Below are 72089 nucleotides of genomic sequence, written 5' to 3'. Positions count from 1 at the left end.
GCTAAATAGCCAACAAACCTGCTTGTCTTTGGAGGGTGGGAGGAAACTGGAGCATCCAGAGAAAACCCACGCACTCACAGGGAAAATGTACAAACTCTGTGTGGACAGCACCCATGGTCAGGATCGAGCCTGGGTTCCTGGTGCTGTGAGGCAGCAACTCTACCGCTATGCCATTGTGCTGTCCCAATGTTTTAAAAACATTTTACACTTTTTTCTTTGCATACCTACTCCAGTTTCTACATCATAATTATTTTATCTTTAATTTTCAAATTTCTGAATAAGATATCTGTTAAAATAAATCGATAGCCCAGCATGGAAACAGGCCTGTTGGCTCACCGAGTCCATGCCGACCATCGATCGCCCTTTTACACTAGTTCTAGGTTATCCCATTCTTTCATTCACTCCCTACACAAGGTGGGGGGGGGGGGGGGGGGGGGACGACGATTAAACTACAAACCCGCACATCTTTGGGATGTTGGAGGATAATGGAGCATCCGGAGAAAACCCACGGGGTCACAGCGAGAACGTGCAAACTCCATGTGCAAACAGACAGCAACCGAGGGCAGGATGGAACCCGGGTCTCTGATGCCATGAGGTAACAGATCTACCAGCATTGTTGTGGCCAATTACCTCAGTTACAGACACTGCTGCAAGGGTTTTTCCGTTTGGAGACAACAGATGTTGTTTGGGTAGTTATTTTTGCACGGAGCATTACTATACGAAGTAAGTCAATGCCTTTATAGTAACCACACTGCAAGTACACATTCAAGCTGCAGGTAGTGCAGCTATCTTACACCTCCAGCCTCCCGGGTTTGATTCTGAACTCTGGTGCCGTTTGTGTGAAGTTTGCACGTTCTCACACTTGTAATCACACTTGCTCTGCTCCAGTTTCCACCCACGTCCCAAAATATATGCCTGATTCAGCGGGTCAGGCAGCATCTCTGGAGAACATGGATAGGTGACATTTCGGGTCGGGATACTTCTTCAAACTGATTGTAGTGGATGGGGGGGAAGAAAGCTGGAAGAAGGGAGGACTAATTGTAGAGGAAGGGAGGGAAGGGGGGTACAAAGTGATGGGTGGATACGGGGGTGAGGGGCGAGGGGTTTAATTTCAGATGGATGGACTAAGGGCATCTCAAAACACTGGAAGTAAATTATGAAATCAAACCCACCCACAGGTTTTTGAAGCTAAGCTTCGTTCATGGCAGAAAGACTGGATCCACACATACATAAATGAATGATATGGGACAAAATTTCCAGACTTTTCTAAGGCGTTAATTTTACGGGAAAATAGGTGAGTGGCAAAATTGCAAATTTAAGAATAGTGTTGGGGAGAAAATATTCTGCAATTCTTTTTATGTTTTGGTGACGAGGCGATGTTCGGGTATGTGATTACAAGTCTCGTACCTAGAATTTGTCTCTGTTAAAGACTGTTTGAATATGATTAAAATATGAATTTATAAACTAAGTATGACTTACCCAAATGAGCAGAGCTTCAAATATAATCTACAAGAGACAGCAGACACTGGAGTATTGAGTTTAAAAACACACTCCTGGACTAACTTGATATGAAGAAGAGTCCTGACCCGAAAGGTCGTCTGTCCATTCCCTCCACAGATGCTGCCTGACCTGTTGAATTCCTCCAGCACTTTGTGTTTAGTTTTGTTAAGAGATACAGCGAAGAAACAGGCCCTCCGGCCAACCAAGTCCGTGCCAACCAGTGATCCCCAAACACTAGCACTATCCTACACACTAGGGACAATTTTCAATTTTTACCAAAGCCAATTAACCTACAAACCTGTACATCTTTGGAATGTGGGAGAGCACCTGAAGAAAACCCACATGGTCACAGGGAGAACGACCAAACTCTGTACAGACAGCACCCGAGGGCACAATCGATCTTGAGTCTCTGGTGCTGTAAGGCAGTAACTCTACTGCTGCGCCACTGTGCTGCCCTTGCCGTGTTTTACTGGAAAAAAACTAATTGGGTCAGGTCAGTATTTCAATCTGAAGAAGGTCCTAACCTTGAAAGCTGTAACATCCGGTTTCAGGAACAGTTTCTTCCCAGCACCACTACTGAACACACAGTTGAACACTGCGAACTCCAACTAATCTCCAAACTACGAACAGTGGCACAGCGGTAGAGCTGCTGCCTAACAGCGCCAAAGACTCAGGTTTGATCCTGACTATGGGTGCTGTCTGTACGGAGTTTGCACCTTCTCCCTGTGACTGTGTGGGTTTTTGCCAGGTGCTCCGGTTTCCTAGTGTGTAGGATAGTGTTAGCTGGTTGACGTGGACTCGGTGGGCCGAAGGGCCTATTTCCACGCTGCATCTCTAAAGTCTAAAGAGTTCTGAGACCAGAGCGTCACTTAGCAAGGACCTCCCGGGGAGTTCTCAGCTTCAATTTGTGGCTCGTCTGACAAATGATTTCACATTTCTTTCCCACACAAAAGCTTGCCTTTTGTCAGCAGATTCTTGATCCAAGACTGATTGCAGTGCCTGGGGCTAAAACATTTGGGCTTCTACTCCAGTTGTAGCTCTGTGAAAGTGTTACACCTACAGAGTTGGAATGTGCTATGAGGTACTTTGTCAATAATCAGCTTTGGTACACTTTGCGGCTGTGAATTTTTTTGCAATTTGTCCGTTCTAGGGCCAGACTCTTGGTAGAGTGTGATTCCGAAGTGTCAACAGTTGCATGTCCAGTCCCACCAATGTTTATCACGAACAAAACACAAAGTGCTGGAGGAACTCGGTTGGCTGGCAGCATCTGTGAAGGGAATGGACAGGTGACGATTTGGGTCGACTCTCTTTTTCATTCTTACTTGCTAAGTTCCTAATGTTTTGCTCAAAACTCCAACATCTTGTGTCCAAGAGTCATAGTGAGGAAACAGGCCCTTCAGCCCAACTTTCCCACACCAGCCAACATGTCCCAGCTATGCTAGTCCCACCTGCCTGCGTTTGGCCAATATCGCTCTAAAATTCCTATCCATGTACATGTCCAATTGTTTCTTAAACGTTGCAATAATCCCTACCTCAACTACCTGCAGGTTTGTAGGTTAATTGGTCCTCTGTAAATTGCCCCTACTGTGTAGGGTGTGGATGAGAAAGTGGGATAACATAGAACTAGTGTGTGGGTGATCGCTGGTCGACGCGGACTCGGTGGGCCAATGGGCCTGTTTCCACGTTGCATCTCTCAACAAAACTAAATCAAAAAGCAGTCTGGTATGAAAGGAAAACAAAGTTCAATCAACTCTTTTTCAAAAGCAGCACTGACAACCTTCCCAGTGTAAACAGTGGGTTGCTGAAGGATTTTAATGTAAATAGAACATGCTGGGACAACTTCCCCTCCTGGAATCAGCATTTGTTCCTGGGAACACAATCTTTTTGCATGATTGTCAAATAAATATATTCATTACTGCATGTTGTTTCATTGAAATACTAATGGACTGTTTTTTTCCTACTGAGCAGCTTCCTTTTCCACGGTTAGTCTTGGCACCTGCAGAGATTGAGTCATTTGGACTGAGTCTACACGACCAAGTATGTCTTCGTCCATAAAAGTGCTCTATGTTAATTGAAGCAATGGAACTATTGAATACATGCTCACACATGCTTGAAAACGCTTGCACACAAAACCTTGGACCTTCCAAAATGTGCATTGTAAGAAAAAAAAGTATTGAACCAGACGGAAATGCTGACACAGCCTTTCTTGCCCACATGTATTAATTTGCTTAGCTGTCAATGAAATAGGAAGGAATTGTAGATGCTGGTTTATACTGAAGATGAATCAAAGTGCTGAAGTAACTTAGAGGGTCAGGCAGCATCACTGGAGAAAAATAGGTGACGTTTCAGGTTGTGACCCTTCTTCAGACTGGGTCTGACTGGGTCTGACTTCAGTCTGAAGAAGGGTTCCGACCCGAAATATCATCTATTCTTTTACTGAGGAGATGCTGCCTGACCCGCTTTGTGTCCACCTTAGCTGTCAATTAGGTTTTTCAGAAGTGTAGCTGTCATAGTTAGCACAGTCTGAAGATGGATCCCGATCCGAAATGTCTTCTATCTGTGTTCTCCAGGAATGCTGCCTGACTCACTGAGTTACTCCAGCACTTTGTGTCCTTTCATGTAAATGGGCATCTGCAGTTCCTTGTTTCTACATTTTAGTAATGTTGGACATACACTGTCCATTTTACACCATGCAAACTCCAACAGAAACACCGATGTGCTAATGACAGACTGCAGATACTGGAATCATGGGGCAAAAAGTGCTGGAGGAATCCAGCGGGTCAGGAAGTATCTGTAAAGGGAAGGGACAGACAGGTGACATTACAGGTCGGGACGCTTAAATGGTTGCATTAGGAGTGAGGACTCTTGTATTTAGAAAGATGACGGGGACTTCATTGCAAAAAACTAAAGGCCTGGATCGAGTGGATGTGGAGAGGATGTTTCCACTGGTGGAAGAGTCTAGGACCAGAGGGCACAGCCTCAGAATAAAAGCATGTACCTTTAGAAAGGAAAGGGTGGTGAATCTGTGGAATTTATTACCACGGACGGCTGTGGAGGCCAAGTCATTGGGTATTTTTAAAGCGGAGATTGCCAGATTCTTGATTAGTAAGGGTGTCAAGGTTTATGGGGAGATGGCAGCAGAATGGGGTTGAGTGGGAAAGATAGATCAGCCATGATTGAATGGTGGAGTAGACCTGTTGGGCTGAATGGCCTAATTCTGCTCCTAGGTTTTATGAACTTTTCATTTTGTAAATTGTGCCAATGTATGTCGATTCGTGCATGTGTGAGTTATGCAAAAAGAATTTCACTGTGCAATGCATACGTGACAATAAAGAACCATTGCTCTTTTTTTATCCTTTATTGTCTGAGGGAGAGATAACAAGAGGGTACTGTTCTCAACAAGTATAACAACAGCGATTTTGTTATGTAAATCTGCAATGTTCATTGAAAGTGGCTGAGCAGGTTTGGATGCCTTACAAAGAGTGCAGGAAGGCTTAATTTAACTAAATGCAGGTTGACTGACTTTAATTATGTGGATAGGCAGAAAAAATGGAGATTGTTCAAATTGGGATACAGAAGCTTTTGTGGACATCTGAAAGAGTAATTTGGGGAATAGAGAAACTATTTCAATTGCTGGACCAGGGAGTATGGAATAAAGGTCGCTACCAAAACAACCAAAGGTAACTTCAATGCATAGCCTCTTAAAGACACAAAATGCTGGAGTAACTCAGCGGGTCAGGCAGCATCGCTAGGGAAGATGGACAGGTGACGTTTCGGCAGAGTAAGGGTATCGATGGAAGGAAATGGGGGGGGGGGGAAGAGGAAATGGGGTCAGGATAGTGGGGGAAATGGGTGTACATCAGATGAGGCTTAGGGACCCCTCCCCTTCAACCTACATTCCTTCCTCTAGCTTCACAATTTGCTTCTTCAGTCCTTTGTCTCACACCTTTGGCCTTTTTATCTCTGGCCTTTGCCCAACTATCTGCCTATCAAATCCTAACCCCCCCCCCCCCCTTACCTGTATCCACCCATCACTTGCCAGGCTTTGTCCCACCACCTTTCTTTTCCAGTTTTCTCCCTCCCCCCCCCCCCTCCTCTCACTACAATCAGTCTGAAGAAGGTCCCGACCTGAAACGTCGCCTGTCTGTGTCTTCCAGAGACCCTTCTTCAGACTCAAGAGGTGTGGCCTGATCCGCTGAGTTACTCCAGCATTTCGTGACTTTTTTTGGAAACCAGTCATTTGGGACTGCACAGTGGCACAGCAGTAGAGTTGCTGCCTTACGGCGCCAGAGACCTGGGTTTGATCCTGACTACGGATGCTGTCTGTACAGAGTTTGTACGTTCTCCATGTGATCGTGTTGGTTTTTTCAGGTGCTCCGGTTTCCTCCCACACTCCAAAAACCCAGGATCGAAGGTGGTTAATTGGCTTCGGTAAAATTGTAAATTGTCCCAACTGTAGGATAGTGCTAGTGTACGAGGTGATCACAGGTCGGCGTGGACTCGGTGGGCCGAAGCGCCTGTGTCCACGCTGTATGGCTAAACTCTAAAAGTCTATAGCAACTGCTGTTCCTTGTTCCACACCAGTTATATTTGTGAAGCAGATTCAATTTGTAGCCTGTAAATGGGAGCGAGATAAGTTTCTAAACTGAAAAATAGAAGGCCTGGATGGGGAAGGACTGGAAAGATTTAGCTGAATCTTTCTTACATAAAGTGGCCAGAAGAAGCTCGACAATCTGAATAACTTCCTTCGTGCTATAACCTCATTCTGTGTATGTGAAGCTGCCCCAGGGCACACATACTGCTCAGAGCAGTTCTGGGTGGTTTCCACTGTTGTAACTTTCTGTGACCTGCCTTTCTGAAAATAAAAATCCACCACAGCCCAAACGTTCTCATTCTGGTTTGTTCTTCTGGCAGAAGAACGTTGAAAGACGTGATAGAAATGTCGTTACTTGATAGAAGTATATCACAGTTGCGCAGTGGTAGAGTTGCTGCCTTACAGCACCAGACACCCGGGTTCAATCCTGACTAAGGGTGCTGTCTTTTCAGAGTTTGTACATTTTCCCCGTGACTGCTAAAGGTTTTCTCCAGGAGCTCCGGTTCCCTCCCACTTCCTCCCACTTCCTAAAGACATACAGGTTTGTAGGTTAATTGACTTTGGGAAAGATTGTAAATTGTCCCCAGTATGTAGGATGGTGCTAGTATACGCGGTACGCGGTGATAGCTGGTCGGCACAAACTCAGTTGCCCAAAGGGCCCGTTTTCTCGCTGTATCTCTAAATTAAACAAAAATAAACTAAATGATATAAAATTATGGAAAGCATGGATAGGATAATAATAATAATAATAATATATTTATTTTATATAGCGCCTTAACACATGCACAAAGCGCTTTACAAATACAATTAACATAGAAACAAACAGACAAACAGACAAACAGACAAACTATCCTGACGGAAAAGCGGCGAATAATCAACGCCAGCGTCCTCTCACGTCAGGGTCCGGCAGTAGACATTAAAGAACACAAGACACACAGATACAATTTTTTACACAAAACAGCCATCACAGTGATTGCTCTAGGCATACCCTCACTGTGATGGAAGGCAAAGTCTTATCTCCTCCTCGTTCTTCTCCCGTGGCGCCACGAGGCGATCGAGGCTCCCAACCCCTTGAAGCCCCCACCGGGCGATGGAAAGTCCCAGGGTCGAGCCGAGCAGGCCGATGAAAGTTCTGAGCCCCCACCGGGCGATGGAAAATGCCGCGGCCGAGCCACGCACCGGGCGATGTAAAGTGCTGCGGCCGAGCCACGCAGGGTGATGAAGGGCCTGCGGGCGGGTTGATCGTGCCTCGTGCTTCGGGGCGGTCGAAGCTGCTGCGGCTGGAGCTCCCAAAAGCCGGTCGCCAGCCAGGGACCTGCGAACTCCAGATGTTGCGGTCTGCAGGGCCCACGGCCGAAGCCTCCGAGATGGTAAGTCCAGGCCCTGCGACCGGAGTCTTCGAGGTCGATCCCAGCTGGAGGCCGCCGACTCCACGATGTTAGGCCGTAGCGCGAACGGAGATACGACACGGTAAAGGTCGCATCTCCGTTGAGGAGGAGATTTTAAAAAAAAAGGTTTCCCCCAACCCCCCTACATACACAGAATTAAAAATAAAACAAAACGTACATTTAACATCAACATTGACTAAAAAACACAACAAAAAAAACGGAGACTGCCGGTGAGCCGCAGCTGCAGAACACAGCCACGCCCCTTAATAGACAGGATAGACAGTCAGAATCTTTTTTTCCCCACCATGGAAATGTCCAACACTGGAGTGCATAGTTTTAAGGTGAGAGGAGCAAAGTTTAATAGAGACTAGACCAAGTGGACCAGTTGGGCCCAAACCACTCTTGCATTGGTGCAGCACACTCTCTCCCCCCCCCCCCCCCCCCCCACACTCCCCATTGATGGTGATTGATGGTTGGCGTGGATTCATTGGGCTGAAGGGCCTGTTTCCATGCTAACTTAATTTGAGAATACATAACAAAAATGAAATGTGCAGTCTAAAACATAGAACGTATAAAAGTACAGAACAGGAACAGGCCCTTTGTCCCACAATGTCTGTGGCTGAACCTGATTCCTAGACAAAATTAAAGTTCTAATGTTATCCTAATTTCTTTAAACAAAACTAATTTAAACTAGGAGGAGAAACCAGGGAGGTGGCAATGGCATATCACACCTGCAAGAGCTCAATGCCTTTTAAGCACACATTGAAAGGGAGATCAACCAGACATGGTGGTGCAATGGGAGAGTTGTTGCCTTACAGCGCTAGAGACCCAGGTTCGATCTTGACCACGGATGCTGTCTGTAGAAACATAGAAAATAGGTGCAGGAGGAGGCCATTCGGCCCTTCGAGCCAGCACTGCCATTCATTGTGATCATGGCTGATCATCTGCAATTAGTAACCCGTGCCTCCCTTCTCCCCATACCCCTTGATTCCGCTAGCCACAAGAGCTCTATCCAACTCTCTTTTAAATTCATCCAGTGAATCAGCCTCCACTGCCTTCCGTGGCAGAGAATTCCACAAATTCACAACTCCCTGGGTGAAAAAGTATTTTCTCATCTCAGTTTTAAATGGCCTCTCCTTTATTCTTAGACTGTGGTTCCTGGTTCTGGACTACCCCAACATTGGGAACATTTTTCCTGTATCTAGCTTGTCCAGTCCTTTTATAATTTTATATGTTTCGATAAGATCCCTCATCCTTCTAAATTCTAGTGAATACAAGCCCAGTCTTTCCAATCTTTCCTCATATGGTTAATCTCCACCATCCCGGGGATTAATCTCGTGAACCTATGCTACACTCCCTCAATAGTAAGGATATCCTTCCTCAAATTAGGAGACCAAAACTGCACACAATATTCCAGTGGTGGTTTCAGAAGGACCTCTTTACTCTTATACTCAAATCCTCTTGTGTGACGGCTAACATGCCATTAGCTTTCTTCACTGCCTGCTGTACCTGCATGTTTACTTTCAGTGACTGGTGTACAAGGACACCCAAGTCTCGTTGCACTTCCCTTTTTCCTAATCTGACATCATTGAGATAATAATCTGCCTCCTTGTTCTTGCTGCCAAAGTGGATAACTGCACATTTATCTACATTATACTGCATCTGCCATGCATCTGCCCACTCACTCAACCTGTCCAAGTCACCTTGCAATCTCCTAACATCCTCTCTGCAGTTCACACTGCCACCCAGCTTAGCGTCATCTGCAAACTTGCTAGTGTTACTTTTAATTCCATCATCTAAATCATTAATATATATTGTAAATAGTTGCGGCCCCAGCACCGAGCCTTGCGGCACTCCATTCGCCACTGCCTGCCATTCTGACAGGGACCCATTTATTCCTACTCTTTGTTTCCTGTCTGCCAACCAATTCTCTATCCATGTCAATACCCTACCCCCATTACCATGTGTTCTAATTTTGCCCACTAATCTCTTGTGTGGGACCTTATCAAAGGCTTTGTACAGAGTTTTACGTTCTCCGTGTGACTGTGTGCTCCGGTTTTCTCCCACACTCCAAAGACATGCAGGTTTGTAGGTTAATTGGCTGAAGTAAAATTGTAAATTGTCCCTAGTGTGTAAGATAATGCTAGTGTACAGGGATCGCTGGTCGATGTGGACTCGGTGTGTCGAAGGGCCTGTTTCCATGCTGTATCTGTAAACTAAACTAAACGAAGCTAAATCTATCTGAGCCCACACAAACCCCAACGACCTGCCTTGTGACCACAGCTGCTGAGGCTGACGTCAGCCCAACACTGGTGAGGGTGAACCCTGGCAAATCACATGGTTGAACGGTGCTCGCAATAACAACCTCTCGCTCAACGTCAACAAAACCAAGGATCTCATTGTCAACCTCTGAAAGGGGAAGTCAGGAGATCATGTGTCAGTGTTTACTAGTGGTGAGAGTTAGCAGCTTTATATTCCTTCAAGCTGCCATCTCAGATTACCTGCTCTGAGCCCAGCATGTACACGTCATTAGTGCCAGTGCCTCTACTTTCTTAGAAGTTTAAGAGATACAGTATGTTACCAATTACTCCAACATACTTCTCCAGATGAGATTGAGAACCTCGTGACCTACCTGCTGTCGAGTCAACAACTTTTCTCTCAATGTCAGCAAGATAAAGGAGTTAGTGATCGACTTCAGGAAACGAAGCAGTACACAAACCCATTGACAGTGCCGAAGTAATGATGGTTGAAAGCTTAAGTTCCTAGGAGTAAATATGACCAGCAACTTGTTTTGGACCAGCCATATAGAAGCAATGGCCAAGAAAGCACACCAACGCGTCTGCTTCCTTAGAAGGCTTAAGAAGTTCGGCATGTTCCCAACAATTCCCACCAACTTTTACAGATGCGCCGTAGTAAGCATTTTATCGGGATGCTTTTATCACAGCATGGTTTGGGAACAGATCCATCCAAGACCGCAAGAAATTGCAGAGAATTGTGGATGCAGCCCAGAGCATCACACAAACCAACCTCCCTTTCATTGACACATCACGTTGCCTGGGCAAGGTCACCAGCATAATCAATGAAGAGTCTCACCCTGTTCACTCCCTCTTCTTCCCTCTCCCATCAGCCAAAAGGTACAGAAGTGTGAAAACGCACACCTCCAGATTCAGGGATAGTTTCTTCCCAGCTGTTATCCAGTAACTGAATTATCCTATCACCAACTTGAGAGTGGTCCTGACCTCCCATCTACCTCACTGGAGACCCTTGGACTATCTTTAATCAGCCTTTGCTAGACATTATCTGGTACGAAGCGTTATTCCCTTTATCCTGTATCTGTACACACTGGATTGCTCGATTGTAATCATGAATAGTCTATCCATGATTGGTTAGCACATGACAAAAGCTTTTCACTGTACCTCGGCACACGTGACAATAAGCTAAATTAAACTAAACTCCAACAAATACTCTGACAAACTTCCACAGATGCACTGTAGACATTATCCTGACTGGTTGCATCATGGACTGGTACGGCAATTTCAACGCACAGGAACTCAAGAGGCTGCAGGGAGTGATGGACTCAACCCGCTCCATCACGGGCCCAGCCCTCCCCACCATCAAAAGCATCTGCACCAGGTGCAGCCTCAAGAAGGCAGCACCTATCATTAAGGGACACCACCATCCCAGCAGTGCCCTCTTCTCACTGTCACCATCAGGCAGGAGTTACAGAAGCCTGAAGACACACACCACCAGATTCAGAAACAGCTACTTTACTATCCAACCATCAGGTTTTAGTTTTAGTTACTCAGCGTAACAGGTAACGTCTCTGGATAGAAAGAATGGGTGACATCTCGGATCGAGACCCTTCTTCAGACTGAATCTGAATCTGAATCTGAGTCTGAAGAAACGTCACCCATTCATTCAATGCAGAGATGCTGCCTGACCCGCTGAGTTACTCCAGCACTCTGTGCCTCTTTTTTCACTGATAGTTTCATGCCTATTTTAATTTTTAGTTTGGAGATACAGCTTGGAAACAAGCCCTTCAGCACACCGTGTCCACGCCAACCAGCAATCCCTGCACACCAGTTCTATCCAACACACTAGAGACAATTTACAGAAGCCAATTAACCTACAACCCTACATGTTTTTGGAGTATGGGAGGAAACCAGCGCTCGTGGAGAAAACCTATGCGGTCACAGGAAGAACATACAAACTCCATACAGACAGCACCCATAGTCAGGATCGAACCCAGGTCTCTGGCGCTGTAAGGCAGCAAATCTACCAGTTACGCCACTGTGGCACACTGCCCTTCTCGAACCAACCTGCACAACCCTAAACCACCTCATGGACCGAGCCTGAAGAAGGATCACAATTTGAAACATTGCCAATCCATTTTCTCCAACGATGCTGCCTGACCCGCTGAGTTACTCCAGCACCCTGTGTCTCTTTTTCCACTAAGAGTTTCATGCCTATTTTGAGGTTTTGATCTTCAAACAGCCTTTTCTTCGGACAACCGACACTGGAAGCTGGCAAAGAATTTCAACAGTGATGTCTACAGTTTAGTAAATACCTTGAACCTGGCAGATGTTGAAGAGGTCCCATCTCCTATGCATCGGGTGAATGAACTGGCATTGACTTGGAGCTCAGACTCTGAACGTGGGCAGACTCCAACATTCTCTGTTTGTTGTAGTTCATAAGTTCATAAGGCATAGGAGCAGAATTAGGCCATTCGGCCCATCAAGTCTACTCCCCCATTCAACCATGGATGATCTGTTTTTCCCTCTCAACCCCATTCTACTACCTTCAGGAGAATTGATGGAAATGTGCACATCAGACAGCAACCTAATAAAAAATGATTAAAGTATTAGATAATAAATGGTTTTGTTTAATTATATGGTCTTATGCAAACTTAGATCTGAGAGCATCCCCCATTGTATGCGCCACCGAGATGGAGTGGATGTGGAGAGGATGTTTCCATTGTATGTGCCACCGAGATGGAGTGGATGTGGAGAGGATGTGGAGAGGATGGACAGGTTTTTAATTCGTAAGGGTGTCAAAGGTTCTGGGGAACAGGGCAGGAGAATGGGGTTGAGAGGGAAAGATAGATCAACTATGATTGAATAGCGGAGCAGGTCGAATGGTCTAATTCTGCTCCTATATCTTATGAACTTATTTAGTCTGAAGAAGGGTCTCAACACAAAACGTCACCTATTCCTTTTCTCCAGAGATGTTTGCTGACCCTCTGAGTTACTCCAGCATTTTGTGTCTAAATCCGCATGTGCTGTGTGCACTTCTAACTGTGCTGATAGCACAATTGCTGTTAAATCATCAACAAAACCAGTAGAGGGCGAACAAAGCCAATCATTCCCATAAGAATTTTGAATAGTCCCACTGGTCTTGAGAAAAAAACATTTTACCTCCTGATTCACACTACAATGTACAAGGTCGAGGAAAATTACCAAAAAAGATTAGCTTCAAAACTTTTGTTAACAAATGGATTGAGGTATTTTGGCTTCTCAATTCAAAAATACTTTGGAAGGGTCTCAACCCGAAACTTCACCTATTCCTTTTCTCCAGAGATGCTACCTGACCCGCTGAGTTACTCCAGCAGTTTGTGTCTATCAAAAATACTTCTATTTGTATAGTGCATCTATAGATATATTACAATATTTATGCACGTGCACTATGTATAACACTTTTGTGATGCAGGACAGCGCAGTTGGTAGAGCCGCTGCCTCACTGCATCAGAGACCGGGTTCGATCCTGACCTCGGGTGCTGTGCGGAGTTTGCACATTCTTCCTGTGACCAGGTGGGTTTCTTCCAGATGCTCCGGTTTCCTCCTGCATCCCAAAGATGTGCAAGTTTGTAGGTTAATTGGCTTCTGTAAATTGTCCCGAGTGTGGTGTGTAGGGAGTGGATGTGAAAGTGGAATAATGTAGAACTCGTGTGAATGGGTGATCAATGATGGGTATGGACTCGGTGGGCCGAAAGATCCTTTTCCACACTGTATCTTTCAATCAATCAACCAATAATTATTTTCTATTCTGAAAAAGAATGTACTTAATTACAGAATCAACTAAGTTAAATAAACCTCGCAGGGCGGTATATTTGCAGGCAAATGAAGGAGCCAAATGGGACTAATTTAGATGCTGGAGTAATTCAGCATATCAGGCAGCATCTGTGGATGACATGAATAGGTGATGTTTCGGGTTGGGACTGTGTTTCTAACTCTAGAGATTCACCTGACCTGCTGAGTTGCTCCAGCACTTTACATCTTTTTTCGTAAACTAGCAGCTGCAGTTCCTTGTTTCTACTTAACTGCAGAATGAATTAAGAGGCCTCAGTCTACACTGTAAATTGGCACCAGCTTTCTCTGCATGGCCCAGTAGTTTACTGTAAACTCCCATGAAGATATGGCCCTGACACATAGCCACAGTTTGAACATAATTTGAACATTTGAGCTTTTTAATCAGTATTTTGGGATTCCAATGAGTGCAACAGTTGTCTTTTGCTCTGCAGCCTGGTTCAAAGGCACTGAAATACATTGCCACTTTTCTAAAGTAACCCAAACTACCTCAGGAAGATCCTAATGCCTCAGTGAAAAAGGTTTTTTAATCAGTGGTTAATTTCTATATCTCAAAAATAAACATTATTTGGGATTAAAAAAGATATATACAAAACAATATTCTTCATGCATTCTTAGTAAAGAGTGTGCATTCTACATTTACATAATTCCAGCTGATAGACCCTCTGCCTCACAGTGCCAGCGACCAGGGTTCTATCCTGATCTCGGGTGCTGACTGTGTGGAGTTTGCACATTCTCCCTGTGACCGTGTGGGTTTTCTCCAGTTGCCTTCCACATCCCAAAGACGTGCGTGTTTGAAGGTTAATTGGCCTCAGTTAATTTCCCCTCTGTATGTAGGGAGAGGATGCAAAAGTGGGATAACATAGTACTAATGTGAACGGGTGACCGATAATTGGCGTTAACTCAATGGGCGGAAGGACCAGTTTCCATGCTGTATCACTAAACTAAACTAAACTAAGTTTAGTTAGGGTCCAAAGAAGGGCTCTGACCCAAAATGTCACCTATCCATGTTGATGGTAACATGTCGATGGTTGGTGTGGACTTGGTGGGCCAAAGGTTCTCTTTGCAATCTGTCTCAGTAAACTAAACGAAGTTTCATTAGTAACTGAAGAAGAGATCCAACCTAAAACATCATCTATCCATATTCTCCAGGGATACTGCCTGACCGGCTGAGTTACTACAGCACTTTGTTTCCATCTTAAACTATATTTATATGTATTTATTTCTTAATACATTAGGAATTTATAGTATACTATACGAACCGTGGACCCATTGGGTCCAAACCTCTCCTGAATGATAAACTTCTAAACTCAATTTTATTTACCCCAAAAGTGCTCAGCAAGATCCCAGGGTCGAGGGCCGCTGCCGGGGCCGGCAAGCCATCCCCAACTGGGCACGCGCGGATACCGTGCCGGGCAACCCTCCCGCAACTGACGACCCGTGGACCTGTTGCCGGCTGGGGAGTCTCCCCCGGGGCCAGGGAGTCTTCCCCGGGGCCAGGAGTGGATAAGGGTGGAGAACAGAGGGGAGAGGGAGCCACTCACCCCAGCCCCGGGGGGCCATTGCGGCGGCCAGTGGCAGTAGTGTGGCCGCAAGGCGTTGCCGCAGGATCGTCCAGCCGGTGGCCATCTTCTTTGACCCTCTGCCGCCGTGCTGCACCATGGGTGGAAGGTCAGATGCGGGGCACGCCGGGACGGGCGCCGGTCCTCCCGCCGCTGCTGCGCAGGTGCGCCACCGCCATGCCCGGAAACCCTCCCTCGTTGTAACGCCATATTAGAGCAAAATGGCAATCTCAAAATGGCGATCTCATATATGACCCGTTGAGTTCCCATTGTGACACCAAACACGGAAGTATTACGGCGCAGGTGCGGCTGCCGGACGCGGCAAGTGGGAGCGATTTATTAAAGTTTAAAAAGTGAATAACTTTTAAAATATAATACCAATTTGAACGAATCTTGCTACTGCACACCGCAGGCCAATGGTGAGTAAGCTGCCCCAAAAATTGTTGCACTATCATGGAGTTTTAATTGTATTACGGGAACATACATACAAATATATATACATACATCCAAGATGAGAGTTTTAGTAATATACTAGACAAAGTGGTACAAATATATATACATACATCCAAGATGAGAGTTTTAGTAATATACTAGACCAAGTGGACCCGTTGGGCCCATTCCTCGTAGAGGGGGGACAGGGAAGGGGAGAGGGTGTCACTGAGCAAGCCATGAACCCAAAGCCTTTCCTGTATTGGTGTAGCACCCTCAACACCCCCACTCAATCCCCCTTATACCCCCCTCCTCCCCCCACTGACCCACTCCATCCCCCCTACCCACACCCACTTGCCCCTCTCCTGCCCCCACCCCCACTTGCCCCTCCCCCACTTGCCCCTACCCCCACTCCCCCAACCCTGCCTCCACCTCCATTTCCCCATCCCCACCCCTATTCCCCCCTCCCCTCAATCCCAGTCGCACCCACCTCCCTCCCTTCCCCTCACACCCACTCTCCCTGCCCACATCCCACTCTCCCCCCACCCCCAATCTCCCCTCCTCCCTACCCCCACTCTCCCCTCCCCCACTCTTCCCTCCTCCCCACCCCCACCCGGCCCTCCTCCCCACCCCCTCTCTCCCCCCCACCCCCACCCCCACCCCCACCCCCTCCACCCCCACTCTTTCCTCCCCCACCCTCCCTTTACCCCCACCCCCACTCTCTCCTCCCCCCACCCCCTCCCCCCGTCTCCCCCCTTCCCCACCCCCACTCTCCCCTCCCCCCACTGTCCCCCTCCCCCCACTGTCCCCCTCCCCCCACCCACTCTCTCTTACCCCCACCCTCCCCTGCCCCCACCCCCACTGTCCCCCTTCCCCCCACCCCCACTGTCCCTCTTCCCCACCCTTCCTCCCCCACCCCCACTCTCCCCCTCCCCCCTCCCTGCCACCCCCACTCTCCCCCCACCCCCCACTTTCTCCTCCCCCACCCCCTCCCCCTCCTCTCCCACTCTCTCCTCCCCCCCACCCCCGCTCCCCTCCTACCCCCACCCACCCCTCCACCCACTCGGACCCCACGCCCACTCCCCTCCGTGGATGCGTTGGCGGCAAAAGCCATTTACCACTGGCCGTGCGTGCAGGGAGGACGAGGGAGCGCCGGGGTGCACCTGTGGCCTGGTGGAGCTTGGACTACTCGAGGCGGACAGCGCGGCGGATGGGACCTGGCAGAGGTGGGAGGCGCACAGTGCGGCTGGGCCCAGGCGAGCTGGGACTACTCGAGGCGGGCAGCACGTCGACGGCCCGGCCGAGCTGGGACTACTCGTGACGGGCGGCGGCGGCTTGACCCGGCAGAGCTGGGACTACTCGGGGCGGGTGGCGGGCAGGAGCGGATGTAGCGCATAAGATGGCGAAGCATGAGGAGGAAGAGGAGGAGAGCGGCCGGCATTTTTCTGGAGTCGCGATGAGCCGTCGGTGGAAGCGGCCCTCGGCGACGATGCCGTCGGTGGAAGCGGCCGCTGAAGAAGGAGGGGAAGAAGGTGCCTGCTGGGGCTTGTGTTGCGTTGATGGTATGGGGCGCTGGGCCCGAGCGGGAGCGGGGACTCGAGGACGCCGGCGTGGGTTGAAGGGACGGAAGGGAAGGATCAGTGGGCCATCAGTCCGACCATCTCCCTCCTGGCCCCGCTGCCGGCGGCCATCTTGTTTGGGCGAGTGAGGATAGAATTGAAGTGCGTGCCCCATTGTGACGTCATACGTTGAGTACTTTGAAAATTTGGTTAGAAAGGAAATTTTTAAACTTTAAAATCTCTCTAACTTAAAAAATGTAAAACAATTTAAATAAAACTTGTTATAAACAGTCGCCAGGACAGTGGTGATTAAGGTGGTGCTACAATTGTGGCGCTATGGTTTACCGTTTTGGCTGTAACCAAATGTCCACAATTATTAGATGGTCTATTAAAAATTTCGAATGTATTAAGAGCTAAAATTCTCAGTGTCCTTACCTTCAATATATGCTTTCAATTCCTTACCTTCAATTATATCAGATTGATCCCTGGGATGGCAGGACTTTCATATGAAGAAAGACTGGATAGACTAGGTTTATACTCGCTGGAATTTAGAAGACAGAGGGGGGATCTTATTGAAACATATAAAATTCTTAAGGGGTTGGAGAGGCTAGATGCAGGAAGATTGTTCCCGATGTTGGGGAAGTCCAGAACCAGAGGTCACAGCTTATGGATAAGGGGGAAGTCTTTTAGGACCGAGATGAGAAAACATTTCTTCACACAGAGAGTGGTGAGTCTGTGGAATTCTCTGCCACAGAAGGTAGTTGAGGCCAGTTCATTGGCTATATTTAAGAGGGAGTTAGATGTGGCCCTTGTGGCTAAAGGGATCAGGGGGTATGGAGAGAAGGCAGGTACAGGTTATTGAGCTGGATGATCAGCCATGATCATATTGAATGGCGGTGCAAGCTCGAAGGGCCGAATGGCCTACTCCTGCACCTATTTTCTATGTTTCTATATCTCAATGTAATAGGATTGTCAACCCCAGTGGAGTGACAGCCTCCCTCTGACACAGACGCCCATCCATCACCCCTCTGACACAGACGCCCATCCATCACCCCTCTGACACAGACGCCCATCCATCACCCCGCCCCGCCCCGCCGCCACAAAGACGAGACATGATTGGACAAGTGGCCCGTCCATGTCATGGTTGTTAGGCAAACCCGGCCGTGCTATTGGCCACGGCGGTTGTGTGGGGCGGGGCATGACGGGTAGGGTAGGGGCGGGGCGGGGCGGGGCGATGCTGAGCGAGGTTACTTAAGAGACGGCGAGACGGTGCTCTCGCCACTTCTTTCATCCGGTTCCGGCGGCGGCAGCAACAGCGCCGAGGAAACTTTTACCGGCCACGTGTGAGAGCAGGAGGGCGGAGGCGACAACCGCTTCACCTCAGTCGCTTTTTAGTAAAAAAAAGTTTTTATTTATAAATCCGGCGGCACTCGAAAAGAAAAAGAAAGGAAAACAAAATGGGGCGCGGGGTAAGTGAAGGCGATGGAGGGAGGGGGATGAGACGCAGGCCCTACCGGGCCCCAGGCTGCCCCTCAACAGTTGCCCTTCACCCTCAGCAGTTGCCCTTCACCCGCTGCTGCTCCGGGCTGCTCGCGAGGGCCCCGTTCCCATAAAACAAATCCTCGCCCAACAAACACCTCGGAACGGCCGCCAATGCTTCCTCTCACCCCGCGGAGCTGGAGGTACCCGACTCCCTTTGGGTGATGTTTTGTTTTGGGGGTGGAGAGGTTTCGCCTTCGCCAGCCTTTCTCTCCCAACAGGTGAAGTTGTTGATATCAGCTCTGAGTTGTTAAAGTTACTGATCTCGGCTCTGACCGGTCATTAAGGCAACTTTGGGTGATATTTCTTGAAGGGTTTCATTAGTCTTTATTTCCCAGCAAGCGATAAAGTTGTTGATCTCGGTTCTGAGATGATAAAGTTGCTGATCTCGGCCCTAAACAATCAATCAATAGATTGATAGGATATTTGTTGAGGGATTTTGCTCGTCCTTATCTCAAAGCTCCGAGTTAGTGTTGAAGATGCTAATTTCAGCCCTGTCTAATCAATGGATTGATAGGGCCCTTTAGGGGGTTATTTTTTTAGGGGTTCCACTAGCCTTTCCCAACAAGTGATATAATTGTTGATCTCAGCTCTTAGTTAATGATAAAGTTGTTGATCTCAGCCGTAAACAGCCAATAGATTGATAGAGCCCCGAAGGGTGTTAAGTCGTGAAGTGTAACACTAGTCTTTCTCCTGCAACAAGATTGATGGAGCCACTTTGGGTGATATTTCTTCATGGGTTTCACCAGAGTTTTTCTCCCAACAGGTGGTAAATTTATTGATCTCAGATCTGAGTTGATAAAGTTCTTGATCTCCGCCCTGAACAGTTACAATTGATAGGATCCCTTTGGGTGATAATTTTTGAGGGGTTGTGCTTGCCTTTCCCAATGGGTGATAAAGTTGTTGCTCTCAATTCTGACTTGATAAAAGTTATTGATCTTAGCTCTTCATTATTAATGTTGATCTCAGTCCTATACAAGGCAACCCAAAATGTAACGGTCACTTGGTGCACAGCAAACATTTCTAAATGATTGTAACTAACACCCAAGAGCAATTTCTTTTTTGGTAGCAGCTAATTGTTAACTGGTGATAAATTACCAGTTCTTCAAATGTATTTTTTGCTGTTCTTCAAAATAATATCACGATCTGTCCACCTTGGAAGCCAGAATAGACTATGGTTTTAGATTTTATTTGAAATGGCAACTCAGCATTGAAGTCTCAGCTGAGATTGTGCTCAAAAGGATATTGTGGGAGTTGAACTTGCTGCCATTGTCTTGTACAAGAACGCTACAGGTGATAAAGCCTTTAAAAAAAAAAAGAAAAACTGGAGAATTAGGATTCATCTCTAGAGGCTTAGAATTAAAAGGCAGAGGAGGCATGTTAAATCTGAATTAACAATATCGCCTTGCTAGGCAGATCCTAGTTCCATCGCCAGGATGAAGGGTCTTTGTGGTCAAGTTAAGATTCTGATATTTTTAAATAACTTTGAACTTCAAGGTTACACGATGATACCCGAAAGGAACATGGCGACTCTTGTGCGCTGCTTCAGCGCAACCTACCGTTCTTACTCGTGTACTTGAGAGTGATGGTGCCTATGTATAGTCGATTTTTTTCCTGGGCTATATGCAAAAAAGTCACATGGGAGAGCATATTGTGCTGGGGATATTTGGACTCAAGCAGGTTGTCGAGAAGTATGTGAATCGCAAATGCTGGAAAGTGCAAGGTCATATACTTTGGAAAGAGAAATCGAAAGGCAGACTATTATCCAACTATATTTTGCAAATGAAACTAGTTAGATGTCCATTGGACAACTACAAAGAGATTCTCTGAACTCCATATTTTGAAAAGGTTTTGCAGGATTTGATGATGCAAAAAAAGTAGAATCAATTTGATGTGTAAGAAAATAACTGCAGATGCTGGTACAAATCGAAGGTATTTATTCACAAAATGCTGCAGTAACTCAGCAATGCTGCAGTAACTCTCAGGAGATGCTCCTTCTCTCCTGGGATGCTGCCTGACCTGCTGAGTTACTCCAGCATTTTGAGAATCAATTTGATGAGCATTTTGAGCAATTCTAATTTTGAGACGAGAACAGAGAACGTAAATTTGAATCTCTTTGTAGTAGTAGGGATATAAATTGCTACTTGCTGGAAATAAATGGAGTGTGAGAATGTGACTGTTTGTGTTGCTCTACAACAGTTGACTCGGTAGGCCCAATAACTGACTTTAAATCCAAGAGGAAAATTGAGGAAAGACTTATTTATCTGGAGGAAAATAGAATTCGCTGCATCTGGAGGTGGTAAAAGAAACGGTTAAAAAAATTAGTTAATAGCCAGTGAAGTACATGGAATGAAACTCACCGTCACCCACTAAGAATATATTTGTTAATATGGAAGAAGACAATTGCATAGCATAATTGCCAGTGTGAAAGAGAATAGACTCTCCAAATATGTTTAACTTTTGGATTACTTCAGAAAATTCTATGTTTAATTCCAACAAATCCAATGTTTTTGCTACATTCACTATAAGTGTCACCACTTGTAATTACCCAAGTATCTGGAACCCCAGGTAGATAAAGACGCATGGGAGAGCATGTGCCGGGAATATTTGGACTCGAGCATGTTGTAGAGAAGAATGTGAATCGCAAAAGAACTTTAATATTGGAAAGTATCACAAAATGCTGGAGTAACTCAGCGGGTCAGATAGCATCTCAGAGAAGGAATGGGTGATGTTCTGGGTCGAGACCCTTGTTCAGACCGAATGTTGGAAAGTGTAAGGTCATATACTTCGGAAAGAGAAATCAAATGGCAGACTATTATCTAAATATATGTTGCAAATGAAAAGAGCACGTGATTATAAAAAGAAAGCAAGCAGGTGCAGTGAGGAATAAGGAAGAAATATTGAGCATTGGCCTTTATGCAAGGAGATTGGAGCCTAGATCTTGGGAAGTATTGTTACAGTTGTATATAGGGTGTTGATGAGGCCACAAAGGAACTGCTTTTCATAGTTTTGCTCCTTTTATTTAAGGATGAATTAATCACAGTCCTAAAAAGATTACTGGATTAATCCATGTGATCTAAAATTGTACCATTGCAGCTACGGACGTGAGATCTGTTTTCTTTGGGGGTTTGGAAGATTGAAGAATTATCTGATCTATCAAGTGGATTTTTAAAGTGGTGCATTTTATTATGGTCAGAGGTTCATACAATGTGCTCAATTGTATTGTTTGCAAATCCATGGATGTCGCAGTTGTGATGTTGGCAACTGTATAACATAACATAACAACACTTTATTGTCATTCGGCACAACACCGAACGAAATTTCAGCAGTCACAAGACACAGCAAAAAAGAAAAAAACACAGGACACCCGACCCCAACACAAACATCCATCACAGTGACTCCAAACACCCCCTCACTGTGATGGAGGCAACAAAACTTCCCCTCTCTTCCCCCCGCACCCACGGACAGGCAGCTCGACCCCTACCGAGGCAACCGACACGCACAGCCCCCGCAAGAGGATGGAAGGCCCCGCGGCCGAGCCGCCCCGGGCACCGAAACGTCCCGCGGCCGCACCGGGCGATGTTAAGTCCAGCGGCCGAGCCGCGCCGGGCGATGGAAGGCCCCGCGGGCGAGCTGCGCCCCGGGGAAGAGACCTAATAAAAGAAAGGTTTTCCCCCGCCCCACCCCACACCCCCACCACACATACACAGCCAAAAACAGAAACAAAAAAGAAAAAAAAAGAAAAAAAGACAACAGACTGCCAGAAAGGTGCAGCCAACTCCTCCCAAAATAGACTGAATGGAGTTTCAGATTGCTCAAGGCTTTGTGTCCAGGTTTCCACCGTGCCATTTTTCAGGTATCCATCTCAGTTTTAGACCGAATATAGACACAAATGTTGAGTAACTCAGTGGGCCAGGCTGCATCTCGGGAGAAAAGGGAAAAATTATGTTTTGGGTCAGAACCCAAATGTCACCCATCCTTTTCTCCAGAGATACTGTCTGACCCGCTGAGTTACTCCAACATGTGTCCATCTTTGGTATTAACTAGCATTTGCAGTTCTTTTTGTTTAACGTCTGTTTTAGGATTAGGTTTATTATTGTCACATGTACTGAGGTACAGTGAAAAGCTTTGGTTGCATGCTATCCAAACATATATGGATGCAATCAGTTCAAACGTGGATACAAAAGATAGATCAAAGAGGAATTTCCAGCAATTGTAAACTTAAAACTTGTTCTCGATTCAGAGGCTGCCAAAGTATGAAATGTAGTGAGATGTAACTGAAAACTGAGGGGACAAAATATAGATGTTTAAAATTAATGCTATTGCACTGCAAAATTGCAGGTTGAGCCAGTGTGATGTATTCCTTAATAGATCAAAATTTATCTTTTCTCCATCTAAGCACACTCTGCAATATAAATTTGCAGTAGGCAGCTGGTTTGGGCTTATTCTGTGACCAAGTTTATCATGTGCTTGATAAAAAATGAAGTTTAATCCAATTGCTTTTGCTGCTGATTCTTTGATTATTTTTTGGAGAAAATAAAATAGTTGACCACTATTTCCAACTTTTTAGAGTGGGGTATAACAGACCTACTATATACTTACACAAAACACGCTGCAGCCTTTCAGTTTGTAATAGTCTTGTTTTAATTTTTCATGTTTTTTGGATTCCACGCTAATTATCCTGTTCCATATAAAGCATATACAGCATATAATCCTTCAACACTTTCGCCACCTCCAACAGGATCACACTACTGGCCACATCTTCCCATCTCCACCCTTTTCTGCTTTCCGCAGAGACCGTTTCCTCTGCAACTCCCTAGCCAACTTTGTGCACGGTGACGCAGCGGTAGAGTTGCCGCCTTACAGCGAATGCAGCGCCGGAGACTCGGGTTCGATCCTGACTACGGGCGCCGTCTGTGCGGGGTTTGTACGTTCTCCCCATGACCTGCGTGGGTTTTCTCCCCGTTCTTCGGTTTCCTCCCACACTCCAAAGACGTACAGGTATGTAGGTTAATTGGCTGGGTAAATGTAAAAATTGTCCCTGATGTGTGTAGGATAGTGTTAGTGTGCGGGGATCGCTGGGCGGCGCGGACCCGGTGGGCCGAAGGGCCTGTTTCCGTGCTGTATCTCTAAAAATCTTTAAAAAAATTAAAACGTCCCTTCCCACCCAAACCACCCCTCCCCAGGTACTTTCCCCTGCAACTGTAGGAAATGCAACACCTGTCCCATTACTTCCCCCCTTGACACCATCTAAGGACCTCGACGGCCTTTTCAGGTGAGGCAGAGGTTCACTTGCACCTTCAACCTCATCGCTGTTCCAGGTGTCAACTTCTGCACATCGACGAGACCAAGTGCATGCTCGGCGATCATTTTGCTGAATACCTCCACTCAGTCTGCCTTAACCTACCTGATCTTCCGGTTGCTCAGCACTTTAACTCCCCCTCCCATTCCCAATCTGGCCTTTCTGCCCTGGGCCTCTTCCATTGTCAGAGTGAGGCCCAGTGCAAAATGGAGGAATAGCATCTCATATTTCACTTGGGTAGCTTACACCCCAGCAGTATGGACATTGATGTCTCTAACTTCAAATAGCCCTTGCTTTCCCCCTCTCTCCATCCCCTCCCCCTTCCTCCCACCAGTCTTACTGTCTCCGACTACATTTACCTCTGTTCCACCCACTCCTCTGACATCAGTCTGAAGAAGGGTCTCAACCCAAAATGTCACCCATTCCTTCTCTCCAGAGATGATGCCTGTCCGGCTGAGTTACTCCAGCATTTTGTGTCTACCTGTTCCATTTAAACATGTTAGTCTATTATTTTAACTGCCTTAGTTTAATTTTTTTACCTTCCAAGGGTGGGGTAATCTAAGCAAAGTTCATGCCACTCATCAATTTAATCCTTTTAAACCTTGGTGTCGTTCTAATTAGTTTTCCCTGTGCCTGTCCAAGGTTAATTGTGCCATAACTGAATTACAGTACTTCAAATTGGGTCTGAGCCAATACAATTTATTTGCACGTGATCCATAATTTTCTTTAGATAATGGCCAGTGTTCTGATCAGTTTTGTGCTTTATGTCATATCCACCCTTTGTTTTCTTTCATTCTGAGATAAGTAAGCCTTTTATCTATTGACAAAGTGAATGACCTAGAACTTTCATATGTTGAGGGCTTATCTTCCCTAGATTTCATTTAGTTTTTCTCTCTGTCGCTTCCTGTTATTAAACATACAACATGCTTGCTTCCCAGCACAGTGTTAATGAGGCTCAGTATAGATCTTCCAGAAAGTGCTATTTTACACATTATAACAGTTGAAAAAAAGTAAATTAATTGAACAGTGACTATTTTCTTTCATATTGTTCCATAAATTTGTTGTTTTTTTCTTTGTGCTGCAATATTCATTGAATTTATTAAAACCACCAATGTATCAGCATCTTTCAGTAATGACTGAAGATTTCATAGCAGTAACTAATGGCACCAAGGTACAGTGCCCTCCATAATGTTTGGGACAAAGACCCATCATTTATTTATTTGCTTCTTACTCCACAATTTGAGATCTGTAATAGAAAAAAAAATCACATGTGGTTAAAGTACACATTGTCAGATTTTAATAAAGGCCATTTTTACACTTTTTTTCACCATGTAGAAATTACAGCAGTGTTTATACATTGTCCCCCCATTTCAGGGCACCACAATGTTTGGGAATGAAAGTAGTCATGTTTAGTATTTTGTTGCATATCCTTTGCATGCAATGACTGCTTGAAGTCTGCGATTCATGGACATCACCAGTTGCTGGGTGTCTTCTCTGGTGATGCTCTGCCAGGCCTGTATTGCAGCCAACTCTTGCTTCTGCTTGTTTTGGGGGCTAGTCCCCTTCAGTTTTCTCTTCAGCATATACAAGGCATGCTCAATTGGGTTCAGATCGGGTAATTGACATGGCCACTCTAGAATTGACCATTTTTTAGCTTTGAAAAACTCCTTTGTTGCTTTAGTTGTATGTTTGGGATCATTGTCTTGCTGTAGAATGAACTGCCGGCCAATGGGTTTTGAGGCATTTGTTTGAACTTGAGCAGATAGGATGTGTCTATACACTGAAGGCTTTTGAGTACTTCCTGACATATCGTAAAGTTGGATATTTCAATGTAGAATTTGGTGAACACTATCTGAATGAATTTTAAGAAAGCACTTGACTAAAATACTCGGATAGTTGTCAAAATATGAGAACTCGTGGAATAGAAGGACCATTGTTGGGTTGGGTAAAAATAATTGGCAAAAGGGCAGATTCCAGCAAGTCAAGGCAAATAGTTCTTTTTCAGAATGGAGGATGGTGGTTATTGGTATTTTCCATGGATCAGTGGTCGGACTACTCCATGAATAATTTACACTATTCCAACAAATGACATCAGCAGTTATTAAACTGTTTATCAAACTGGAGTGTGGCTAACAGTGAGGATGGTGCCATTTGATTTTAGCGGGCAGAGCTCTAAAATGTGTGCATATACAAAGATAAATTGCAATCTGTCTTCGTAGGTCTGAGAAAATACCAAGAACTATAGAAGCAGTATTTAGCAAAGTGTATTACATTTCCATGAATCGTGATATTGAGAACTTAAACAAAGAAGTCGTATTGCACTATTGCCTTAAAGTTTTGGTTCAATCACAGTACTCATTTCTAGCTGTTGCCTTTAGCAAGGCTGTTAGAGGATGCAGAGGAAGTTTACCAGAATGGATAAGGAATTTTATCTGCAAGATTAGATAGAAGAAGCAGGGTTTATGTAGGTTTTTCATGTAGCAAAGGATGATAAGTGGAGATTTGAGAGGTGTGAGATTGTGAAAGCCTCAGCTGACATGGGTAGAAACAAGGACTTGCAGATGCAGGTTTACAAAAAAAAGTGCACAAAGCTCAAACTATGGTTTGTACATAACGCAATGGAGGAAACGCGTGCAGCCTTTGTCTTTGGAGCATGTGTTGGTCATTTGGATGACCTTTATTTTTCAGAATTTTATTGTATTTATATCCTGTATATTCTTTGCAGTGTGATAGCCTGGGGTGTTGAAATGCTAAAATATTCACATGAGACTGGTGATTTCTTGTATGTAGTTTATTTATTCAAGGGAGTATTTAGACCTTGAAACATATTGTTTCTGTGCACCCTAAGGAAGCAGTTAATATGCAAGAAGGAACTGCAGATGCTGGTTTAAACCAAGGATTGAAATAAAAAGCTGGAGTAACTCAGCGGGACAGGCAGCATCTCTGGAGAGAAGGAATGGGTGACGTTTCGGTTTGAGACCCTTCAGACTGTTTAGGGATAAGGGAAAAGAGAGATATGGACAGTGATTTGGAGAGGTAAAGAACAATGAATGAAAGATATGCCAAAAAAGTAACGATGATAAAGGAAACAAGCCGTTGTAAGCTGTTTGCAGGGTGAAAATGAAAAGTGAGTGCAACTTGGGTGGGGGGGGGGGGGGGGAATAGAGAGAGAGAGAGGGGGAATGCCGGGACTATCTGAAGTAAGAGAAATCAATATTCGTACCACTGGGCTGTAAGCTGCCCAAGCAAAATATGAGATGCTGCTCTTCCAATTTGCGCTTAGCCTCACTCTGACAATGGAGGAGACCGAGGACAGCAAGGTCTTTGTTGGAATGGGAAGGAGAATTAAAGTGACCAGCAACCGGGAGATCAGGTTGGTTCATGTGGGCTGAGCGAAGGTGTTCCGCAAAACGATTGCCCAGTCCGCTTTTGGTCTCGCCGATATATAAGAGTCCACATCTTGAACTACGGATGCAGTAGATGAGGTTGGACGAGGTGCAAGTGAACCTCTGCCTAATCTGAAAGGACCGGCGGGGTCCCTGGACAGCGTCGAGGGAGGAGGTGTAGGGACAGGTGTTGCATCTTCTGTGGTTGCAGGGGAAGGTACCTGGGGAGAGGTGGTTTGGGTGGGAAGGAATGAGTTAACCAGGGAGTTGCGGAGGGAACGATCTCTGCGGAAGGCGGAAAGGGGTGAAGATGGGAAAATGTGGCTAGTGGTGAGATCCAGTTGGAGGTGGCGGAATTTTTGGAGGATTATGTGTTGTTTGCGACGGTTGATGGGTTGGAAGGTAAGGACTAGGGGGACTGTCTGTTGCGACTACCCCTCCCGAGTCACACTAGCTTCTCATTTTCACCCTACAAACAGCCTGTTGCCTTTATCATCGTCACTTTTTTGCATATCTTTCATTCATTGTTCTTTTTTTCTCCACATCCCCATATATATCTCTCATTTCCCTTATCCCTAACCAGCCTGAAGACCCGAAAAGTTCCTTCAGGAAAGAGATGAGGAGGAATGTCTTTGGTCAGAGGGTGGTGAATCTGGAATTCTTTGCCACAGACGGCTGCGGATGCTAAATCAATGGATATTTTTAAGGCAGAGATAGATAGATTCTTGATTAATATGGGTGTCAGGGGTTATGGGGAGAAGGCAGGAGAATGGGGTTAGGAGGGAGATGTAGTTCAGTCATGATTGAATCGCTGAGTAGACTTGATGGACCGAATGGCCTCATTCACACATGATCTTACTACTAATATTGCCAAGGTTGCTCCATTCCATAAGAAATTAGAACCTTAATTCTTCACCAACTGGTCATTTGTGTGGGGTTAATTTTGACACGCCCTTTGCCTATGGATTAAGGGAGAGAGTAGATCATCGTAATGATGTTCTTAGCAAATTAGAGCTGCCTATGAAGTTAATTATGACCTGAAGTTGATCTGATATCTTGCATGCCCCACCCATGGCAGGAAATGAATGATGGCAATAGTGCTTCTAAGGCTGGGTGACGTTACTAGTGGAGCAGGCTGCATCTGTGGAGAGAAAGAAGTTGGAAGTCATTTACAGGCTCTCATTCTATATGTATATTAATTCATTATATTGATCATGCCAGCAGAAAGTGTTCATTTTGTTAAAAGAGGAAAGAGTGTACAATGTTACCTTTACTTACAACGGCACATGGGCAGTAACTGGCTTGCATTCCGCAGTGATGTTTTGCACAATATTCCTCAATAAGTTGCTCAAAATTTTAAAACTATAGATGCTGGAAATTTTAAATAAGAAATGGAAAATGCTGGACGCATTCAAGAGGTCAGACTGCATCTTAAAAAGAGCAGCACTAATGTTTCAGGTTGAGGATAAAAGGTCTGAAGTCTTCAACCTTAAACGATAAATATTTTTCTTTCTACAGATGCTGTGTGACTGAGTGCTTCCACCATTTTCTGCTATTATTCATTATTGAGATCTGATGTTGGAAAACAATACATCCCTTTCATGTTTTAATGCTAAAAATATTACAATTTGAAACTGTTGTGGCAGATCAAACCATTTTTTAAACTTAATTTAGCCTTTGTATTTAAAGATGAAAATTTGCTTCCCTAGGCTAGTAAAGTGTAGTTCCTTTTGTCTGCACTTGGCATTTTATGGCGATATCAGGACATAAACTTAAATCCCTTTTTACTGTAACTGAAGGAAAGGTCATGTTTGATTCAGAAAGCAGCTCAATTTTTGTTTAGGTTTCTTTGAATTTAACACCCTAGAGCTGCTTGACCTCAGTCATAGAGGGCGGAGTGTGAAGTGAGCAGGAACAAGTCTTTACAATACAAACAATTCAAAGCAGAGTGCTGCTTTAAACCTTAGCGGTAGCTGGGTTGACTTAGGACATACTTATTGAGTGACATACTTATTGCATTAAGTGGTCATCTGCAAACTTAGTCACAAGACTGAATAGGCAGTACATGGTTACAGTGTAATACTTCATCTCATTATTAGTTATGAGATTTTCGCATACTTAGATAATGAGATTTTTTGTTTTAAGAAGTGTAATGTTTATTATTGACGGCTTGTATTTAACCTGGACCCTTAAATTCTCATGTAGAAGCAAAGAACTGCAGATGTTGGTTTATACCAAAGATAGACACAAAGTGTTGGAGTAGCTCAGTGGGTTCGGCAGCATCCCTGGAGAAAAAGGACAGGTGACATTCCGGGTTAGAATCCTCCTTCAGACTGAAAGTAAGCAGGGGGTGGATGGGGACGACGATGGGTGAAGAGCAGGTGTGTTCTTCAAGATAGGCTGTTCTATCATTGTATAGTGTTGGATCAATGCCATCTACTTCATTGGTTAAAAGGTTGACCTTTTGTGTGCATCGATTATAGTTTATGTGGCATTGTGACATTGGATTGAGCAATATTATTTGAATTCGACTGATCTCGGCCAAACTAAAATTGGTTTTGACTTCTGTAGGTATATTCCAGTACCAAATGTTTCAACGTCCATGCAATTGGCAGTAACCTTTTTCCTACGTTTTAATAAAATTGTATGTTTGCTTAGGTTTAACCAGAGGGACTTGCGATGATCAGAAAGAACATTTGATATTTAATATGGGTTTTGTTGAATTAAACTTCAGTGCTTGATATAATCCTGAAAAGGAATCCTCTCTGCTGATCGTTAAATGTTTGCAGAATAAGTCTGGCTGAGGGTTTGTAAAACATTGAAACTCTTCCTTGTGCACAAGATCAGCAGGGTGGGTGCAGCAGTGAAGCGGGCATATCACTTATGAATGCATTGTAACCTAATCCCTTTACAATGGTTGGTCAGAATTTCCTTGGTTTAGCTATTTTCCTCCTCGCTGTTGACCCTGGAACCCAGATGTTAAATTTTAAACATTTATCCCTCCTTTCATTTTGTGTACTTCTCAAATTAAGAGTGATCAAAATGAATTGGTTATATCTCTGTCAAATGAGAGCTTGCATTACTTGAGAAATGTAAAGTTTAACCAGAATGAAAAGAATTGTCGCGAGTTGTTGTGGGATTCTGGCATTAAGAACAGATTGGCATATTCTAATGAAGTTTTACTTCTCTAGCTAATTTTAGCAGGAAAATTTGCTTTAATAGTTTTTGCCGTTGTGGAGCAAGTACAATTATAATGACTTGTGTACAAGCTCTCCTTTTAACAATGTGGACTACATTGTCCAAAGGAGAATTCTCCCTCATCCAGAAACAATGATACAGTAAAATTAAAATTTGATAGTTAAATGCTCTGGTTTCTTGTTGTAATGTGGATTATAATTTTCTTGAGGTGATCAAAAGTTCATTAATTGTGCAATTAATAGTGTACTAACAAGGGTAGTGCATGGAAAGTAGATTGATTAAAGCAGGGGGCTCCAGATTTTCAGCATGATGGCCACATTATGTATTTGGCACATTTTTGCCGGCCATAGGAAAATCAGTTTTATAAATTTAATGAACTCAAAAAAGAACTTAAGTAAAACAAATGGAAGAAATTCAAGCCATCTGGAGTACATGGCAGCTTCCGGCATACACGTGCGTTCTTACCTTAAAAAACGCCAAAATGGTCCATTTTTGTGCTGTAAAAATGGGGAAGAAGCTGGAGGATCTGGCGGAGAAAGAGGATCCGGGAGAAGGGCAGCAAATCCCGCGGGTGCAAGTAGCAGCTGAGAAGACGTCTGGCCAGCCGGCGGGAGTTGGGGAAACGGTCGGGGGAGAAGAAGAAGAGGAGGAGAAGAAGAAGAAGAGGAGGAGGAGGAGGAAAGGACGGGGTTGAGCAAACTGGGCGAGGAGCAGCAGGAAGAACTCGAGCCGAGGGACCTGGTCTGCAGGGGCAGAAGCAGCGAGCGCTGGAGGTTGGTCTTGACGGCCTTGGAGGAGCAGCACGGATCTGCTCAGCGGCCCCAGCCTCCAGGTGTTGAACGCCAGCCAAGTGGAAACGGAGCCCGGCTGATGGAGATAGTGAGCGGGGAGAAGATCTGGAGAGCCTGCAGGAGCAACAAGGGGCCGATGTGCCGCAGGGGCGCCAAACTTGGAGGAGCACAGGAACGGGGAGAGGTGTCGGGATACGGAGCGCCGGGAGGGAACCGGAGACTCGCTGATGGGAGAAGACGGGGGAAGCCGTGCTGCAGCATGGAACGTGTGAAAATCTCTTGGCGGGCCGTATAAAATCCCTGCGGGCTGGATGTGGCCCGTGGACCCCTGGATTAAAGGATGAAAAACTGAAAGAATAAAGGGTTAATTTTCAGATTATGGGACTAATATTAGTCGGATAGTTGCTGGGATTACTCCTGATCCTTCAGCTATTTGCTGTTTCTATTAATGATGCACCCGTTACGGGTGTATTTCTTTCTTTGAAAATAAAAAGCTAGATGGGAAGGTCAGTTGTTGGAAGAACATGAAGTCTGCAGCAGAATATTTGCGGTTTAAGCGTGTAGACAAGAGGTGACAGATGGATTATAATGTAAGATTATGCATTTTCATATGAAGAATTGCAAAACAATTTTTAAGCATTGAGAACTTGGTCAATTCTGTCTGTGTAGGAATGTTGAACAGAAAATGAACATGTAGTATTAAAAAGAGGATAGGTGATTTTTCAGCGCAGGACCCTTTAAACTGAAGAAAGGTTCCAACCCAAAACATCACCCATCCTTTTTCTCCAGAGATGCTGCCTGACCCACTAAGTTACTCCAGCATTTTGTGTCTATCTTTGGTATAAACCAGCATCTGCAGCTTTGTTTCTATATTTATTACAATGGAGTTGGAGTAGAAAAGTAAGGAAGCCCTGTATTGGATCATGGTGAGGCCTTGAAATGTGTTCAATTTTTGTCACTATACCTTTAACGTTAAAGATTAAGAGTAGATTAAACAATCTGATTTCAAAAGGCAACTATAGTAGAAGATCAAAACCTGAAACTAGTACAAAGCTTTTGGTTTTCTGGGTATCAATGGTCCCTGTGTCTATATACTTCAGAAACCTAGACTGTTTAATCCAGGTAGCTCAAACCCTGGAAAGATGCTACCAAACTGTCTCCACAAAAATCTTTCAACCCTCTAGTAAATGTTGGCATGGTTTCTTGGGTCAATACCTCTAGAATTATTCATAGTGGAAACTCGCGGGTGGGCCCTGCTGTTTGCATGCCTGTACTAAATTCCTGAAATGGACTTCTGTTCCGAGCTCTGTCATGACCTGGTGAATTGGTTAAACATTTCATTGGTTCTGAAATATTCCTTGAAAGTGTATTCTACTTGGGGACAGCTAGCTTCCCCTGACCCATGACCATTTATGATGAACTATGATTCAAGATGGTCAGGCACATGGAAGGTCATAGCAAAAGGTGAAAAAGCACGACACTTCCCAGTCTGTCCAAGTATCCTGCTAAATTTTACAGTTGCCCCATTTCTTGCTGCGCTGACCTGAGCAAGAAATCAAACAAGTCAGGATCACTGCAGAATTTGGGGAAGCAACAAGGAGAGCAATGAGTGAAAATAAGCCTCAGTAAATAAAAACAATGTTAAACAAATGTTGGGACAAATTAAGAATAAAATGATAGTGATGTAAAATGAGAAATGTGAAGAAATGTAGATAATGCTTCAAAAGTATGGAAAGATGACTGATGACTTGAAAAGCCAGTTAAAAGGGTGACAAAATGTCAGTTAACACCCCATCAGCAACTGACTGAATCCTTGTTGCCAAGAACAAATTTGCTTACCTTTGGCTGCTATTTTCTCTCGTTTTTGGCATTTCGAATATTCAGAATAGCTGGGAGGGGGGTAAAGCTGCCACTTGAACTTGAGGAAAATCCATATTTTTGAGGGCAGCTGTCTATTGTGTATTTGCTGTTTTATCTCTGGTTAAGCTGCCTTGACTTCTATTGATAAGATGGTGTTGCGTGTTTCTGTTCTCCACTTCTGAACTTTGCATAGTTGATTTCCCTTTCATGAAAATGGTAGCTTTCAAGCTATTTGAACTCTGCTCAAGTGTGCAAGATCTGCAGTTTATACCTTCGAAGAAGATATTCCAACTAGGATGTTCAGTCGTACAAGTACATAAATGGTGGGACAAGGCTGAATTAGTTTCTGTCGACTGTCGTGAACAAGAATTTAAAAAAAAATTATATCACAATCTCTAAAGCCAAAAAATTCACGCCCTGAAACACATGTCCTGAACATTAATCTGCCTTGCAGATATTCCCAAATTAATTCGGTCGCATATTTTTAAACTACAGTGGTTTTAAAGCGCTGCCCCCCCTTGATTTATTGAAGGTTTTCAGGGGGGGCGCTGTGGTGCGGATTTAGTTTTCAGCGTGTGTATGTCTGCGATTTCGGCTGATTTCGGGAAAACGGTAAACGGTAGCGCCACGATTTTTGCACCGCCTTAATCACACCGCTGGACGCTTGCCGAAAATGATGTTTTTATTTAATTCGGTCGTATATTTGTTAAGTTAGAGGTTTAAAAGTCAAGACTTTTTTTTTCTCAGTTATTTCGGCTGATTTCGGCAAAAACGGTCAACCGTAGCGCCACGATTTTTGCACCGCCTTCATCACCGCGCTGAACGCTGCTGGAAAATGATATTTTTATTTGATTCGGTCGCGTATTTTTTAAGTTAGAGGTTTTAGTAAAAAAAATTAAAAACCCGGCCGTTTTTTCAATTGCCTTCAGCGTGTGACGTCAAAAAGCTCGCGCAACCCCCCTCCTACTGATTTATTGAAGGCTTTCAGCGTGGCGCTGCTGTGCGTCTGTGCGTATGGGCTCAACTCTCCTCTCTCCCCTTGCTTCTCTCCTCTCTCCCACACCCGGGAGACAATCTCCCCGCTATCTCCCCCCCCCCCCCCCCCCCGGAACTTTCACTGATGCGCTCCCCCCCCCCCCCCCCCCCGGGACCTGTTGGTGCTGGGGGCAAGAGAGAGTAGGGGAAAGGGGGGAGAGTAAGAGTGTGTCTGGGGGAGAGAGAATGGTGGCGGGGTCTGCGAATGGGGACTGGGGAGGGGGACAACAGGGGTCGTCCGGAAGGGGCTTGGTGGTGGGGGAAATAGGGGTACTGGGAAAAGGGGAGGTCGTGGGGAAAGGGGGGGTGTGGGGAGAGTAAGATTGGGGTTGGGGAGGAGAGAATGGGGGGTGTGGGAATGGGACCAACGGGCCCTCTTCGCTAGTTGTTATACTACTAAAACTCAGATCTTGTGCGTGTGTGTGTATATATATATATATGTATATATATATCTATGTAAATATATGTATTTCTGTGATTTTGCCAAAACGGTAAACCATAGCGCCACAATTTTTGCACCACCTTAATCACCACTCTCGCGGCGACTCTTTATACCAAGTTTTATTTAAATCGGTCTTATATTTTTTAAGTAACAGACGTTTTAAAGTTAAAATCTCATTTCTAAACACCTTTTTCTAAGGGCTGCTGTGCGTATGACGTCAGCATACGGCAAGCACGGACTCTCTCTTCACTCACACAAACAAGATGGACGCCATTAGCGGAGCCGCCCGCCCGCAATCAGGGGCTTTCCTTGCTTCTCTCCTCTCCCCACGCTTCTCTCCTCTCCCCACGCTTCTCTCCTCTCTCCCCTCTCCCCCACAACCGCTGCAGGTAATCCCAGCTCGGCTAGGCCGCCGCCGCGCTGCCCATCTCCAGTAGTCCGCTGCTCCGGGAGAGTAAGAGTGGGGGGGACGGGGAGGGTGGGAGGAGGAGAGAGTGGGGGTGGGAGGGAGAGTGCGACTGGGGAGGGGAAGGGGGGGTTGGTGGTGGGGGGAAGAGAGAGTGGGGGAAAGGGGGTCGTGGGGAAAGGGGTGGTGGGGAAGAATTGGGGTGGGGGAGGAGAGAGTGGCCTCAGTCACACTCTTCCCTGCCCCCCCTCTATGAGCAATGGGCCCAACGGGCCCACTTTGTCTAGTATATTATATATTACTAAAACTCATCTTGTACATTTATTTGTATGTATGTTTGTTTGTTCCTGAAATGCAGCCAAAACGGTTCACGATAGCGCAACAATTTTAGGCCCACCTTACTCACCATTTGCCTGCGTCATGCATTGATCAAATTTTGTTACATTTAAAAAGTAATGAATTAAATAAACTTTAATAAATACCTGCCCCCGGAGGACCGGCACCCGTCTCGGCATGCCCCGCGCCTGACTTTCCTCCCATGGTGTAGCGCGGCGGCAGAGGGTCAAAGAAGATGGCCGCCGACGAACATGCGGCAACGCCTTGCGGCTACTCTCCTGCTGCTGGCCGCCCGGGGCCAGGGTGAGTGGCTCCCTCCCCCCTTTCCTCTCCCCTCTCGCCCGGTCATGCGGGAGACTCCCCAGTGGGCAAGGGGTCCCTGGGTTGTCAGTTGGGGGAGGGTTGCCGGGCCCGTAGGAGAGGTTTGGACCCAACGGCTCCATGGTCGTCTGGTGTTAAAATAAAACTATTGTAGCCATTGGCTACATAACCACTGAAAGTATTTTGTTTAAATCAATTCATCTGTATGATTTCAGTGACTGAATCCTTTTAATATACTAAAATTGTTTTTATTCTAGGCTGCAGGTGAGAAGTATCAGCCTGCGGCAACATCAGAAAATGACAAAAAGCCAAAGAAAGCCAAGAAGCTCAAGAAACTTGAACTGGATGAACTTAAGAAAGAAATTTCTATGGTATAGATATTTTTCCTGACTGGCATGCTTTTGAGTTTTCCCTAATTCATTTTGAAAAAATGTTTGCGGTTATCTAATGCTCAACTTTCATGTTCCAGGATGATCATAAGCTGACTCTGGATCAGCTCCACCAGAAATATGGTACAGACCTCACACGGGTAAGTGTTCTTCAGAGGTGATGGCTTCAAGTATTATTCTGTTTGGTATATTTTCTATAAATGCCATATTTTGACTGTTCACCTATTCACGACGGCCCCCCCCACGCCGGCTCCCCATTGTCTTCCCCTCTCCTCCACCGCCACCGAGGTTCTCACTGCTGATGCTCCGCTGCCACTGAGGCCCCACCTCAGTTGCCATCGAGGTTCAAACTGCCGCTGCCGAGGTTCCCATTGCCGCCGCTGCTGAGGCACCTTTGGCCCAGACAGGCCTCGTTGATCAGCTTCTCTCTAGTTCCCTGGGAGGCCTGTGGGGCGTTCTGGTCGTCGGAGCGGCGGTTTTTGGGTGGGTGGATAGAGCCCGTGTGGCTCCCTGGGACACTCCCGCCGCGTCTGGCTGGCTTCATTATATTCATGCATCACATTATCTGATTTGATTGGGTAGGATACAAACAAAAACTTTTCACTGTACCTCTGTACTCATTACAATAAACCTAAACTTCCTCATAGTTTTATTGTGTTATTTCCCACCTCGTATCAATGCCCCTTCTGGCCCTCGCTTTCTCCCATGCTTTGCTTTACCATTAACAGTAGCCCTTTTTAACTGGATTCTCTTCTGTTGGTCAGAAAAGGTGTTCTAACATAAGTGCCCTAAAAAAATACCTATTCCTGTTACTTGAGACATACGAGCAGAAGCATGCCATTTGGCCCATTGAGTGTTTCACCATTCAATCACACCCGTACTCATCAAGAACCTGTAAATCTCTGCTTTAAAAAAACCCAGTGACTTGATTCCGTAGCTATCTGTGGGAATGACTTTCACAGATGCACCAACATCTGGCTAAAGAAATTCCTCCTCGTCTCCTTTTTAAAGGTACATCCTTTTTATCCTGTGAGACATGGCTCAAAAACTGCCATATTGTTCAAGATTTTGATCACTCCTCGTAAATACTTTTATATCCTCTTGTATATACTTGTCTACGTATATTTTCGATTTTGTGAAATGCTTTGGGGCATCTTCTTACATTTGAAACTAGTATTATGTTGTCAGATCGGCAACTTTTACAAAATCCATGCGTGGTCCCAACTCAAATGTTGGAGAGTTCCCTGTAGGTTGGCATTAAAGGTTGCATTTATCTCTTGTTGAAAGGGTTGAATGTGAATATTATTTATTTTATTATGAAGCTCATATGTAATGTGTCAAGTGCTTAATTGTCATATGTGCCGACAACAGAACAATGACATTTATTCGTTGCAGCAGCCGAATAGGCCTCTAAACACAATACACGTAGATAATATAAAATAAACAAAAATGCAATTAATTACTAATCCCAATACTAGTTCATTGAATTCTCTTGATAGATTCTGAAAGCCATGGTTATAATTCTGCATTAAACATAATTAAGAGTATAGTAATTGATGCAAGTCTGTTTTAGCTAGGGCTAAACGTGAAAGCCATTTGAGGTTGGAGTTTTACAGGTTATTTTCAAATTGTCATTTAATTTGATGAAGGCAGAGAACTCATTTCCTTGGTATAAAATCCAGTCTTGCATATGTGATTAGTAGTGATTAAGATTCCCCCAAAATAGGTGAGCACCGAATGCCTTCCCAAGTGTCTATTGTGCAAATGTCAACCTGTTCCACTGAGAAGCCATCACAAATAAGGATTTTTCTGCATTTCTTGATCGTTCTCCAGCATATGTTTGTAATCTGGCAGACCAAGTGTTGTGTTTTCCAATATCTAGTTTAGTTTATTGCGACATGTACCAATATACAGTGAAGAGGTTTTGTTGCATGCTAACCAGTCAGCGGAAAGACTATACATGATTACAATCGAGCTGTCCACAGTGTACAAATACATGATAAAGGGAATAATGTTTAGTGCAAGGTAAAGTCCAGTAAAGACCAATTAAGGTAGTTTGAGGGTCTTCCAATGGGGTAGCTCAGGACCGCTCTCTAGCTGGTGATAGGATGGATCAGTTGCCTGATGACAGCTGGGAAGAAACTGTTGCTGAATCTAGAGGTATGTGTTTTCAAACTTTTGTATCTCTTGCCCGAAGAGAGAGTGACCGGAGAGAGACTTGTCCTTGATTATGCTGGTAGCATTGCTGAGGCAGTGCGAAGTGTAGACAGTCAGTGGTAGGCAGGTTGGTTTGTGTGATGGTCTGGGCTGCATCCACAATTCTCTGCAGTTTCTTGCAGTCTTGGATGGAGCTGTTTCCAAACCATGCTGTAATGCATCCTGATAAAATGCTCTCTATGGCGGTGCATCTGCGGATGTTGGTGAGAGTTGCTTCATGACTAAACAAGTTTAGTTTTTATCTTGTACGAATTAGACTGACCATGTTAGTTTGGTGTGGGCTCACCTTATGTCAGTTAATTAACTTCATTGTAAAACCACAGTTGGTTATTTACTGAACTGGGTAGTGTTCATATGTGATGAATGTACCTCAAAATACAACATTCTCTGTCCAATTTGGCTTGAGGGACTCTACATTGTAATCGTTAGGCAGTCCAATTTCAAATGTTTTTATCCCCATAATAACCTTCATAGCATGATTTTTCTAACCCACAGAACTTTCCACCGTTATCAAAATAATGTTTAGTATCCTCTGAAGGAAAACAGTCCAAGTATTACCATTCATGCAGTAAAAGCACAGTTAAAGATTATTAGATCCTCTTCAATGAAGACAGAAACAAACTTGGTCAGCAGTTTCACTATTGAATAAGACTTCTCAGTGGAATGACCTTTTGGCATTTCACAATCTTTACTGATCATTTCCTCTTCTGTCTTGCAGATTATTAATTGGAAACATTTTGCCAACTTTTAAGATGGTTGCTATTTCCAAAGAAACCACATGTAATCGAAAATTGCACTATAAAGGCAATTGTGCCAATGGGAAAGGAGGAAGAACTTTTTCAGTCAGAGTGGTGAAGGTGTGGAATTCTCTGCCTCAGAAGGCAGTGGAGGCCAGTTCGTTGGATGCTTTCAAGAGAGAGCTGGATAGAGCTCTTAAGGATAGCGGAGTGAGGGGGTATGGGGAGAAGGCAGGAACGGGGTACTGATTGAGAGTGATCAGCCATGATCGCATTGAATGGCGGTGCTGGCTCGAAGGGCTGAATGGCCTACTCCTGCACCTATTTTCTATTAGGGGCTAATAATAACAATTATCAACTTGTAATTATTAACTTGCAGGAGCTTAAAATAAAGGCCCTTTCAATAGCAGCAGTTTATTTTTGTTACTGCAAGGTACAAACACCAGAGGCGTTACTTTGTTTATTAAAGTAATATCAGGTGTCAAGAGAAGTGACTGCTTGTCATTTTCAGTTACCACCCATAGTTAAAGTAGCAACTGTGTTCTTAAGAGTCAATTGTGCCTTGGAGGTTACAGGGAAGCATTTTTTTCCCCTCGACTGTTTAAATACAAGACAGCTTTTTTTTCTGTATGTCAATTTCCATAGTAACTTATAACAGTTTTTCGATTTGTGATTGAGAAAATCAATCCCATCCTATGTTAACCTGAACATGATTTATAACCATTTTGATCCACCTAATGCAAGTAGTGTTCCCTGATTCATTGCTTCTAATATATACAATTTGTGTTATGGAAATACATTTCTAAAAGTTGAAGAGGTGGGGACCTCTTCATCTACCACAGTCAACCTGAAGAAGAGCCCCGACCCAAGCCTTACCTATCCATGTCTTACAAAATGTTGCCTAACCCGTTGAGTACACCAGCACATTGTTTTTTCTTTGCCAGCCAGCATCTGAAGTTCCTTGTATATTATATCGCGGATGGTTTTACTATCTTCAAGAAAGAAAAAATGCCCAGCACTGAATGCAAATATTTGTCCTTTCCAACCAATGCCTGCACTTTATCCAAATTTTACTCAATGCAGAAATTTAATGTTCCAAGTAGCAAGTAGTTGGGAAGTGTACTTAATGGTTGAATAGGTTGGTGTGGCTAGCTTTCTGTGTTGATGAATTCTGAATTATTACTTAGTTGAGCAACCAGGCGACTTTTCGAATTCTCATCAAGCAGTATGTCACAAACTATTTATTCGGTGTCTGTTCATTATTTCATTTCAGGGTCTCACCGTTGATCGTGCTAAAGAGATTCTGCTTCGTGATGGCCCTAATGCACTAACACCTCCTCCCACAACTCCTGAGTGGATAAAGTTCTGTAGGCAACTCTTTGGTGGCTTCTCAATCCTCCTGTGGACTGGTGCAATTCTCTGCTTTCTAGCCTATGGTATTCAGGTTGCAACCGTGGAAGAGCCGGCAAATGATAACGTGAGTTCAGCTGTTTCTCTTCCCTAAAGTTGAAATTGCCCTGTGGTTTTTATGTTACTGATTCCTGTGTGAAACTTGTGACTTTTGCAGTTATACCTCGGCGTTGTGTTGTCTACTGTGGTCATTGTAACTGGTTGTTTCTCATACTACCAAGAAGCTAAGAGCTCAAGAATCATGGATTCTTTCAAGAACATGGTACCCCAGGTGAGTCATGCCTGTCATGCAACTAAACTGTTATATCGTTTAGAGCAGTTAGTTGGTTTAGTGGATAGATACAGCGTGGAAACGGGGCCTTTTGGCCCACCGTGTCCGTGCTGACAACAATCAGCCCATACATTAGCTCTATCCTACACACTGGGGACAATTTTATAGAAGACAGTTAACCTGCACGCCTTTGGAATGTGGGAGGAAACCGAAGCACTCAGATAAAACCCACGTAGTCACAGGGATAGATAGCACAAGGTCAGGATTGAACCTGGATCTCTGGCTCTGTAAGGCAGCAGCTCTACCAGTTGCACAACTGTGCCGCCCAAAGTTTAGTCCTTGCAATGACGTGTTGATTATTTTTGTTCCTTATCACTGTAGCAAGCCCTGGTTATCAGAGATGGGGAGAAGAGTATTATCAATGCTGAGGTTGTGGTTCTTGGAGATCTGGTAGAGGTAAAAGGCGGTGACCGTATTCCTGCAGATCTGCGAATAATCTCTGCACATGGTTGCAAGGTATGTATAATTGATATATTATAAGAATTAACCGATAAGCGATGTATCACTTATGGTGCCATTGATTACATACTGCTCTGCATTTGCATTGATTACATACCGCTCTGCATTTTCGTTGATTACATACTGCTCTGCATTTTCATTGATTACATACCGCTCTGCATTTTCATTGATTACATACTGCTCTGCATTTTCATTGATTACATACTGCTCTGCATTTTCTGTCAGCAGCAAAGTCCTGAACAGGCAAATGTTTGCAGGGATTGCTTGGTATGTTAGTTTAGTGTTATTGTGAGAAAAGCTTTTGCTTGCGTGCTATCCAGTCAAAGAAGAGACTTTACATGGTTACAATAAAGCCATCCACAGTGCACAGATAAAGAGTACAAAGTTTAGAGTTGGGTAAGTTTGATTAAAGATAAGAAACTCCTGTAAAGTAATCTCTCCTCAATGTATTGCCCTGGTTTTGGAAAATGGGTTCCACCATAGGTAGTTTTTAACTTCCCTGTGGCAAGAGTGGGTGGCAACCTTTGGTAATGTGAACTAGTGCATTCCCTTTTCTTCAGCTATGCTTCTGATTATAGTAACGTTTAAACTAGAGTAGACTACTTTAATGTTCTGGTTGTAAAGAGGAGCCAGGGCTGCAATAACTCAGTGGGTCAAACAGCACTTTTTGGGTCAAGATGTTGCCTATCCATCTTCTCCAAAGATGCTGTCTGACCTGCCAAGTAACTGCAGCACTTTCTCCTTTTTGAGTAAACCAGCATCTGCAGTAATCTGCAGCATCTGCCTACATCTCAATGTTCTGGTATTTGGTTAAGCAATCTGCAACAAAAGATGTTCTACATTTTCCTTGTCAAAAACGGAATATAGGTTTGGTGACATAGGAATTGGAGTTCAAGTTAGGAAGCCAGTTAAATAAAACTGAATATGACCCCATCCGAAGACTAACAATTCTTGTTAATTTTTCATTTAGGTGGACAATTCCTCATTGACAGGAGAATCTGAACCTCAGTCTAGATCGCCTGACTTTTCCAGTGAAAATCCCCTGGAGACACGAAACATTGCTTTCTTCTCAACCAACTGTGTTGAAGGTACAGCTGAAAAGTAATTTAAATGACTCTTGATGACTTCATGCTGGGCTTGACTCCATTACGTTTTTGTCCAAGTTGAAACTTATGGGTTCAAGTCACAATGAGATTTAAGCGCACAATCTGCTTTAATGCTATAGGAAGCAGAGTGTTTACAATGTACTTCTGCTGGCTCTGCAAGATATAAAAAATAGTTTACATTTACGCTGACAAACTTTTGTTTCAAGCAAGCATTCAAATGATAATTTGTCAGCATTGATTTTTAGTTTAGTTTAAAGCTACAGAGTGGACAGACCCTTTGGCCCAACGACTCCGTATGTAGTATACCAGCAATCGCCCTGTTCCACCCAACACACTAGGGCAATTTACAAATTCAATTAACATACAAACCCGCACGTCTCTGGAGAAAACCCAAGTGATCACGGGGAGAACGTGTAAACTCTGTACAGGCAGCACCCAAGGTCAGGTTCGAACCCAGGTGACTGGCGCTGTAAGGCGGCAACTCTACTGCTGCGCCACCCTGCTGATCTGTGTTGTCTTAAAGCCTGTGTTTTAAGAAGAAACAAATGATTCTCCAAAAATGTTTATACTTCAGAAGCATTTATTTATATGTGGATAGCATTGTGGAAGGTTCTTGAAGTCAGAATTATGTTGCAAATTGGATTGTAAAACTTGACCATAAAGAGCAAGATGTGTTACATAGTTTTCTACTGGCTGCCTAATTTGGTGTTTCCCATATATAGTGTTTCATTCAGCTGTCTTTAAAATAAATTAGAAATAACTTATTGTAAACTATTTTATTTTAGATTATTCATGTTCCTGAATCGATTGCAAACTTTTATTTTGTTATAAATCCCTAACATGAAAAGTTAGTCCAAGCTGTATCAAATTATTCCATTTGCAGCAAACTCCAATTTGGCATTTCCAAAGTAGTTTCTTCAATTTGCTGTTAACTTAAAAACCTTTGAAATTCCTTGTTGTAAACCACTTCATTTTATGTAATTCATTCTCCTGGATCGATTCAAAACATTTTATTTGGTTATAAACCTTTTTCCATGAAAGTTTATTGCAAGATGTATCACAAAGCCTTCTCCTGGCCCTTCTGCCTAACTTGTCTATGCTCACCAAGCCTTCAAAGGTATAAATGGAATTTTACTAAATAAAGATGTCACACTTGTCATTCTAGGTACTGCTCGAGGTATTGTTGTCAATACGGGTGACCACACTGTAATGGGCAGGATCGCCACGTTAGCATCTGGACTGGAGGTTGGAAAGACTCCAATTGCTGTTGAGATTGAGCATTTCATCCACATCATCACTGGAGTGGCGGTCTTCCTTGGTGTTAGCTTTTTCATTCTCTCACTCATCCTGGGATACTCCTGGCTTGAAGCAGTCATCTTTTTGATCGGAATCATTGTTGCCAATGTGCCAGAGGGATTACTCGCCACTGTCACGGTATGCAATGGCATTGCATTTTCATCTTCATTCAGCCAGCTTTTTGGTAAACCTGTTGTGGAATCTGGCCAGGTTACATTCCAGTGATTCTAAAAGCAGAAGAAACGGGAAAATGTGGAAGGGTTCTGAGAAATTAGATGGGTTTTGTACCGTGTTATTTGAAGGAAAATATATTATCAGATTGAGCTAGAAACAAACTGCTGGACCATCCTTAAGTGTCAAAGCCTGCAGTGTCTGTCAGTTTCTTTCCACAGATACTGCCAGACCCACTATTGGGAAGAAGGGTCTCAACCCAAACACGTTGTGTTTTGCTCACAGTATCTCTGCAGTGCTGTCAGCAGTTTGCATTTTGCTCTGGATTCTAGCATCTGTGATCTCTTGAGACTATTTTAAGACCAAGCAGCTTGTACCAAAATAATAACGTTTAGTTTTCATCCCCTCTCTAAAGTTGATCAACAGGCTAATGGTTTATACATTATGATATTGGTGGCTGAAGCAATTGGCCAAACGATCGATTTGTCTTGTTTCTAGGTGTGCCTCACCCTGACTGCCAAACGTATGGCACGGAAAAACTGCCTGGTGAAGAATCTCGAGGCTGTGGAGACACTTGGGTCCACCTCCACCATCTGCTCTGACAAAACTGGAACGCTGACACAAAATCGAATGACTGTTGCTCACATGTGGTTTGACAGCCAGATTCATGAAGCTGACACAACTGAAAACCAGAGTGGTAAGGAAAATAGAATATTTTTTGGCCTGATGATGATATGACCTTATTCAGTCAAATTTTTTCAGACAAGGACATCTTTTACCGCATCTTTGCATTAAGCAATTAAACCAAATTGGTTAAACTCCATGAGACGAATAGGTGCACATATTTAGTTTGAAAAAAATTTGTTTGTCATGTCGTATGTGGCTGCCTCGTCAAAGAGCCAGCTGTACAAGTAAATTCTTGACGATGTCCAAATTATAGTAGTAGTCTGTTGCAGTTTATCATACAATACAAAGTTAGGAAGTTTCTCAATTATCTTGCCACTAACTGCTGCTGCATTGTGCCGCCCATAGAAAGACTGATTCATATTGACTTGTCACTTGTCAAAATTCTTCAGACATTTTTAAATTGGAGAAGTTAATACGACAGAAATTCTAAAATTATGAAAGTTGGACCCTCCCAAAATGTGACGACAAAGTCCAATTTAACTGTGTTTAACCTCCTTAGGTGTCGCTTTTGACAAGACTTCTTTAACTTGGGCTGCACTTTCCCGTATTGCTGCATTATGTAACCGAGCCGTTTTCCAGGCAGGGCAAGATGCTGTGCCAATCTTGAAGGTGAGCTTGGTTTTGTGTTGTGGCCCTCCATCGTATTAGTCGTCTCGTGTCAATGATGGAAATTTCATGATTACAAATGAGTGCAAAAGTAAGCATTGCTTGGCAGTTTAAATATCTGTGAGGCATAATGTTATTTTAAATAACAACCAACTTAAATTTTTAATTGTTCCCAACAATAAAGTATGGTGTTAAATCATTTGATAAGCAATTTGGTACAGTTACCTAAAGCTAAAGTAAGCTGCATTTATATTGACTGTTGTATCAGATTTCTTTTCTGTGGTAGTTTTGACCTGCTCTTTTAAAATGTCATGCTTCATTACCTTAACTCAGAAACGTCCTGTGTGGTAGAATTAGACCAGAAGACATTGGAGCAGAATTAAGCTATTCATCCTATCGAGTCTACTCTGCCATTCCATCAACACTGATCTATTTTTCCCTCTCAACACATTCTCCTGCCTTCTCCCCATAACCTTTGACGCCCTTCCTTATCATGAACATATCAATCTCTGCCTTAAAAATACCGAATGGTGGCCTCCGCAGCCATCTGTGGCAATGAATTCCATAGATTCACTACCCTCTGGCTAAAGAAATCCCTCCTCGCCTTTATTTTGAAGACATGTCTGTTTATTCTGAGGCTGTGCCCTCTGGTTTTAGACTCTCCCATTACTGGAAACATCCTTCACACATCCACTATGTCTAGGCCTTCCATTGTGTGGGAGGTTTCAAGGAGATTCCCCCCTCATCCTTAAACTCTAGTGAGTCTAGGCCCGGAACCTTCAAATGCTCTTCATACATTATTCCAATCATCCCATGGGTCATTCTCATAAACCTCTGGATCCTCACCAAAGCCAGCACATACTTCCTCAGACATGGGCCCAAAAATGCTCACAATATTCCAAATGCGCTCTCACCAGCGTGCGATAAAGCACCTGATGTGTTTCTTATATGCTGCATGCCACATAATAGATTTGGAGCTGATATTTAAATCTCAAAACTTCAGGTGTAGGAGTATGTCCTGAAATGATTTCAGGAGGGATAATAATAATAATAATGCATTTTATTTATATAGCGCTTTTCATATACTCAAAGACGCTTTACAGAGATTTAGAGAACATAGGGAAATGAATAAATAGATAAATAAGTAAATAAGTAAACGAACAGAGAAAGGAGACAGAAGGTGAGGTGACCTTCAGTGGTTGAAGGCAGTACTGAACAGGTGAGACTTCAGCGATGTTTTGAATGTGGAGGAGTCTCCAACGTTTGGGGTAGTGAGTTCCATAGGGTGGGAGCAGCGATGGAGAAAGCCCTGTCCCCCCAGGATCTGAGTTTGGTCCGGATGTGGGGGGATAGGAGATTGGCAGCAGCAGAGCGGAGGGTGCAGGTGGGAGTGTGCCTGTGGAGGAGGTCGGTCAGGTAGGATGGGGCCAGGTTATGGAGGGCTTTGTAGGTTATGAGGAGGATTTTGTACTGGATTCTCTGGGGGATGGGGAGCCAGTGGAGTTTGTAAAGGACGGGGGTGATATGGTCACGGATCGGGGTGTGGGTGAGTAGACGGGCAGCGGAGTTTTGAATGTATTGAAGTTTACTGATGATTTTTGAGGGTGCGCCATAGAGGAGGCTGTTGCAGTAGTCCAGACGGGAGGTGATGAAGGCGTGGATGAGGGTTTCTGCAGCTGTGGAGGAGAGGGATGGACGGAGACGGGCAATGTTTTTGAGGTGGAAGAAGGCTGTCTTTGTGATGTGTTTGATGTGTTTGTCGAAGGAGAGGGTTTGATCAAAGATGATTCCAAGATTCCGGATGTGAGGGGAGGTGGATACTGGGAGACCATCAATATTGAGGATGAAGTTTTGGGTGGATTTGGTGAGCGTTTTTGGACCAATGATGATGATTTCAGATTTGTTGCAATTGAGTTTGAGGAAATTTGATTGAAGCCAAGATTTTATTTCAGTGATGCAGTTTGTCAGTGTAGTGTGTGGTGGGGGAGTTTGACTTGGTGGAGATGAGCTGGATATCATCGGCGAAGCAGTGGAAGTTGAGACCATGACGGCGGACCAAGGGGGAACAGGTAGAGGATAGACAGAAAGGAAAAGGAGGTGGGTTAGCGTTGCTGGTTAGAGAGGAGATTAACGCAATAGAAAGGAAGGACATTAGCTTGGAGGATGTGGAATCGATATGGGTAGAGCTGTGAAACACTAAGGGGCAGAAAACGCTAGTGGGAGTTGTGTACAGGCCACCTAACAGTAGTAGTAGAGTTGGGGATGGCATCAAACAGGAAATTAGAAATGTGTGCAACAAAGGTAAAACAGTTATAATGGGTGACTTCAATCTACATATAGATTGGGTGAATCAAATTGGCAGAGGTGCTGAGGCAGAGGATTTCTTGGAATGTATGCGGGATAGTTTTCTAAACCAACATGTAGAGGAACCAACGAGAGAGCAGGCTATTCTAGACTGGGTATTGAGTAATGAGGAAGGGTTAGTTAGCAGTCTTGATGTGCGTGGCCCCTTGGGCAAGAGTGACCATAATATGGTTGAGCTCTTCATTAGGATGGAGAGTGACATAGTTAATTCAGAAACAACCGTTCTGAGCTTAAAGAAAGGTAACTTTGAGGGTATGAGACGTGAATTGGCCAAGATAGACTGGCAATTGATTCTTAAAGGGTAGATGGTGGATATGCAATGGAAGGCATTTAAAGTTGAACTTTAAATGTTCAATGGATGAACAACAACAATTGTTCATCCCAGTTTGGCAAAAGAATAAATCAGGGAAGGTAGTGCATCCGTGGCTAACAAGGAAAATTAGGGATAGTATCAAAACAAAAAATGAAGCATACAAATTAGCGAGATAAAGCAGCCTACCAGAGGACTGGGAGAAATTCAGAGTCCAGCAGAGGAGGACAAAGGGCTTAATTAGGAAAGGGAAAATAGATTATGAAAGAAAACTGGCAGGGAACATAAAAACTGACTGCAAAAGCTTTTATAGATATGTGAAGAGAAAAAGATTAGTTAAAACAAATGTAGGTCCCTTGCAGTCAAACAGGTGAATTGATCATGGGGAACAAGGACATGGCAGACCAATTGAATAACTACTTTGGTTCTGTCTTCACTAAGGAAGACATAAATAATCTGCCGGAAATAGCAAGGGACCGGGGGTCAAATGAGATGGAGGAACTGAGTGAAATCCAGGTTAGTCGGGAAGTGGTGTTAGGTAAATTGAATGGATTAAAGGCCAGATAGGCTGCATCCCAGAGTGCTTAAGGAGGTAGCCCCAGAAATAGTGGATGCATTAGTGATAATTTTTCAAAACTTTAGATTCTGGAGTATTTCCTGAGGATTGGAAGGTAGCTAATGTAACCCCACTTTTCAAAAAGGGAGGGAGAGAGAAAACGGGGAATTACAGACCAGTTAGTCTAACATCGGTAATGGGGAAAATGCTAGAGTCAGTTATTAAAGATGGGATAGCAGCACATTTGGAAAGTGGTGAAATCATTGGACAAAGTCAGCATGGATTTATGAAAGGCAAACCATGTCTGACGAATCTTATAGAATTTTTCGAGGATGTAACTAGTAGAGTGGATAAGGGAGAACCAGTGGATGTGTTATATCTGGACTTCCAGAAGGCTTTCGACAAGGTCCCACATAAGAGATTAGTATGCAAACTTAAAGCACACGGTATTGTGGGTTCAGTATTGATGTGGATAGAGAACTGGCTGGTAGACAGGAAGCATAGAGTAGGAATAAACGGGTCCTTTTCAGAATGGCAGGCAGTGACTAGTGGGGTACTGCCAGGCTCAGTGCTGGGATCCCAGCTATTTACAATATATATTAATGATTTGGACGAGGGAATTGAATGCAATATCTCCAAGTTTGCGGATGACACGAAGCTGGGGGGCAGTGTTAGCTGTGAGGAGGATGCTAGGAGGCTGCAACGTGACTTGGATAGGTTAGGTGAGTGGGCAAATGCATGGCAGATGCAGTATAATGTGGATAAATGCGAGGTTATCCACTTTGGTGGCAAGAACAGGAAAGCAAACTATTATCTGAATGGTGGCCGATTAGGAGAAGGGGAGATGCAACGAGACCTGGGTGTTGTGGTCCACCAGTCATTGAAAGTAGCAGGTGCAGCAGGCAGTGAAGAAATCGAATGGTATGTTGGCATTCATAACGAGGGGATTTGAGTATAGGAGCAGGGAGGTTCTGCTGCAGTTGTACAGGGCATTGGTGAGACCACACCTGGAGTATTGCCTACAGTTTTGGTCTCCTAATCTGAGGAAAGACATTCTTGCCATAGAGGGAGTACAGAGAAGGTTCACCAGATTGATTCCTTGGATGGCAGGACTTTCATATGAAGAAAGACTGGATAGACTCAGCTTGTACTTGCTAGAATTTAGAAGATTGAGGGGGGATCTTATAGAAACATACAAAAGTCTTAAGGGGTTGGACAGGCTAGTTGCAGGAAGATTGTTCCAGATGTTGGGGAAGTCCAGAACAAGGGGTCACAGTTTAAGGATAGGGGGGAAGTCTTTTAGGACCGAGATGAGAACGTTTTTTTTCACAGAGTGGTGAATCTGTGGAATTCTCTGCCACAGAAGGTAGTTGAGGCCAGTTCATTGGCTATATTTAAGAGGGAGTTAGATGTGGCCCTTGTGGCTAAAAGGATCAGGGGGTATGGAGAGAAGGCAGGTACGGGATACTGAGTTGAATGATCAGCCCTGATCATATTGAATGGCGGTGCAGGCTCGAAGGGCCGAATGGCCTACTCCTGCATCTATTTTCTATGTTTCTATGATTTATCACATTTTAAGATAAATTCCAGATCTTTGAACACTTGAGGACTCCATTGAGAGTTTAGCTTATCCCTGTTGAATAATGATACTTTTATCATTAGCATTTTGTGTCTATATATTCGGTGTAAACCAGCATCTGCAGTTCCTTCCTACACAACTTTATCTTCCCTCAGTGGGTTCCCTGAAATGTGTGAAATCAAACTTACTGAAGAAACGCTGCCAATAAGAGTATGTTAATATTTACTGTTAAAATCCAGTGTGATTCACTGGAATTTAGAAGGATGAGAGAGGATCTTATAGAAACATTAAATTCTTATGAGATTGGACAAGCTTGATGCAGGAAAAATGTTCTTGATGTTGGGGGAGTCAGAGTTTGAAAATAAGGGGTGAGCCATTTAGGACTGTTGAGAAAAAACTTTTTCACCCAGAGAGTTGTGAATCTGTAGAATTCTCTGCCACAGAAGGCAATGGGGGCCAATTCACTGGATGTATTCAAGAGTGAGTTAGATATAGCTGTTAGGGCTAATGGAATCGAGGGATACGAGTGAGAAAGCAGGAACGGGATACTGATTGTAGATGATCAGCCATGATCATATTGAATGGCGGTGCTGGCTCGAAGGGCCGAATGGTCTACTCCTGCACCTATTTTCGAAATCATCCAAAATCAGTACCCCTTTCTGTCTTTTTCCCCCGTATCCCTTGATTCCCTTAGCCCTAAGAGTTAAATCTAATTCTCTTGAGAACTATATGTTTCTGTGTTACTTATTGTAGATAAACTAACCACCATTAACCACCCATCGACTTTCCAATTTCATTCAGAGAAGTGTTGCTGGAGATGCCTCAGAATCTGCTCTCTTGAAGTGTATCGAGCTCTGTTGTGGATCGGTTCAGCAAATAAGGGATCGCAACCAAAAAATTGTAGAAATACCGTTCAACTCCACCAACAAATATCAGGTAAAGAGAGATTCAGCAAGGCTGAGCACAAGCAACCTGTTAGAAAGCTACATGAAGGGGGCCAGTAACAGCTTTAGAGTGGATCTACATAGGATCAACAGTTGTTGCTGATTTATGCTGTATCCAGGAGTATCAGATCAGATAGGGTTGACAACATCTTAAATGAGAAACCCAGACAAATTGAGTATCAGGATTGGGATGAAATGCTCCAAAATGCCCCTTTTTGGATTCAATATGGTGATTATTTTAAATGTTAATTTTTTCAACTATTTCCAATTTGGTAATCCTTTACAAAATTGCAATACAACTGAAGATCTTATGTTTAAGAATGAAGGCGCTTTTATTTTAACATTCAACTTTGGTTCATTCTGGATAATTTCATGAACTTTATTATGTGAGAGTTTCCTTTTCTGGTGTTAAATTTATTGTCCATATGGAAACTTATTATTGAATGAAAATACAGATGCGCGGCAGGTCAGGCGGCATCCGTGGGAAGAGAAAGATGAGTAACATTTGAGGGAGATGTTTAAAGATACAGCATGGAAACGGGCCCTTCGGTCTAACGAGCCCACACAGACCATCGATCACCCCTTTCGCACTAATTCTGCGTTATCTCACTTTCTCATCAATTTCCTGAATATTCAGAGCCATTTAGAGGCCAATTAACCTATAAGCTGCACATCTTTGTGATGTGGGTGGGAACCGGAGAAAACTCATGATGACACAGAGAACGTGTAAACTACATACAGACAACACCCGAGATCAGCATCGCACCCAGTTGCGCTGTAAGGCAGTAGCTGTACTTCTGCACTTATTTCCTATGTTTCTACCAGCTGCGCTACTATGCTGCCCTCTGACAGAACTGGAAAGGAGACAAAAGCTGCAGGGAGGAGAGGTGTTTCTGACGGTCAAACTAGGGTGACCATGCGGGTAGGCTGCAAATGCAATTATCTGGTTCTGGCAGCAGTTCTGCCTCGCCTTCCTACTGTGAATTTTGAAGTTTCAGGTCCTGGCTCGAAACTTTGCCTATCCGTTTCTCCAGAGATCCTGCCTGACGTTCTGAGTTTCTCCAGCAGTTTGTGGGTTTATTAAACCTGCAACTGCAGTTCTTTGTTTCTACATTTTTTTGATGCTCTTTGGTCAATGCTCTCCCACTATCTGCTCCTATTCACTCATTAACCTCACTGTGTTTACAGCTTACTCTTCATTTTCTTCTATCAGCTACATACCCCTCACTCACAATGCTGCTTTATAAGGTGTTTTTGTCGTCTTTACAGTTTCATTGAAGGGTCTCTGATCTGAAACCTTTACTTTTTCTTTATTCCAATGATGTGGCCTGATTTCCATTTTTCCAAAATTTTCTCAATTTAATTTGTATTGCCGACATCTTCACAAACTGGTCGTGGAAGTCTATTATTATAAGCATTCCAGGCTGTTCCCTGTTTCACCAATTTTTATCCTTAGCTATCCATACACGAGAATGAAAAAGGTGACAGCCGCTACTTGCTGGTGATGAAGGGAGCACCGGAACGGATTCTAGACCGCTGCACCTCTATCCTTCTAAATGGCGTGGAGCAACCCCTGAATACAGAGATGAAGGAAGGTTTCCAGAACGCCTACATGGAGCTGGGTGGCTTGGGGGAGAGAGTGCTAGGTAAGGATTGAAACTCGAGCTTGAAGGCAAGGCTGGTGATTTGACCTGTACTGAAATTGGCTGGGTAAATGTAAAAATTGTCCCTAGTGGGTGTAGGATAGTGTTAATGTACGGGGATCGCTGGGCGGCACGGACCTGGTGGGCCGAAAAGGCCTGTTTTCGGCTGTATATATATGATGATATGATATGATAACTAGGAAATTTAAATTCAGTTAATTAGGTTAGCTGGTGTTTTTAGAGCTATGGTCAAACTAAGCTGAATCCTCCAGATTCAGGGACAGTTTCTTCCCAGCTGTTATCAGGCAACTGAACCATCCTACCAACAACCAGAGTGCAGTCCGGAGCTGCTATCTACCTCACTGGCGACCCTCGGACTACCTTTGATTGGACTTTACTGGATTTTATCTTAACGTTATTCATGTTATTCCCTTTATCATGTATCTGTACACTGCGTATGACTCATTTCTAATCATGTATTGTCTTTCCGCTGACTGGTTTGCATGCAAAGCTTTTCACTGTACCTCGGTACACGTGACAATAAACTAAACTGAACACAGAGCATAACTCAATCTTCCCAGATACGCCTCCAAACACGGCACTTATTTGAGAAGATAGGCTCAGTTTATCCAAATGTATTTGACCTGGCAAATTTATTTCCTTCTCTTGCAGGGTTCTGCCATTTTAACCTTCCTGACAATAAGTTTGGTGAAGGGTTTCCGTTTGAAGCAGAAGAGCCAAATTTTCCTACCGAAGGTCTTTGCTTTGTTGGACTGATGTCTATGATTGATCCACCTCGTGCTGCTGTACCAGATGCTGTCGGCAAGTGCAGGAGTGCTGGGATCAAGGTAAAGTCAAGGATGGTGCTAAAGTGTGAAAATTAATTTGTAGTGGGATTTGCAGCGTTACTTTGTTCTGCTCGAGGTTAGATACAAGATAATTGCACATGAATGCAAGTTGTCAGGGGTTACGGAGAGAAGGCATGAGAATGGGGTCGAGAGGGAAAGATAGATCAGCTGTGAATGAATGGCAGAGTAGACTTGATGCGCCAAATGGCCTAATTCTGCTCCTATAACTTATGAACATGAGTGGAAGGTTCAAATTTTAAGGTTACTAGACCAAGTGGACCCGTTGGGCCCAAACCTCTCCTGCATTGTTGCAGCAACCTCTTTCCCCCCCACTCCATCTCCCTCAACCCTCCTCCCACCACTCCATCCCCCTCGACCCCCCTTATCCTCCCTCCCCAGGAGATAGATTTAAACTTAAAAATGTGAATAACTTAAAAAATATAACACCGTTTCCAATGAAACTTCCACTGGCACCAAAGGGATGACGGTGAGTAAGTTGGGCCTAAAATTGTCGTGCTATCGTGTACCGTTTTGGCTGTATTTCAGGAACAAACAAATGAGAATTTTAGTATATAGATAGAAGATGGAATTCCTACAAACTGGACCAATTTAGAAGGATATGGACAAGCGACATTTTGAGTTGGGTTCCCCTCAAACCTGACGCAAAATGTCACCTGTCCATGTTCTCCAGTGATGCTCCATGATTCACTGAGTTACTCCAGCACTTTGTTATACTTGTGAGCTTTCAAAGGTGTCAACTTTATTCTTCTGCTTAGCCTGACTTAAACTTGCATGAAGGGATTAAAAGTAACATTAGCAAATTTGCAGATGACACAAAGCTGGGTGGTAGTGTGAACTGTGAGGAGAATGCTATGAGAATGCAGGGTAACTTGGACAGGTTGTGTGAGTGGGCAGATGCAGTTTAATGTGGATAAATGTGAGGTTGTCCACTGGTGGTAAGAACAGGAAGGCAGATTATTATCTGAATGGTGTCAAGTTAGAAAATGGGGAAGTACAAAAGGATCTGGGTGTCCTTGTTCATCAGTCACTTAAAGGTAGCATGCAGGTAGAGCAGGCAATGAAGAAAGCTAATGGCATGTTGGCCTTTATGACAAGAGGAGTCGAGTATAGGAGCAAAGAGGTCCTTCTGCAATTCTACAGGGCCATAGTAGTAAGACCGCACCTGGAGTACTGTGTGCAGTTTTGGTCTCCAAATTTGAGGAAGGACATTCTTGCTATTGAGGGCGTGCAGCGTAGGTTTACTAGGTTAATTCCTGGAATGGCGGGACTGTGATATGTTGAAAGCCTGGAGCGCCTAGGCTTGTATACACTGGAATTTAGAAGGATGGGAGGGGATCTTATTGAAACATATAAGATTATTAAGGGATTGGACACGCTAGAGGCAGGAAACGTGTTCCAAATGTTGCGGGAGTCCAGAACCAGGGGCCACAGTTTAAGAATAAAGGGTAGGCCATTTAGAACAGAGATGAGGAAAAACTTTTTCACTCAAGAGTTGTAAATCTGAAATTCTCTGCCTCAGAAGGCAGTGGAGGCCAATTCTCTGGATGCTTTCAAGAGAGTTAGATAGAGCTCTTAAAGATAGTGATGTCAAGGAATATGGGGAGAAGGCAGGAACGGGGTACTGATTATGGATGATCAGCCATGATCAGTGAGTGGTGGTTCTGGCTCAAAGGGCCGAATGGTCTACTCCTGCACCTATTGTCTATAATGCCAGTTAGCCAGGTGCTAGTTCAACATTACTTGGTGTGAGTTAGCATAAGGGCATTTTTTTCAGGAAATCAGTTTTATGAATGTTAGACTAAGGAAGTCAGCTAGCAGTGCAATTGGTGAAATCAAGAGTTAAAGCAGTGCAGAACAGGATTTGAATAGATGAACTGAGGCAGTTGGAATTGGGCATTAGGAAAAGAGAAAATACAGGTCCACAGCTGATTTCCCAGCAACTGGTGGTCTGGCACCTCCTTTAATCCAGACAAAATCCCCAGTATCCTACAGTAGACAGATCAATGGAGGCAGAAGACTGCAAATGCTGGAATCCTGAGCAATGAGCAAAGTGCTGGAGGAACTCAGTGGGTCAGGAGGAAATGGACAGGTGACATTTTGGGTCAGGGGCCTTTTTCCGACTGAGGAGAGTGGTGGTGGGAAGCTGGAAGAGGGATGGGGTGGGCAAGTGAGGGTGGTGGCACGATTGTCAGATCGTTGGGATCGTGGTAAAGGCTAGAGGTGAAAGAAAACAGGGATGTCGGGTAAGGAATGAGGAGTGAAAGTAAAGCCACGGGGAGGAATATGGGTGGCGAGGAGTTTCTCTAGTACTTTGTTTTATTCAGTGAATAGTCAAAGCAAGTTCTGGTGAGAATTCCAGGCATGATCACAGGTGTGGAAAGTGACATTGTTTTTGGATAATGTTGCCAAAGGGTGGACGAGAAGTAAAACGAGTCCATTGGGAACGTTAGAAAGGGAAGTCTGGGGAGTGGTAAGTGAAGCTATTAAAGGTGATTCTCAAGCTGCTCCCGGAAAGGTCAAAATGGACATGGATAGGTGCAGACCCAAGGAATTGCAGATATCAGAATCTTGAGTAAAGCACAAAGATGGAAGAACTCAGCAGGTCAGCCAGCATCTGTGGAGGGAATAGACAGAAGATTTTTCGGATCAGGTCCCTTCTTCAGACGTGTTTGAATATGGATCCCATCCCGAAATGTCAGCAATCCATTCCTTCCACAGATGCTGCCTGATACACTTAATTGCTCTAGCACTTTTGTGTTTTACAATGGATAAGTGCAGTCTTGCCATCTAGGTGACAATTAAACGACTTTGTGATCAATGCTGCTAAAGGTTGCAAAAGAGCAAGGTGTAGCGACCATAGGGATTGGTCCTGAGAGTCGAACCCGCTGATTGGCCAGCAAGGTCACATGGTGGTTTTGGGCGCCCAAAACCAGTCAGTGGGAAGAGTACGTCGATGTGAACAGTTTGAGTTAATGGTTGTCTGTAATCTCGTTTGTTATCCTTTGTAATTGAATATTGCTGCCGCAATAAACTTTAACAAATACAAGCCTCCAGACTCGCCATAAAGGAGAGATACCTTTGATTAAGAAATCACAGGTTTCTGGCCATTTCCCCTCAGTTGTCAGCTAATTTTAGCTCTTCCTATTTTGGGATACATGAGCATATTAACTTGTTACCGGATTATTAACAAAGTGGTGTAAAATAATTATTAAAACTAATCCTTACAGAGCTTTTTTGATAACTAATTTGCATATAACTATTACTGATGCCTTTTACAATAATGCAGTCACTTCCTTAATTTTAAATCTGTTATAATCCCAGTGGGGAGAGCATTTTATAAAACAACCTTTTCAAGAGATTTGCCAAATGTATGTCGACAGTTATTAAATGACGAGGGCATGTTTTTTTGAGAGGGCTGCTGGCATTTTCTTTTACATACTGATTCCTATTTTGAATTTCATAGGTTATAATGGTAACTGGTGACCATCCAATCACCGCTAAAGCCATTGCAAAAGGTGTGGGGATCATCTCGGAAGGCACTGAGACTGTCGAAGACATTGCTGCTCGCCTGAACATTCCTGTCAGTGAGGTTAATACCAGGTAATCGCTGGCAATCTGAGAACAGTTGTAATGTCTGTGCTTCCATCTTGTTTGAGATTATCTAACTGCAAAACAAAGTGCTGAAGTAACTCTGTGTGAAGAATGTCCTGGTCTGAAACATCGCCTATCCATGCCTTCCACAAATGCTGCTTGGCCTGCTGAGTTATTCCAACACTTTGCTTTGTTCAAAGTTACAGCATCTGCAGTTCCTTGTGTCTAGTTAACTGTTGGATGAGCACAAAACCAGTTTGTCCAGGTTTTCTCCTTCCTGTGTGCCGGTGGAGGGAAGTGCTACAAGTGTTCCACCATTTGAAACCCAGCATTTGAAACTCCCCATAACTCTTCAACTGACTTGCTCAATAAAGGAATACATTGCTCAGCCCATAAAGTACCAGATTTAATTTGAGAATTATATGGAATTATCTGATCTCTGGACTATAGCACTGAGGCACTGGCTCGAAGGCAGCCAATGTCAACATAGACCCGCACAACCCCGGCCACGCTCTTGTTTACTCCAACTGTTGAGGTGTAGAGGTCTGAAAAGTGTGACTGGGTTCTTCTCAACAACAAAATTAAACTCAAAGACTATGATCTTCTATGGCTGATATCTTTGGATGCACTACAGATTTTGTTTTTATACTATTTTTGCTACGTAATACAGGTCCACACCAAATTTCCAGCACCCTTAGTTCTAGGGCCTTGATGGATTATCTGTTTTGCTGGAGCAACAGGGGTCACGGCCCCCGAGTGGAGTCCAACGGTACTGGAAGGGGGGGGGGGCTGAGATACCGGCCCGCAAAGACGGCCTCAGAAGTAGGCTGTGGGAACCGATTCACCGGTTCTGGCCGCAGGGGGCAAATTTGATCAGCGTGGAAGTCCTGATGGGATTGAAATCGGCCACCTTAGGTGCCACATTTTCGGAGGGACTTCCGGGGGGAGGGTGTTTCAAGTATGCTCATAATTTTGTCCAGATCAAATTAGGTGCCAGATCATCAGTTGCTGAAATTTTATTAATTTATCTTTGTTAGTGTGTTTACAGGCCTGTAAAGCTGCTGCGAGTAAGAATGTAATTGTTTTTTTGTCAGTATATATGACAATTAAACACTGTTGACTGAAGTTATAATATGAATTCTTAAACCTCGATGGATAATGCAGAGGGTGAAAATACCAGGCATGATTGTCACAAAATGCTCCTCTAAATTTGAGGGTGTATCAGGCTTGTCTGACAATAGTTTTTGCCTTGAAACAGTAACTCCTGTTCTCTTTCCAGATATTACTAACCCCTGCTGTATGTTTAAAGCATTTATTCTGCTTTTACCCCGAATAATATGTTTTGAATTGCTTAAAAGAAAATTAGGAATGATGGTAAATTGTGAATATATTGTTGCATTTTGTGTCACAGGGATGCCAAAGCTTGTGTGATCCATGGAACAGACCTGAAGGAATTATCCGCAGAACAGTTGGATGACATTTTACGGTATCACACTGAGATAGTCTTTGCTCGGACTTCACCTCAGCAGAAACTGATTATCGTGGAAGGCTGCCAGCGACAGGTAGGAAACTAGATGTAGAACCTAGAACAGTACCTTGCCTGTGCCAAGACCAATTCCTATCTGCCTGCACATAATCCATACCCCTCCATTCCCTGCATCTCCATGTGCCTGTCTAAAAGTATCTTAAATGCTACTGTCGCATGTGCCTCCACCACCATCAACCCCGGTAGCGTATTCCAGGCACTCGCTACCCTCCGTGTAAAACAAAATCTTGTCCTGTGCATCACCTTTAAACTTTGCCCTTCTCGCCCTTAAAGCTATGCCCTCTGGTATTTGTTATTTCTATTCTGGAAAAAAAGATTCTTACCATGCAATGTGTCCGGTCAGTATATGGAACTAGGCTACTGGAGGAGGTAGTTGAGGCAGGTGCTATCGCAACGTTTAAGAAACATTTAGACAGGTACATGGATAGGACAGATTTAGAGGGATGTGGGGCAAATGCAGGCAGGTGGGACTAGTGTGGACGGGACATGTTGGCCGGTTCAGGCAAGTTGGGCCGAAGTGCCTGTTTCCACACTGCAAGACTCTATGACTCTATAACTGTCTATGCCTCTCAATTTTACATCTATCAGATGTCCCCTCAATACAACCATCCAGTTTTGTCCAACCTCTCCCTGTTGCTGATACCCACTATACCCAGGCATTATTTTGGTAAAACTCCTCTGGACCCCCTCTAAACTCTCTACATCCTTCCTCTATTGTGATGACCATAACTGCACACAATACTCCCAACTCTTCTATTTGGGAATAAAATGCTTCCCCCCCCCCCCCCCGTCACTCATTAAATAATTGCGCAGAATTTTGGCACATATTTTTCAACTTAATATAGAGACTTTTTGGGAAGCAAATTTGTATAGTGAAATTTGTTCAAAGTATTCAAAGCTAGTAAATGCGCCATTTGTGTTTGAGTGAAGCAGGGTTTGTTTTCTGCCTCTATCATGTCAATCTTTGCATATGGGTGAAGGCACCTGGTATGCTGGCACATTTTCCGTTTGCCCGACATCTATTAATAAAACACAGCAGGACGCGCTGACCCAGGACACTGTTCTTTGTGGAAAATCGACAGGTTTTGTGAAAAAAAGATGTTGAAGAATTTTTAAAATCGGCATTTTTTTCTATGGATCATATTTTGACTGACTTTAATGCAGGGTGCGATCGTAGCAGTCACAGGTGATGGTGTGAATGACTCTCCTGCTCTAAAGATGGCTGATATTGGTGTTGCTATGGGTATTGCTGGCTCTGATGTCTCCAAACAAGCTGCAGACATGATACTGTTGGATGATAACTTTGCCTCCATTGTCACTGGCGTGGAAGAAGGTAGGTGTAACCATTTCTATTTTTTTTAAAAAGGAAATGGCCAGAATTTCACAATTGATTTTCATTGACAATGGGAACAGTTTTTAAACATAGCATTTCCTAGTTTTAGTCTGACTGACGTATTTTAATTTTTAGTTTACTGCTAAACTAAGTTCTACAGGCATTTATGGCATATAATTTAACATCTAACATTTTGAGGCATCCAGTTGAGACTGCATATAGAGCTAAAAAATTGCCTTTACTACAAGGAATTACTCTGCAGTTTATTTCCATTTGGTTTTTTTTAATTTTAAGAAATTTGTGGAACTTTTGTTTTCTTGCCACTTCAAATTTCTTGATTTTGTTTTGTAGGTCGTCTGATTTTTGATAACCTTAAGAAATCTATTGCATATACCTTAACCAGTAACATCCCTGAAATCACACCGTTCCTGGTATTCGTCATTGCGGACGTCCCACTGCCACTTGGAACTGTGACCATCCTCTGCATTGATCTGGGTACTGACATGGTGAGTTTTACAGTTGTTGATGGTGCATTATATTTGATTTTTGAAGCACTCCGATTGTTGCTTCCTATTGTGTCCAGAGAAAGCTTGTGAAGCTGCTGCCTCAATTCCAGTGACTTAGGTTCGACCCTGACATCTGGTGCTCACTGTATGGAGTTTGCAGGATCTCCCTGTGATGGTTTGGGTTTCACTTTAGGGTAGCTCTAGCTGGTTGGTAGATTAATTGGCTGCTATAAGTTGCGTGTGATGTATAGGTCCATGAGAGAGGGGAGAATAAAATCTGAGCAAAAAATTAGATTAATGTTAAATGATTGTTTGGCTGTATGACTATTGTGAGCCAGTGATTGAGATTGGAAACAGTATTATTCCTGTCAGCATTGTTTCATGATTTGCTCCTGTATGTAACACTGCAAACCCTCGCAATATTATCTTGCCTTGTCAGTTAAGTAAATTGCACCATAACTATTGTGAATATACTAGTAATTGTTTACTCGAGTAGGACTTGATGTACCCTAATAATCATTCATCAATTGGAATGTTGGGCATCTGGCTCGCCAAGGCTCTGGTTTCTGTGCTCCTGGCTGGTTGTGAGTTCACTGCTTGAAAAAAAAGGTCAATTTGAGTATTAAAGGAGTAACATTCAATAGTCCTGGAAGTCTATCATCCTTCTACCAAGATTATCACTATCATACTGTGTTATGTTGTCACCAAAAACATTTGGTCCTATGTAGGTACCTGCCATTTCTCTTGCTTACGAACACGCTGAGAGCGATATAATGAAAAGACAGCCACGTAATCCCAAGACGGGAAAATTGGTAAATGAGAGATTGATCAGCATGGCATATGGACAGATAGGTTAGTATTTGCTCACTTATTTAATGCATTTGTTTTGACTTTCCACTATATTAAAAAGTACACAAATAGTGTATATAGTATTTAAAACTATCAACATTTTCCACTATTTAACTTAGCATAAATCAAACCTTTGTTAGTAATCAGCATTGACTTTTATATGTCCTTTAATAAGGAACCATTTTCCAGTGTCACCTTTTCCCCCACGGTTTACATAAACTTTATTCATGTGGCCATGATATTTTCTTTTTTAATTTTTCTTATACTTTCAAAACAATTTAAATTGTTCTAGCCACTTCAACCAGAATTTTAAAGATTTATTTCCATTTGAATGGGCCTCATTTTTGGGAGGGTCCTTTGACTTAGCAGTGGTTTTGTTTTAAAAGTATGTAATGTTTTATACCAAATGCCTCTTACAATTCAACTTAGCTAACCACTTTGTGGCAAATTCAAGGCTCTTAAACTTACACTAAATTTGATAACATTGCATGGGTTTCTTCCCTTAGCCAGATTGCAATTTAAGATTTATAGCGTTTTACTTCACAACAGGTTATAACATTAAACTGATATTACCTGGTTGGCTCATAAACCTTGTTTTAGAACATTCTGTAATACCTGCTAGAAGTTTGTTTTGTTTTACAAATTGCAATGTTCTGCTTCTTCTGACTTGAAAATTAAAATCTTCTATTGTCATGCTTGTATTGTCAGCTTCTCGAATCTCTATGACTTGCCTCAAACTATAACAGTATTGTAATCCAGTCAGTGGATTTATGATTTACTCTTGCAGGTCATGCATTCTTTTTATTATTTCATAATTTTTAGTTACATGTTTACCCGTGTACAGTTTTATCCTATCATGTTGTGTGCCTACAGTTCTTAAATTCTGTTGGGTGAATTAATATAATGAATCATTTTCATGTATTTCATGAATTTACACAAAACTTGCTTTTATCCAGGAATGATCCAGGCCTTGGGTGGTTTTTTCACTTACTTTGTGATCTTGGCTGAGAATGGATTCCTCCCAATGGACCTACTTGGAATACGTGAAAATTGGGATGAGTTATGGATAGACAACGTGGAAGACAGTTATGGGCAACAATGGGTATGTATATCTTTCCTGCTGCTATGTATTGGGAAGAACTAATTCCAGTCTGCTATGATTAAGCTGATTCCAGACTTGAGAGAAGCATGTATTGGAAATGGTGCAGTCAGCTAGTGTTTGCTCACGCTCATCAAACTTGCAATGATTCAAGCTTCCTCACAAAGATTGTAAACCACCAACTGGGGCATTTTACAAAAAATAAACTTTCATTTCTGTGTGGGACTTGGGTTATTCAGAAATTCCAGTGGGTTTGGGGCTTTACTGGAAAAATGCAAATACTGCAAATTATTTTGAAGGGTGTGATAATTTTCATCTTCAGTACGAGTGGTTATTTGGATTTCCAGATCCCAGAGACATTTACAGAAAGTGCAACTCCTTAGAATGGGCCTTGGGTCACCAGGAAACCACCTGTGACCTGGAGTATGCTGTGAGTGTTGCTCGCTTCCCTGCCTAAGGGTATAATAGCCTTGAAACTATTTTGACGTCTCATTTTTAACATTTTTAATAATGACTTTGACAATCTAGACACATGTAAATACAGTTCATATAGATTTCCTGATTCAAATAAAACATTAACCATTGCATAAAACACCTTTTTAGAGTGATTGAAATCTTCTAAAAACGACAGTGAAATAAAGGTCTGCATGAGCTTTTTCAATTAAATGTTAACCCGACCCAAATAAATTGCATTATATACTACCCCAGGCATGCCTGATAAAGCTGATGGGTTTTAACTGGGATGCATCCACCCCTTGGCTTCAGATGTTTATATTACAGCCATGGACTTGTAGCTGCCAACATCCAGCGTAATTCTGCCTTCCGAATTATAATATATTGAACATAGAACAGTACAGCACGGGAACAGACCATTTGATCCGCAGTGTCTGTACCGAACATGATGCTAAATTCAACTAACCCCTTCTGCCTGCACGTGATCCATATCCCTCCGTGCCCTACATATCCATCTGGTTATCTAAAAGCCTTTAAACGCTACTATCACATCTGCCTCCACCGCCAACCCTGGCAGAGCATTCCAGGTCCCCGCCACCCTCTGTGTAAAAATAAAAGTTGCCTTGCGCATCTCCTTTAAACATTGTCCCTCCCACTTTAAAGCTAGGTGCCCTGGTATTTGTCATTCCCACCCCAGGGAAAAGATTCTGACTGTCTATCCTATTTCTGCCCCTCGTCATTTTATAAACCTCTATCAGGTCTCCCCTCAACCTCTGAACCCCCAGAGAAACCAATCTAGATTTATCCATATGTTCCTTGCGGCTCTTGCCCTCTAATCCAGAAAGCATCCTGGTAAACCTTTTCTGTACCTTCTCCAAAGCATCCACATCCTTCTTGCAATGGAGTGACCCCAAATGCAAACAAAGACACCAAATGTGGTCAAACCTAAATTTTAAAAAGTTGCAACTTGATTTCCTGGCCCTTGTACTCAGTGCCTCGCAAATGAAGGCAAGCATTCTGTGTACCTAATTTGTGTTGGACTTGGACCCCAAGATCTTTCTGTGAATCAATGCAGTCACAGAAATGCCTGTCTGTACCCCTGTCTTTAGGGAACCCTATCGTTATTGCTTGCCTAGATTTAGTTCTACCCTGCGTTCAGCAGAGGCAGACATAATGCCATTGTTCACGTTGCTACTGCGATTTGCCCTGAGAATCTACCCCAGCCCCAACAGTATCCTTGTTTGAGAAAGAGATGGCTATAGGAGACAGCTGGTCACTTTATCTGGCTGATCCTGACCTCGGGTGCTGTCTGTACAGAGTTTGCAACTTCTCCTTGATGGCGTGGGTTTTCTCCGGTTTCCTCCCATACTCCAAAGACGTACAGGTTTGTGGGTGAATTGGCTTCTGTAAATGTCCCCTGGTGTGTACGGTGATCATTGGTCGGCATGGAGTCAGTGGGTTGAAGGGCCTGATTCCACGCTGTATCTCTAAACTAAACTAAACCCTCTCTGCCTCATGATGTGGAAATTTAAGATAAACTTCCTCAAAATGCGGTCATTGATTAGCATGTGCATGTTTAGTTCCACTTCCTCTTTCCAAGGTGGAAATACTTAGACTGGGGTACTTGGTCATTGATAAATCAAACAATGAAAATGAACTGCTCATGAGAGAATGAATAATCATTGTTTTACTGTAATTAGAGAAGATTTATGAATTAAATGGAAGGAGGAAAAGTGACTTGGAAATGATTTTGGGTACAGGGTGAATTTATTTTTCAATTTGACAGGATTTGGAAATTTTACTCACTTCCAAGTGGAAAATTTGGGCAGGGCATCTTAATATGACTCGGTAATATAAAATGAATATTTTAGTATTTTAATGCACTTTTCCACTTGCTATTTCTTAGTTTTTAAATTCAAGCTAGTTCACCATACACCCCTAATTTAAATTTTTGTCATTTTTCAGACTTATGCACAGCGGAAAATTATCGAATATACCTGTCACACATCATTCTTCATCAGCATTGTGGTAGTGCAGTGGGCTGACTTGATTATCTGTAAGACCAGAAGAAACTCCATATTTCAACAGGGAATGAAGTAAATATCTCACCAATATGTTTAGGAGAAAGAACAATCAACAATATAAAATAACCATTAATGGGATATTTGACTAAATAATTTACTGAAGATTTACATTTCCTCTTCCCATGTTATTTGCTGTGCCCCTAGCTTATTGGGGTGGTATCCTATTGGAATACATTTGAGACTGTTACTGGTATGAGCCAGTCTGAGAAGAATAAAACGTGGAGCGAGATTCTAAGTATTCGGCAGATACGGTGCGCTGTCGTACAGCTATTGTAAAACTACTCAATTGCAGTCTGAGGAAGGGTCCCAACCAGAAGCATCCATTCCCTCCAAAGATGATATCTGACCTGCTGAGTTCCTCCAGCTCTTTGTGTTTTGCTTGTAAATCAATTCCAGTCTGTGGGGTATGCTAAATTACATAACTCGTGCTACTGCATTATTATTAGCTTCTGCATCTTTGTCTTGTGAGAGCTATAATCCGCCAGCTCTATCCATCACATACTTTTGTTGTCATTAGTCCTGTCCTTGACTGCAGGGAATTGATCAGTCTCAAAACAGCATTGTGTTTGTGTGATTGATCCATCTGAGGGTACTTTGAGTTCTAAGTGCATGTTGGTCATTAGATATCTTGTTGAATGCTGCTCGTACTAGTGAAACACCAGAATAAGTTGCTGAATTGAAAATCAAAGATTCCATTGGTAGATTGAGTAATGATTTTCCTCTTTCAACAATGATTCTTTTTCTAGGAACAAGATTCTTATCTTTGGTTTGTTTGAAGAGACAGCCCTTGCTGCTTTTCTTTCATACACTCCTGGCACTGATATAGCACTCAGGATGTACCCACTAAAGTAAGTCATTCCTGCCTACCTTCCTTTGAGTGAGAGTTTTTAAATCTCAATTGTAAGCAATTTTTTAGTGTTCGTATATTCTTTGGCATCTCTTGTTAATTTTTGATCAGTTTGTAACGTGGTTCATTTGTTTTTCTTCAGACCCAGCTGGTGGTTCTGTGCCTTTCCATACAGTCTTATAATATTTCTTTACGATGAAGCGCGAAGGTTCATCATCCGTCGGAACCCTGGAGGTAATCTGGTAGTGCTTGTGACATTTGTGTCTCCAAAAGTAATTTGTATGAGTAGGAAACAAGGAGGCAATGTGTTAAGACTAACTTGTGGAAGCTTTGCTGGATTGGTGTGAAATATTTCTCCTGCAAGTTCACTCTGCCTCATTTTGCCTGACCAAAACAAGTGCAACATTTATGTTTAATTGTGTTCCTGCTGTTTTTAGGTTAAACTCCAGCCTTGTGGGTAAATGCAGTCTGGGATGTATATAATGGGGTTTTTAGAGTTGTGCTCAATAAGCCAAATTTGCCCAGCATATCATACACCTTTCTTTGGGTAGGGATGTTTGTTTCAGAGAGAATGGGTAACACTGCTTTCAATTGGTTTCCAAGCAGACTTCATTGGAAAGCAATGTATGTGTGTTTTAACATCTAACAATGCAGCATAGGAACAGGTCCTTTGGCCCACGATGTCTATACTGAATATGATGCCCACTTCCACCACCACCCCTTGCAATGCATTCCAGGCACCTAGCACTGTGTGTGTGTAAACAAAATAAACATGCCTACACTTTATCTTTAAACTTTCTTCATCTGACCTTAAAGATATGACTTCTCCTCTTTGACATGACCATAAATCTATGACCTCTCCTCTTTGACATTTCCAGCCAGGGGGGGTGGGGAAGAGGTTCTGACTGTCTTACCTGATCAATGCTTCTCATAATTTTGTAAACTTCTGTCAGGTCTCCTCTGGGCCTCAGGCACTACAGAGAAAACAACTTAAGTTTTCCAACCTGTTCTGATAGGTAATGCCCTCCAATCCAGGCGGCATGCTTGTAAACCACTTATGGACCTTCTCTACATCCTTCCTGCAATGGGGCGACCAGAACTATACCCAATGTTCCAAATGGGGTCTAACCAAAGTTTTATAAAGCTGCAACATGACTCCCTGACTCTTGTACTCAATGCCTTGACCAGTGAAGGCCAGCGCACCAATTTGCTCCCTTTACCACTTTATCTATTTGCGTTGCAACTTTCAGGGAGCTAGGGGCTTGGACTCCAAGATGTCTTGAACTATATACTTTTGCTATAAGTTTTGGGCAAAAACGTTTTTAAGTTCAAGGATAGCTAAATAGTGTGAAATATGTTTTATGGGGCATGAAAAGCACATATAGGTGGTATTGGACAGGATCCAGTTATAGTAGGATCACTATACTTTGATTTATTCCTTTCAGGTTAAAAATGAAGTAAGGGCAACATGTTTTCAGAACAATTTTGTTTAACTTGAAATTTACTCTTTCAATTTGATTTGCCTAACTTTTATTTTTTGTTACTAGGTTGGGTGGAACAAGAAACGTATTATTAGAAGAACAAATGCTAATACATTTCAACAGTTTGTTTGTCTGCCTTAACTGTTAAAACATTTAAAGTGCTAATAGTGGTGAGTGGAGATGGACTGTTTTGTAAAGAACAAAACTGAAAGTCAGTAGTTTTATATAAACTTTTTACAAGTATAACTTAAATAAATTGGATTATCAATTTGAGTGTGTTTTTTTGTATTTCATATTACATTTAAATATTCCCAATCAGCACTAGCTGTTTACTCTTAGCTAGTTTAAATGTTCCAATACTGATAATCAACTTTGAATGAAGTAGTTGAATATAAACCCAAAATGCTGGAGTAACTCAGCAGGACAGGCAGCATTTCTGGAGAGAAGGAGTGGGTGACGTTTCTGGTCGAGATCCTTCTTTAGACTGAAAGTTGCATTGTGTAAGACGGGCGTTCTTTGATCGGTATTCTATAAAAAGATTTTGTGCAAGACCTTTCTTTCACTCTTTCCAGAAAGCAGTTTCAGTGCACACTGCAGAACTTAACTCTCCAATGTAGAAACCCTCACCCAAGCAACTCTCCCACTATCCCACCCCAACCCGTCCCCTTCCTCCTATATTCCTCTCTCTGGTTTTACACTGCGCTCCTCTTCTCTCCTTATTTGACATTCTTTTTGCCTTCTTTTCATCTCTAGCCTATGTCCACCCACCTGCCAATCAAACTCCCCCCCCTCACCTTGTATCAACTATCACTTGCCAGCCCATGTCCTGTCGCCACTTCTTTACCAGGTTTCCCCCCCTCCCGGGAATCAGTGAAGACTCCCAACCTGAAACATTGCCTATCCGTGTTCTCCAGAGATGCTGCCTTACCCGCTGAGTTACTCCAGCACTTTTTGTATGCAAGATTCCAGCATCTGCAGTCCTTGCTCTCCTCAGCATTAGGCCTATAGGGAACACGTGTGAGTATTAGTAGCTCAGTACGTTAAGTTTTGCGATAATGTGCTGTGTCGAAAGACTTGTCGATTACCATTTGATTTATAAATGAAGTAAAATTGTAAATGGCGCACAACATTTATAATAGACAAAACTAGAGTTACGCACATGTATAGGGCTGTGGTCTTGAATGGAAATTGTCACTAGGGTTCACAACCAGAACAAATGGCAAGAATGATGCATTGTCGATTGTAGATCACTGTATTTTTCTGTCTTCATCTGGCCTGATATAACACCCTGGGCCTCCTCCACTGTCGGAGTGAGGCCACATACAAATTAGAGGAACAGTACCTCGTATTTCACTTGGGCAGCTTACAATCCTGAGGTACAAACGATGATTTCTCCAATTTCAAGTAACTCCTGCATTCCCTCTCCTCCCCCACCCTAGTCGTCCTGCTAGTTCCACTGTTTACACTTCGTTGTCATCTTTTCCCCAGCTTACAAAGGGCTCCACTCTTCCTTGGTCACCTGTTGTTCTGGCCTTTTCCTACCTCCAGTTCCCTCTCCTCAACCTTTAATTTGAAGGAGGGTCCCAATCCGAAACATCACCCATCCTATTTCTCCAGAGATGCTTCTCCATCTGCAGTTCCTTCCTACACATTTTTTTTTAAAGTTTGTTTTCAGACAAGTAGATACTTTGGGAGATGTGATTTAAAATATGTCAAATGATGTATCGTATAATCCATAAATGCAAATTAATTTGACCCACAAGATAGAAATGACGGCTTGTATACAAGTTGCTTAAGCATTGAACAATAGTAGATGTTTCTCTGCCTGAAGTTCTGTTGACCTTGAGAATAGTTAGCTGTTGTAGTCAATGCTGGTTTTGACAAGCATTCATCTAGGCTCTTCAAGTTGATATTGCTGCCCGCAAAAGATAGAAGTGTTGCTGTTGGAATGTACAAGGATATATACCAATGAGCCAAAACATTATGACCACTGACAGGCTAAGTGAATAACATTGATTATCTTGTTACAATGGCACCTGTCAAGGGGTGGGATATATTAGGCAGCAAGTGAACAGTCAGTTCTTGAAGTTGATGTGTTGGATGCAGGAAAAATGGGCAGGAGTAAAGACCTGAGCGACCTAGACACGGGCCAAATTGTTATGGCCAGGCGACTGGGTCAGAGCATCTCTGAAACGGCAAGGCTTGTGGGGTGCTCCCAGTCAGCAGTGGTGAATATCTACCGACTGGTTCGAGGAGGGACAAACTGGCGACAGGGTGTTCGGCACCCAAGGCTCATCGATGCGCGAGGGCCACGAAGGCTATCCTGTCTGGTCCAAACCGACAGATGGTCTACTGTGGCACAAGTCACAGAAAATGTTAATGGTCATCACAGGAGGAATGTGTCACAATACGCAGTGCATCGCATCCCTGCTGCGTATGGGGCTGCACACGGAGGACCAAAAGCATATTAGGCAGGTGGTCATAATGTTTTGGCTCATCAGGTCATAATGTTTTGGCTCATCAGTGTATATACTGTCCTCCCCCCCCCCCCCCCCCCCCCCCCCCCATTGGTTGTGCAATCTGCTGGGAAGAAGTGTTACAATGTGGGACAAGTATTTCTGGCATTTTGCTCCAGATGGACATCTCGGATCACTTTATCACTTTTACAAACAACTCCTCTGTGTTCCTTTAACTACTAAAGTCCTGGTCGATTTATAGGAATCAGAGTTGAAATGGAGTCCGTGTCAAGGTGGTTTGATTGCTGGCTTAATCACCAGCCCTTGTATAATCTGTTTTAACTTAATCAGGCGGCAGAATAAACTGTACATTAAGACTTGTCTTAAACTATAATCCATCAGAAATATACAAAAGGAATGATAGATTTCAGCTTTGGAAGACTTTCTCAGAAGGTAGAAATAAACTATTGCATCATGTGCTAAACAACAATATATTTTGGATTAAAAATACACTAACGGAATTTAGTTCTTCAGTCTGAAAGTTCCCGACCTGAGACGCGGGCTGTCCATTTCCTTCCACTATGCTGAGTTCCTCTGTGTTTTGCTCAAGATTCTAGCAGCTGCAGTCTCTTGTCTATATAAACTAAACACTGAACTCGAGCGTTGTTCTTGAATCAGAGATCACTGAATGTTGAGAGGAACCAAAATTTACATTTTCTTCAAATGAAGTGACCTAATAAATATTTAAGCAATACAAAAAAAATGTTTGGACGGAAGTTCTAGATCTTGCCTGCCAAATACAATGTTCTCAATCTTAAGCTACATTCTTTAGCATGTCCCTGCTAAAGCATTCCTGCCTCCTGCATTTTGGTAAGGGGATTACAAATCTTCATTTAAAAAAAGTTCCTATACCTTGTCCTCACTACGACATAATCTACAATATTTTAATCTTTTATTTGGGGATAAATTATTGTTTTAGATTTACAACATCTGGAGTCTGCTTTGTAAAATTTTGTCCAATTAGAAAGAGTTGTAAATGCCCATCAGAATACTTTTCCTTCACGCGTACAGCATTAAAGGACAGCAGAATGGAACAGCTGTGAACATGGTGAACACGTGCAGCAGCAGAGGCACAAAAATCAATATGGCAAATTAGAAAAACCATGGATGAAAATCTGAAATTATCTTTGGCAGAAAGAATAGAATTAGCCGGTATAAATTGCCTGAATATCTTCAGACTTTAGAGATGCAGTGCGGAAACAGACCTTTTAGCCCACTGACCAGTAACACTAGCACTATTCTACACACCAGGGACAATTTTACCGAAGCCAATTATCCGACAAACCTATGTCTTCGAAGTGTGGGAGGAAACTGGTGCACCCGGAGAAAACCCACGCTGTCACAGGGAGAATGTACAAACTACAGCCAGCAGCGTAGTCAGGATCAAACGCTGGTCTCTGGCAGCAATTCCACCACTGCTGCCCCCTGTGCCAAATGGAGCTTTGTGTGTAGAATACAATTTGTTTAGCATTCTTCACTTTGTTTCTTGTGCCCACCACAACTAGTTGCTAACTGCTTGCTGATCTTTAGCGATCTTGCTGTGCAAGGCCCCTTGGGCAACAGTAACCATAATACGGTGGAATTCTGCATTAGGATGAATAGTGACATGGTTAATTCAGAGACTAGGGTCCTGAAGTTGAATAAAGGAGACTGAAGGTATGAGGTGGGAATTGGCCGGGATAGACTGGCAAATTATACTTAAAGGGTTAACAATAGAGTTGCAATGGCAAAGATTTAAAGACCGCATGGATGAATTCCAGAAATTGTTCATCTCTGGCGGAAAAAATAGATCTGGGAAGGTGGCTCAACTGTGGCTGACGAGGGAAGTCAAGGATAGTGTCAAATCCAAGGAAGATGCATATAAATTGGCCAGAAGAGGTGGCAAACCAGAGGACAGGGAGAAATTTAGAACTCAACAGAGGAGGACAAAGGTTTATTCACAAAATGCTGGAATAACTCAGCAGGTCAGGCAGCATCTCGGGAGAGAAGGAATGGGTGACGTTTCGGGTCGAGAGCCTTCTTCAGACTGATGTCGGGGGTGGGACAAAGGAAGGGGGAGGAGGACAAAGGTGTTAATTAAGAGGGGGGTAGCGTGAAAGAAAGCTTGCGGGGAATATAAAAACTGACTGCAAAAGATTCTATAGGAATGTAAAAAGGAAAAGATTTGTGAATACGAATGTAGGTCCCTTACAGTCAGATGGGTGAATTTATAATGGGGAAACAAGGAAATGGCAGAACAGTTAAACCAATACTTTGGTTCTGTCTGCACTAAGGAAGACGCAATCTCCTGGAAATACTAGGGGACCGAGGATCAAGTGGGAGGGAGGATTTGAAGGGAATCCACATTAGTCAGAAAATGGTGTTAGGTAAACTGTTGGG

The 72089-nt window shown here is 43.4% G+C and overlaps 1 protein-coding gene across 1 annotated transcript; it reads left to right on the top strand.

Moving 5' to 3' along the window:
* Window positions 1–18411: 18411 nt before the first annotated feature.
* On the top strand, window positions 18412–67449 carry LOC144598809 (sodium/potassium-transporting ATPase subunit alpha). Its single transcript, XM_078409254.1, has 23 exons — window positions 18412–18584; window positions 35989–36102; window positions 36201–36260; window positions 40348–40551; window positions 40642–40755; window positions 41137–41271; window positions 42245–42362; window positions 43546–43814; window positions 44346–44544; window positions 45034–45143; window positions 50751–50885; window positions 52350–52539; window positions 53209–53384; window positions 56869–57005; window positions 58408–58558; window positions 59707–59875; window positions 60227–60381; window positions 61110–61233; window positions 62187–62332; window positions 64748–64878; window positions 65613–65714; window positions 65856–65947; window positions 67261–67449. The coding sequence occupies exons 1-23, from the start codon at window positions 18573–18575 to the stop codon at window positions 67287–67289; spliced, it is 3072 nt and encodes a 1023-aa protein (XP_078265380.1). The 5' UTR covers window positions 18412–18572; the 3' UTR covers window positions 67290–67449.
* The last annotated feature ends 4640 nt before the right edge of the window (window positions 67450–72089 follow it).

This window comes from Rhinoraja longicauda, chromosome 12 (genome assembly GCF_053455715.1).
Source record: "Rhinoraja longicauda isolate Sanriku21f chromosome 12, sRhiLon1.1, whole genome shotgun sequence".
NCBI classification, from domain to species: domain Eukaryota; kingdom Metazoa; phylum Chordata; class Chondrichthyes; order Rajiformes; family Arhynchobatidae; genus Rhinoraja; species Rhinoraja longicauda.
Note: the sequence above shows the minus strand (reverse complement) of the source record. Positions and strands in the feature narration are given on the sequence as shown.

Bases quoted from the DNA above. Each gene is read 5' to 3' on its own strand.
- LOC144598809 (XM_078409254.1), top strand. The intron at 58,559-59,706 runs GTAGGAAACTAG...ACTTTAATGCAG, and splicing joins TGGAAGGCTGCCAGCGACAG to GGTGCGATCGTAGCAGTCAC. The intron at 65,948-67,260 runs GTAATCTGGTAG...TTTTGTTACTAG, and splicing joins CATCCGTCGGAACCCTGGAG to GTTGGGTGGAACAAGAAACG.